This window comes from Apteryx rowi, unplaced genomic scaffold, assembly GCF_003343035.1.
Source record: "Apteryx rowi isolate R43461 unplaced genomic scaffold, aptRow1 scaffold_383, whole genome shotgun sequence".
Classification (NCBI taxonomy): domain Eukaryota; kingdom Metazoa; phylum Chordata; class Aves; order Apterygiformes; family Apterygidae; genus Apteryx; species Apteryx rowi.
In genome coordinates this window covers 658,356-730,444 of record NW_020450341.1, presented here as the reverse complement: position 1 = coordinate 730,444, position 72,089 = coordinate 658,356, and the positions used below count along the sequence as shown (strand labels likewise).

General features: G+C 37.5%; 1 protein-coding gene across 1 annotated transcript; it reads left to right on the top strand.

Annotated features, from left to right (window-relative positions):
- Positions 1-25,246: 25,246 nt before the first annotated feature.
- Positions 25,247-68,256, top strand: TINAG (tubulointerstitial nephritis antigen). Its single transcript, XM_026074267.1, has 11 exons — positions 25,247-25,616; positions 29,590-29,653; positions 30,356-30,445; positions 31,257-31,371; positions 38,713-38,836; positions 40,967-41,117; positions 47,964-48,144; positions 48,631-48,676; positions 53,259-53,364; positions 66,911-66,956; positions 68,054-68,256. The coding sequence occupies exons 1-11, from the start codon at positions 25,247-25,249 to the stop codon at positions 68,162-68,164; spliced, it is 1,404 nt and encodes a 467-aa protein (XP_025930052.1). The 3' UTR covers positions 68,165-68,256.
- Positions 68,257-72,089: the final 3,833 nt, after the last annotated feature.

Genomic DNA, 72,089 nt, shown 5'->3' with positions numbered 1-72,089 from the left:
TTTGAGAGCCTTGCTATCTTATTTCCATTAGGAGAAGCTGTTGATCATAAGAGCCAGGTATTTCTTTGATGTAATTCTGTTCGTTTATAAAACATGCAGACAAAATGTTGTTTTCTTGAACGCAGTAGGAGCAAACCACAGCAGACACTTTCCAAACTTAGAAATCGAAATGTGCTTTCCAGTGAACACTGTGCCCAGAAGTCTGGAGATTTCCTCTGGGAACAATACTTACAGCTGCTTCTTTTGCTTTCTGCCTGCTCGTGTATATAGGCTATCTCTGCTAGGACAGCTTAAACCAATCTCAAACATCAAAAAGTGCCTTAAAATGTTTTTTGTCCATGCTAAAAAGTCTCTAGCTAGTTTAAATCTTGAGTTCAGTGCTTGCGTGTGGTCTTCTAGGAAGATCACATGTAGTGGATTTCAGGCAGATATATTTTTAACATATAAAACAATATCAAATATAACAGAAAATCAAACCCAGCTCATGATTTATCTCTGAACTGTCTTTATCTTAGCCTTCTATATCTTCATATTAATATGTAAACATACATCCTAGAAGAACAACCAAAGGAAACACAGCAGCCCAAATAATACACCACTCCTAACATCGACTTCCAATGTCTCTGACTGTCAGTTTACAAAGGGGATTGTGTGCAGTGCCTGTTGCTGATGGGAGCAGACTTGGCATAGCTTGGAAGTTGTTCCTAATGCTAGGATCCTAATCCACAGAGGTATAACTCCATTTCTATGGGAATCATAAAGCGTAGAAAATAGAAATGTTAAAATTAATCTCTAATAAAAATGCTTTGGTAAATGAATGCTGCAGCCTGGGGAAATGTTGTCTCTTGTAACATAGTAATAAAAATAAAAGACAAAATATTTGAAGAAACCACTCAGATTAAAGATTATTATTAACAAAAAAAGCAGAAATATATTAATGAATGAAAAATGTCAGATGCGATTTGGTGGACAGAAGACTTATGTGGGGGGAAAAAAAAGAGGGATTTCTGTGCTTTTTTGCTGAAGATCTGAGAGTGAACAAAAGATGCAGATTCAAACCCACAAACTCCAAAGGAAAAATTCATAATGTTAGACCTCAATGAACACAAGGTTTCTAGAGAATTTCCCATTGCTCTTTTTAGATTGCAAATAACTTTTCAGAGGCACTGAGGAAAAGGAAATATTGAAAGTTGATGAACCTTTGAAAACTCTGTATTTCAAGGGACAAATTGGTGCGATTAGAATTCACTTAACTTTTATTGCAAGTATTGATATGATGTATACTCTGAAATATGGCCTTAATTAACTCTACTTCCAGCTGTGTTAAAAAATGTATAAAATACAATTAGTTTTGGTCAAATTCCAAGTATGTACTTACAGCTTGATTTAAAGAAAACAGTATTTACCTATATTACAGAGATGTTCAAGGCATGAGGGTTTTTTTTTTTTTTGGGTGGAGGGATAAACTATTTTGAAATTTGACGAAGAAGTCRTATGTTATAAACTATAAATTATAATACTAACTTTCTCTTTTTGCTGTTTAAACACTGGCTCTTATTTTAGTAGTTAGGCAGAATGTAATCTCAATACAAATGTTAAGTTATAGTAGGTGACAGTTATATATGAATATTCATGAAGAACCAGGATCATTAGAATCTTACTCAGAAAACAGGGCTCATTCTGTTTTGCAGCTAAGCCGGGAAGAAAATGTGTGGAGGAGAGTTCAGCTCTGAAAGCTAAATCCATTTCACACTCCCACCTGGAATTTGAGAGCAATTAGTTCTAAAGTTCTTGGATAGTTATGAGTCAATGAGCAGGGCAGCACCCTGGGACAGGGAGGCTTAGGTCTCTTCTGAGCAGTGACTCATTTCCTGTGAGTACATTAGTAAGTTGTGTGTGGTCAATATGCTGAGAAAGATTTGAAATTTTTGCATTGTTGGAAATTCTGAAATGTTTGTTTTCTTTCCAATATGGATGAAAATTTGAAAACATTTTAAATACTCTTGAAATCAAAATGTACCATTTTGGTTATATGAAGTAACCCAAAGCAGATACTTCCAATCTGTTTGATTAGAAGATGTTTGTCTCCTCTCCTGCCTTACCCCATTTGTGTGCAGTGTAGGATTCTCATGCCTCAAGTCTTTCTTACAGGTCTGGTACCCTGCCTGGCCACCATCCCCCATAAACACCTTTAGTGGCATAAGTTCTATGAGGATCTACAGAGCTCAGTTAGCCTACAGCAGAAAATAGGGGCTCTTACCATGATTTCCACAAAACAGAAGACTGCTAGTGAAATGCAGTTTAATATTTTACTGAAGTCATCCAAAATGAAACATTTTGGGGATCAGAAAATACAGTGTACCAGTTATGGGCAGAATTTCCTACAATTAAACTTTTCATTTTAATTTTCTAAGTAACTAATTAGAGAATATAAGAGAAATCAAAATGTTTTGCAGATTTTTTTTTTCTCTTACCAATATTTTTCATTGGAAAATCGTTTTGGCAGAAAATCCCCAGTCAGTTCCCTCTTGGTATAGCCTTGCATGAGGAGCAAAACCCAGCCTGGGGAAGGGTAGTCCGAGGAAAACTGATGTACTGCTAGGTCTGTGTATCTCAACCAACTTCCCACCAACGCCACTTACCTCTGAGATAAGGAATCCTTACTGAAAAGCCTTGTAACTCCTGCAAACCCTAGTATGCAGATATAAATATTTTGTCACATCTCCTTCTGGTGGGCATTGTCCTGTGAGAAAATGAGAGGGAATAATGTCTGTGTGGGGATTATCCATCTTGTACAGGTAATTATCAATGCCTGGAGAGAGTTTTGAAATCTTCAGGTTAAAATTGCACAGAAACAGTAGTGTATAATAAGGGTCTGCGAGTCAGACAGTATGTTCTATTGCTGAAGGCACAATTCAGATTTTTGCTGTGATCATTTATACATTATATTTCATTTTATTGCAAGATGAAAGGTGCAAAAGAATTGGGTGCTTAACTGACTGAATCTTTGAAGTTGATTTTATAGTGTGTCATTTCAGAGAGACTACATATGTCATAATTATAAACTGTCTGTTTCCATTTTATATTTTTTCTCTCTTTAGTTGGAGGTAGTTCTTGTTCCGCTGCTGTAGGTGTTTTACCATTTATACCCTAGCTTTCATGTGCTTATATTTGGAAAAAGCAGTTAGCTATAAAATGGTTTTATACAAAAAGTTTGCTTGCTATGCCTGTATAAATAAATACTTTTAGTCTTTGACTAATGAAAAATTAGTATTTTTTTCCTATCATAGGAGGAATGACTCTATGTTTCATAACATTCTAGAGTACCTCATTCATTTTCAAAGTGGATTAAAGACTTAATGAAGTTTGTCAAAAGAATAGTATATGCATGAATGTTCTCTTATTACTATAGTTGAAACATTGTTATTTCTTCTGTACATTATCTCTCACTGGTTGCAAAGAGTTTTAAACCTGTGTCTTAATTAGCAAAGGTTTCAGACCCTCTGGAGAGTGACTTAGACTTGAGAAAAAGTTTTACATTGAGAACACTTCAGAAAGCTTTATATTAATTCAGAGGCAGCTGTGATTCACAGCACAATAAAGATAAACTGACCTTTTAAAGGCAAATATGTCTTTCTGATTACTCTGCAGAGCTAAATGAACAAAGGTCTAACTAAGATGTTATATAACCATCTCTTTTCTGAGCCTTGGATGAAACTGTAAGAGGATGTTTAGGCCAAGTAGATAATTACCCTTTGAACTTGCATGTTGTGAATACTTATGTATTGTCAGCATATTCTGCCACCTCCAGTACAATTTTTCACAGCCACAAATATGGATTTGCCTAGTTTACTCTTTCACTGTCTTAGAAATAGTGAAGAAAATGTCACATTACCAGAAAACTAGGCAAGATTTGGAAAAACTAAGAATAAGTAATTAACCTTATAAGAGTAATGCCAAATTCTATAACTGGCAAAGAAACAGGAATAGAAATTACAAAAACAATGTCCTCATCTTCAACCATAAGCAGACACAGTCCTTTTAAATTTGTAGAAAAAACTTAGGGCTTCTTACCAGCTGCTTTGACTTGAGGAGGGAGGACTGCCAGTGCCAGTGCTTGATGAGGTCTCACAAAGACAACTCATCAGTACRTAGTACATAGTCTAATAACTTGCATTCACGCTTCAGATCTTGCAGACACAGGCACATTCCTGTGCATCTCTGAGGGGTAATAACCAGTCACACAGCGTCTAGTAAGGAACTGTTAATCCCACCTYGTTCTTCCTATTTTGCATTTCTGGCATTTTTAAGCAGATTACTCTGTGGCTGATTGAAAATCTTTGCAGAGAGATGACCTTCATACTCTGGGAATCTTTTCCCTTTGTTTAAGTGCCTAAGTTCTGCTGTGATTCAGGTACGAGGCTGAGTTTAATGGTTTAGGCTAAAAGCTCTGTTAAGTGTCCTCTGAACACCCTGAACTGAGCACAGTGCCCAGAGAACAGCAGGCAGATGATGATGCCCTCCTTTAACACTTGCCCAGGCAGTGAGAGACCTGGGTTTAATGCCCTTCTTAGCCTGCAGTGGTTCAAACTTCTCCCTTTCTTCCAAGAGGGTTAGGCCCTTACCTGCTGAGCTACAGAAGGCAAGTGGACTGAGACAGCGTTTTCCATCCTGCTTGTGGGACAGGAGTAGTGTGCACTTAAGAATACAAAAATCATATTTATAAAGAAAAACCAGGGAGGAAGGAATAAGAACCTGTAGCTCCTATTGGTTAAGCTGTGGAAGGGCAGGCATGGGGCCTCTTCCTCAGCAAGAGTTACACGTCAGAGTATTTTGTTGTTTGATTAAAATAATTCATGGAAAAGGCCTTCATGTTCTCAGCTGAATGCCCAGGTCAAGTTGCTCAGCTCCTGCACAGCTGCTCAGAGGCAGAGCTCTGAGATTGCAGGAAAAAAAGACAGCCTCCATTTCGGGACCTGTAGGACTAAGCATTATTTCAGCAGGAGTGCGGTACTGGGCTTATGTACTCTATATTCACAAAAGTACTACTTAAAGTCTTCTGTAAATCTAGCCAGAAGTGACTTTGCTACGCATGTCACTGCAAAATCAGGTCTCCAAATACCCAACTAGTAGACTGTACAGAGTCTTATATGACAATTCTTGAGGGCTTTTACATGAGAAAAGCCTTGTGAAAGCAGACTTCAGAAGACTGTATATTGTTCAGTTTTTCCTCCCATCTTAAGCTTGTATTGACTTTTTTCTGTCATTAATCAGTTAAGTCCTTGTTTGCCTCTCACTTGCCTTCTTTCAATTAAGCCTCACAAAGTAATCAGTATTAGGAGTGTCTGTCCAAAAAATAGAGATAATTTTCCCTCTCTATGAAGACTGTTATACATGATGGTATTTGTGGCTCTTTAGTATGAAAATAAGCTACTACCAAAATAAAGGAAGCAAAGTAACATCTTGGACAAAAAAGATCATTATTTTTGTCAGGCCTAGGGAGGGACTTGAGACCTCATATTCAAGAAACAAGGTAAGGCAGAATCAAGACTTGGAGAGACATTTCAGGTGGATGTAGTAGACAATGAGTACCAGGAAGAAAGGCCAGGACCAGGTAACACAGTAAAAGCACATTTTTCATTGATTGGCTCTGTATGCAATCTGGGAAAAACAGTTGTTGCCTTCTCAGGTATCTACCTGACCAGTGAGCTATTCCTTCTTACAAGAGGTGAACAGTTCTTCTCAGAGAGCTTAGAAAGTAAGCAGAAAATGATTAATATATTATCTCTTCTCTTTGTGATTAACCTTTATTGCTCTTCCTGGAAAACAGCTMTGCCATATTCTAGTGAGACAAAAAGTAATTCATTTCTATAGTTCATTTCCATGAAATAACCTTGTCAAGATGTCCCTGGGTATTGCTAGAACTTTGTGACTCATGGAGGATCGCCAAGCCTCAGCAGCTGCAGGATGCTGGGTTGGGGTATGAGGCATTTATCTTTCACAGAGGCTGTAAAACACCTCCTGTATTTGTTGTGATGGGCTGGGCCGCTGCAGCAAGGTGATGCAGGGTCTGTGGGCTGCACTGGTGGCTATGCTGGCTCCTTCCAGCCTTCTCTTTCCACAGCTCTAAAATACCAAAACCCCAATATTTTCAGAGGCATTTACTCTAAAAGATGATGTCTCTATTTCAGTTTGAATATTAAAACCTCACAACCTATGATCTTAACATTGTCTACTTAAGCTCTGGCTTATCTATTTGCCCGTGTTGTGATTAAAACCTTGTTGAAATTGGTGTGGTTCATCAGTTGAGTCACATCCATCAAACTTCCTTACTCAGATGCAAATCATATAATACTAAAAACACTGGAAAATCACCAAGATGTAAAACTCGTTTCTACACATACTAATTACTATTATATAGCATTTTTTAGTTAAATGGTTGTATGATTTATGTCTCTGAAATTTAAGATTAAGGAGAACTCTTTTGGGGGGATTTAAGAAGACAGAAATTCAAAGTGGTGGAAATATGACTACAATTTTAAATAACTTGAGGCACATTGTCTCCTATATGTGTATATAGGCTGTGATTTTCACTTTATGTTGCAGTGATTTTGATTTGAGATGTTTCCTTCAAATTAGTAAATGATTTCTTCTTCCTTCACTCTTTTTATTTTGGGTATATGATAAAACAGAAAACAGGCCATGCTTTGAAATAGATTTTCATACAGAAAAAGACTAGTAAGGGTGCAAATCCTGTTGAAAGCAAATAGGAAGTCATTGCCTCACTATCCTTTGCACAGCTGGGGGTATTGGCTTTTGTTATTAAACCTCATGATATTTTATACTGAAATTGAACTGACAACTGATTTTTTTCTTGTTTTTAACCTCATGCTCTCTCCAACCTGTGACATCTTGGCTTGGCAGCCCAGTCATCCCATAGTGCCTATTCCAGAAAACGAAACACTCAGCTCTGAGGAGGTAATCAGTTGACATTGAAAGGGTATAAGCATTTGCATGCCAGCTAACTTTGTCTTTTATTTACATAGCATGTGTAGTGTTGATGAACAAAAATGTACTGAGCTCCCAGATCTGCTTTTGGTCTAGTGCATGGACTAGATAAGCATTAATTATTCTTAAAGACTAATGAACAAAAAAACCAGTGTTGTTTTGGAAACTGTGCAGTTTGCATGAATTTGAGGAAACACTAATGTTGCACAGTTCAGTTTTCTGGTATGTGCTTTCTGAAATATTTGGGATGTTAACAGATGGTATTCGGTAATTATACAGTTAGCCTCATTTAAATCACATATTCCACAATTTGCAGCAACTAGTATAGCTTCTATCTGAACTACCAGGCACAACAACTACCAGAAGGACATAAGCTAATAAGTTACTGAGAATTTCATAAAGGACTATCGAAAAAACATAAGACAACACACATGGAGATACAGCATTTGCCCAGCATCAAAATTCAGTATCAGTTTTATTTGACTTTGAAGATAGATCGAATCTTCTTGAAGTTTAAATTCAGTGGCCAATTTCCTACATCTTTTACATCTCTAAGTTCTGGGACCAAAATGGTTACTGTCCTAGATAATTCACTCAGTAAGAGCTAAAGCTATTTGCTACATGTTACTAATTTTCTCTTGAGACAGAGCATATAAAAATTAAAAAGGTTCTGCTAGCACAGACAAGTCTTCTTTATTATAGGGTCATGAAGATAAATTTGAATTGTTGCCTCAGTGTTGAAATAAGCATATGTAATTCAATTAACTATCATTTTCTTTATGGTAGGCTTTGAAATGTAATAGAAAATCTTTAGTTAAAGTACATTTTTCAGCATTATTTTAGAAATTCACATAAAAAAGCATAACTTACTACCAATAATAGCAGTATGTGTTCTGTTACAACAGAAGAATGAATTTTTATTACTGAGACCTCCATATGTTATCAGGCACATTCTCATATTATTTCACAAGTTTTTAGATGGGTTTAAAAATAGGAACTTTTATGAATGATAATTACATATCCATTAACACAGCTTATTTTTTGTTTATCATTTTAAAATGATATTCTAGTCTAGCTAAAAGCAGGAAAATGAGTATTTAAATAAATGGGTGCTTGCCAATAACTAGTAGCAAATGTGTGACTTGTTGTTTTGAAAAATACTCAGTGAGTTTTGAGAGAAAGACTTTCACATGTTGGAAGCAGAGGGTTTGCCTGACTTTTGAGTTTGTTGGCAGACCCTGTCAGTATATCCTTAAAGTTTATCTTGGTTTCCGCTGAAAAAAGCTTACAAAAAAAGAGTAGACATCTGATTTTCCAGTGGATCAGTGGACTGCTCTTCTGCACTAGGAGCATATGAGATATGAACATGGCCTCTTATTTTCATGCACATCCCCAAGCCTTTATGGGCAGGGAGTCAATGACTCAGAGCTAGTTAATCTCTCTTTTTGTGTGAATCTTCACCCCAGACTTTTGCTCCCCTGCCTTCTTCCTTGCCGTTGACTTTTCTACTTATTTGCAATGGCACAACTGAAACACAGGAAATTTCACCTGAACACAAGAAAACCTTTCTTCACTGTGAGGGTGACAGAACACTGGAACAGGTTGCCCAGAGAGGTTGTCGCATCTCCATCCTTGGAGATATTAAAGACCCAGCGGAACGGGATCCTGTGCAATGTGCTCTAGGTGACCCTGCTTGAGCAGGGTTGTTGGATCAGATGATCTCCAGAGGTCCCTTCCACAGAATCACAGAATCACAGAATGGTTGAGGTTGGAAGGGACCTCTGGAGATCATCTGGTCCAACCCCCCTGCTCAAGCAGGGTCACCTAGAGCACATTGCACAGGATCGTGTCCAGGCAGGTTTTGAATATCTCCAGAGAAGGAGACTCCACAACCTCTCTGGGCAACCTGTTCCAGTGCTCTGTCACCCTCACAGTGAAAAAGTTTTTCCTCATGTTCAGATGNTGAGGTTGGAAGGGACCTCTGGAGATCATCTAGTCCAACCCCCCTGCTCAAGCAGGGTCACCTAGAGCACATTGCACAGGATCGTGTCCAGGCAGGTTTTGAATATCTCCAGAGAAGGAGACTCCACAACCTCTCTGGGCAACCTGTTCCAGTGCTCTGTCACCCTCACAGTGAAAAAGTTTTTCCTCATGTTCAGATGGAACTGTCTGTGTTTCAGTTTGTGCCCGTTGCCTCGCATCCTGCCACTGGGCACCACTGAAAAGAGTCTGGCCCCATCCTCTTGACACCCTCCCTTCAGATACTTGTACACGTTGATAAGATCTCCTCTCAGCCTTCTCTTCTCCAGGCTAAACAGGCCCAGCTCTCTCAGTCTTTCCTCATAAGAGAGATGCTCCAGTCCCCTAATCATCTTTGTRGCCCTTCGCTGGACTTGCTCCAGTAGTGCCACATCCYTCYTGYRCTGGGGAGCCCAGMACYGGACGCAGTACTCCAGATGTGGCCTCACCAGGGCTGAGTAGAGGGGGAGGATCACCTCCCTCGACCTGCTGGCAACACTCTTCCTGATGCACCCCAGGATACCATTGGCCTTCTTGGTCACAAGGGCACATTGCTGGCTCATGGTTAACTTCATGTCCACCAGCACTCCCAGGTCCTTCTCCAACCACAGCTATTCTGTGATCCTGTGATTTTGTTTCTACACTGTCTAACCTCCTTCCTTCTTCTCTGGAGAATCACTCCTTGATTCTCTCAAAAACAATTGTTATTAAAATAAGCACCAACATGCCTTCACAAAATAAATTAGAGAATTAACAACTTGGCCTTGCTGAGCTTCTCAGATAAACAGTTTATTTTTCCCATCTCTTCCATAAAGTTTCTGAAATATTATTTCAGTAATGATATTTCATTAGAGGGGATGAGAGGGAAGATACAAACAAATAGTTTTGAGGTTAAATTTGCTGTTGAGATGAAACAGATTTGCTCTACATCAGGCATTCTAAAATGTATATATCTTTTAGAGTGCTGGGATACTTAGGTGAATATCTGCAGTTTCCCTCTAACTCCCTTTACACGCCTGTTTCAATTTAAAAGACAAACTTTTAAAACATGCTGTCCTATACATATGCTCGTATGTCTTTCAGAAACAAAGCACAAATATAGGTAGTCTACACTACATATAGCCAAGCTTTTTTGATATATGTTTGTTGAAGCCTGAGTAGTTGCAGCCTCTGTTGATGCAGCTGTTTTTCCTATTTTTAATAATAAGATAGAGGAAAGTAGATTCCCATCTCTCATCCTTCTTTACAAACAACATATTGAGAGGGAGATTTGCAGGCCAAATGGAAAGAAAGTTTGGTGGGTTTTTTTTTAAGAGAACCCTTTTAAACAATAAAACACATAATTTGACCGAGGAATTGTTAAGATCATTTCTGAAAGTGAGGTGTCTCATAGTGAGATAGTGAAATCAGACTACCAGGACTGAGATGTTATTGAAAATGTGAGGTTTTGTCATGTACCAGACTGATGATGACAACAATGAAAGTGTGAAATCCTTTTGTTCAGAGGTCAATGTGGTGTGTTCCAAGGCAGTTAAAATGTATAGGGCTGTCTTCTAAAAGTTTCTAAGCATTTTAAACAAGGTCTTTGAATAAAATTTCTATGAACCACTTCATTTAAAAGGTTAAATATACTTTGATGGTTGCAATGTTTCTACCGTCAACTCAGAAATTCTATTTTTTGTAGATAATTCTCTAATCTGTGGAGTAAACATCTCTGATGAAATTATGGTTATATTTTTAAAAGCAAAGACAATCAAGTGGAAAGAAGAGTTGGGCTGTTACCAATTCTGTTCATATTTCCCTAGATTAACAACTTATTGGGTGATGGCTATTCACAACTTACAATAATTTTAGCAAAATAGTTAGCTTTAAAAAAAAAAGTGCTTGATAGCATTTGGTACAGCTGAGCAAGCTGAGTACCTGTGTTGGAAGCCCTGGGCCCTGTTTTTAATGCACATTCTATATCTGGTTATGGATGTATTCTATATTCTATATATCCATACCCAAATGTGGGTATTCTATATTCCAATCCATGTATGGACACAGCAGGAAGAATTGTGTCAGGCTCAGCACAAGCAGATCAGGAAATAGTTTCATTTCAAGAGATGACACATTTTCTGTTTTCTCTACAATAAATCAAAGGGAGTCTCCTCCACTGAACTTCTCAAAGTATTTGAACAAGATGTATTATCTATTTTTTTCCCCAAATTTTAATCTCATTTTTAGCAGGATGATGTGGCAGGGGGTCACCATGCTGGCCATGTTGAGACTCAGAATAACCTTCCATGTCTAGGGAGCGGCAGAGAAGGGACAAGTATGTCTTGAGACCAACCTCTTTGCTCGTTTTCAGTCAAAAAGGAGTGGGCAAATGCATACATTTCCTACGAGATCTGTTGGCAGAGACAGAAGTATGTACATTGATACCAGGAAGGAGAAATTAGTCAATTTGGATATTGTGAATGGAGACTTCATTCAACATTTATTCTATCTTGGAGACAAACAGGAGAACAGCATGGAGCCAGGAGTGACTCAAAATATTTGGGACATGCTTCTTAGCTGTCCTGAAAGTGGTGTCCTCTTTGGGACGTTCTGTTGTTGAGCTCTCCACTACATTCCCCCATTTTTGTTTTCATCTGGTCAGTTCTCCAAAACTGTGAGTTATACTGTTTTCCCTGTTCACCTCAGTGAGGAACACAGAGTAAAACTTCAAAAAGAACTTTAACACCTTTCAGGGACCTGTATTGGTCCTTTTTACTTAGGAACCTATCCTGACTGTAGCAATTAATTATGCTGAATTTACACTTTATGAGTATACATAACCTGCAAAGCTCCACCTAAGTTGGAATATCTTTTACTATTAGCAAAATCCTGTTTGGATGCTGAACTGGTTAATAAAAATTCTGTCAATTGGTAAGGCCAACATTACTCTTAGTGCTGTAATGAGAACCATAGGTTTCTCTGTCATACAGTCTCTGCCCTCACCAACAGGTTCTTCTTTATCTAAAATGACYTGTAAGCTCATACTTAACTCGTCCCCCTCCCAGTGCGCCTCTCTCAGGGCTAAAGACAGTGAGAGAAATTTGGTATGATTAATGCAATTCCAAAAAAGAATTAATAGGCAGATGATCTGTGAAAAGTATGCATCTCCTTGACCTTTTGGAAGAAGGAAGAGAGGGTAAAGAAGGAAAGATGTTGCTAGTTTCTACATACAAATTTATATTGTTTTCTTCACAGAAAAACATTCACTGAAAAAAAAATTACCTTTTTATTCAGAATAACAATATTCTGTTCTTCATGCAACTTTAGCTTCATTCCATAATAGCGCAAAGCAAATCAGATTTGACACTTTCCTGTGAAGTCATGGAAACAAACATACAATTTTTTCCTCCCTGTGAAATCGCTCTCTACAATGAATGTTTTTTACTTGGAGAAGATCTAGAGGATACTCCTGTAAAACCTAACCAAGAGATATATCAGTAATTTCCAATACTTATTGTCTTCCTTTAAAGTAAACCTCATGTTTGCTAAGGTTATGGTGTGTTAATGACATTATAATTACTCTCAGAACTGTACTGTCAGGATATTTAGAGAAAATATAGGGCATGTGTCCCTGTAGAGTCATAGAAAGCTTTTGCATGCAGGTGCTAAGTTACCTTTATTCATATATAACTTGGAAAGTCCCAAGTCTATTATACAATTACTTTAGGTTCACATAATCTTTTGCTGCAGCTGTTACTCTGTCTTATCTGTTTGTTATTCCTAAAAGATCTGCAATAATTATTTGAGACCTGGCATCTTTTCATGAAAGGTAAACATTCATAAAAAGACCCCATGAGGAAATGCTGATTCATTGACTTCAGTGGAGAGAGAATTTCACTGACAGTCTTTTATGTAAATTTGTGAGACTTTTATTACGAGAAGCCCTATTTTCTCATGAAGGGAAAAAATTAATATATCCTGCACCACTGTAATCAACTTTAATAGCAAAAGCTCTTGAAAGTATAAATTCTATGAAAATGTCAGTAAAGTCCAAAGTTCTGTTATATGTTGCTCTTAATCTTTTTTTACTTAAGGAGTGTCCCTGGTCAGAGTTCAACATTATTAATCATTAATAGATTCTACATATAAGGATAAAATGTGCCTGTAATATGAAAGAGTCCTTGTCCTAAAGAATTTATGTCAGGTGTTTTATGTTAGACCAAAGCTCCAAACCAAATGGAAATTTCAGAAGCAGAGTGATGTTCTTACGAGTAAAAATAATGAGCATATGATGTGTCCAGAACGGAGGGCTGCTTGATGTCCTTTCCTAGCTGGGAAGGTACAAGGGCATGACACAGACTACCCTCTCCTCCTGGTTATCCTTACAGCCTTTGGATGGCTGCTGATTATGTTTAGGTATTCTGTAATGATCCAACACTCAGTCAGTGCAATACCTTTTGAACTTGTAAAGAAGATCCCTCTCAAAGAACAGGGGTACGGTAGATACTTGATGAATCTAGAAGGAACTGTCTCTGCAGTAAGCTCTGACTCCAGTGTTGGCTTCTGTGTCCCGGCACCTTCTCCTTCTATTTGACAGGTCTTTCCCTGCCCGTGGATGTACTGGGGCTAAAGACTGCGCTGCTCCTTGCACTTTCCTTGGAGTCACAAACATGAGCTCTCCACCTGTCGCATCCTGGCCGCACTATGCATGCTTTCCCTCCTGCTTAAAACTACAGCCTCATCCTTCCATCAGTAGAGATCTGGTAYAAAATAATAAGATAGAATATCTGTGTCAGTTCTGTAGCTAGCCAGGCTTCAGAGTATGTGTGTTACAGGATAGTCTGCTGTGATGAAGCCATCCTCTCTTCATTTCCCACACTCAGGACTCATGATCAGAGTGGTCTTTGCAGCACTGCTGATTTGTAGAGTTTATAAATTATCTAAGGAAGTAGCAGGCATTAGGTTATTCATAAAGAACATTGCATTGACTGAGAATTGGGTAGCATATGGTAGCAAATAATGAAGCAAAAAGCAACTGTAATGCATAGAAAAAAAGCTCTGAGTTATTGCAAATTAGAAAATCCTTTGATGTCACTTACCTCCAAAACAAGAACTGTGCAGACCTGACTTCTAATTCTGCAAAACATTTTGGAACAAAATGAACAGTCCCTCTCTGAAGCGATACTCTCAATGCCCTTAGTTTATTTTGACACAGCTAAGGACTGCAGCACTGGGCCCTCTTCACATCACCAGAACAGTTCATTTAACTGAAAATTTAATGAGCTCACAAATGAGTACTATAAGTAAGAACATCTACTGCTTATACTAAAAGAATAGGAGTATCAAGTGTTAGCTGTGGCAAATTCTTTAACCTCATAAATGGATGAGCCACTAAAAGGGAACATTAACCTAAAGTCTTCTGATATTTATAAATAGAAATGTAGGTCCAAACTGTGCACACTTGTAAGTTTTCAAATGAATCCTTTAAGAATCAATGGAAATACTTTATATTTACTTCATACTGTAATAATACTTTATAATTTATAATACTTTATATTTGCAACATGATATTTATACTTACAGCAGGTATTTGGACGATACTTTTTGCCAGCTTCAGTGGTAACTGTTTGTTTTAAGTAAAAAGGTTCAGTTATAGTCCACTGGCTGTAGGACTTTATTAGATGACCATGCATTAACAAGGAAAAAGCATTTTATGCATTTACAGGATTTTATTTCTGATGTGATCTCTATAAAAAATGTACAATGAATCTATTCCTTATCCTTCAGAGTAAGTTTACATTAAAAAGTATAAAATGGTAGTAATGCATATGCTGTGCAAATGTGATGCAGTGAAAGTATGAAATGTCAGTATGCTATTTAAACTGCCATTTTAATTTAAATCTATTTGGCTTTAAGAAACAGCTTTTGCATTTAGTCCTGTTTCAATAATGGCAGAAGTAATGTATAATACTTCCAGAGGGAAAGAGCTTGCTCTGAGCAGGTAGTCAGAACAAAGTTGTAGCTGGATGAAGGCTTTTTATTAGGCAAATAAACTTTGCTGGCCCATTCATCTAGCTTGGTAAAATCTTCCTGAATGGAAGCCCTACCCTCAGCATATCAACCACTCTCTCCCCTCCAAATTAGTGACCTCCGCAAACTTGCTCAGCCTGCATGCTCTTCCATTACCCCTGTCACTGGTGGAGATGTTAAACGGTATTGACCCCAGTATCTGTGTAMCACCACCTGGAACTGGATGCTCATTAGACTTGAACCATTGACTACCATCTCTCCAGCCCCATGGTCCAGCCAGTTATGCATCCACTCTGTAGTCCACCATCTCCTCAGTTTGGGCACTAGACTACTGTAGGACACTGTGTCGAAAGCCTTGCTAAGGTAGAGGAAAACAAAATCCATGCCATGTAAATGCCAGGTTGGGCACCTGCTCCTTCCTCCCAGGCTGTGGTATGAAAAAGAACTGAAAACCCAACATGAGATGTCCCTCCAGTGTGTATTTAGCTATTTAAAATCCAAGGTAATTCTTTATCTATTGAAATTTGCTACATGATTAGCACATGAAAAGTTCCTGAGTTCAGGACAGCAAAGTTATAAATTTTGATTCTTTTTTAAAAAATAGAAGGTGCTGTATGATGTTGTCCACTAGTAAAATGTTTGTAAAACTGTGCCTATATAGCATGCTGCAGTTTTTATTCTCTTCTCCCCTTTGTTTTCACTCTTTATTTCCCTTTTTTCTACAGGCTGCCAATGAAAGAGGTTCTGTTTAGCTATAATGGTGAGTATTACTGTTTTTATGACTTGATTACAGTCACACTTTGAATACGTAACTACAGCTTTAGTGTCCCTTAAAAATTTTGTGTGTGTTTTTGTCTAAAAAATATGATAGGATGCTTCAATCATACAATTTTAGGGTTTGAATAATCAGCTGGCTATGTTTGGTGAATGAATTTCTATTAATAACTACTAATATAGAATAATTCTACTTTTCAGCATCATAGAATAAACTAAAAAATGAATTAATTCTAAGTGGGATGCAATCAAAGAGTAGAAGGAATTAAGGAGTGGTCTGGGATTAAATTGTATAGTAATGTCATTGAAATAAGATGTTTTATTTTATATTTGAGTACATAACTGCATAGTGCCATTAAAATTAATGGTTTGCTAGAGTTAAACAATACTATACAGCAAAATGCACTATACTTGAGTGTAGATACAAAGTAGCATTTAACAGGGGAGCTCAACAAATAGTAGGTGACATATAAAAGGCTGAAATGTTCAATGCCTTTTTTATTTCAGTCTCTACAAAAAGAGGTTAATTGTGACCAAAAGTTTAATTCAGTTAATATTAAAAATTTGAGAGTAGGAGCCTGGAGAGATTAAGAAAAAAAACACCTTAAGAAATACTGAGATAAATTAGATGTATTTGGGGTGGCACAGCCTAATGAAATTTACCCTTCAATGCCTTAACCAAAGCAATTTCCCAAACACTAGTGATTGGCAGGATGAGCAAGTTTTCAGAGAACTGGGGAAAGGCAAACATAATATCATGTCTAACAAAGGAGGAAAGGCAGATCTAAGGAATTACAGAAAAGTCAGCCATAACATCACTTCCAAGAAAGATACTGGAGCAAAGTATTAAATAATCCACTCGTAGGCATCTAGAGAACAGAGAGGAGATAAGAGGACTTGCACAGGGACACGTGAGAAACAAATCCTATCAAGTCAATCTCATTTCCTTCTTTGACAGCATAACAGATATAGGGGATATGACTGATACAACATATCTTCTGACACTGTCCCACATGACATTCATAAGCAAACAGAGCAGATATGGACTAAATGAAATTCACATAAGGTAGATGTGCAGCTGATTGGACAGCTGGATTCAGAACAATCATTTACTGTCAAAATGGGAGAGCATTTCTCACAGACTTCCACAATGCTGACATCTAGTATTTAGTACTATAAAACATTGTTATCCATTACTTGCTCAATAGGATAAATAGTAAATTTATCAGATTTGCAGATAATGCCCAGCTGGGAGACCTTGCCAGCAGTTTGAAAGACAGGATTAGAATTCAAAAAAATTTTGTTAAATTAGAAAAATGGCTTGAAATCAATATGATAAAGTTCTCTGAAGACAAGCACAAGGAAAAATGAAAAGCACAGACAGAAATAGAATGGCAGTAATACTGCAGGAGAGAATCCAAGGATTACAGGGGACAACAAACTGAATCTGAGTTGAAGAGGTAATGCTCTTGCGAAAAAGAAAAATGCTACTGAAGGGAAATGTCGAAAGAAGTGCTTATAATATAATGGAGGTAATTACTCATCTCTATTCCATGTTGGTGGGGAATCAGTTGCAGTATTGTGTTCCATTTTGGACATTTTTAGAAAGAGAGATTGTGGATGTGGAAACAAATGAAAGATTTTGGAAAGATTTAATGGTTTCAGTTTCCTTACAAAGACAAAAAGAAATAAAGACAGAGCAGAGACACAGCAGTTTCTTCCTCTTTATAATGAGCTGTTATAAGGAGATGTTAGTCAGCTCTCCATCTTCCCTGACAGCAGAAGAAAAAGAAATGGGCCTAAATTTCAGGAAGGGAGATTTAGTTTAAAGATTAAGATAGTTGCAGCTATGTGGGAAGCTAAGTGCTCAAACAGGTTACCTCAGGCTGCTGCAAGGAGAGGCAAGCACCTCACAAGGCAGGTTTGGCTTCCTTGCTGTCGTCTTGCCTCACAKCTATGGAACAAACAGGAGGACTCAAAATTTCTTCAAGCCTTTTTTTCTGTGAAGCTGCAAGTTACATTTATCAGACAGATCAGCCGGTTGCATAAATTATGAAAGCTAATTGACCTAAGTGCATGTTATTTATATTTTACTGATCTGTTTCTTGACTACTCACGTTCATGTGAAAACTCTTCTTTTGCAGCCTTGAATTAAGATCCAGAGCTAAAACTGTAAAGCATTTTGAGGCCTGTTCCTATACTGAGATGGAATCCACAACACAAATGTTATTTAAAACAGCATTTAAAAAAAATTGCTTCCAGTATACTAATTGCAAAGCAGTCATAACTGTCAAATATTCTTTCCAGAGATAATCATACGTATTAGAGTAATTAACCCCAGAGAAACACACATGAATGTGGCATATTTATATATCGTTTCTTGAAATGCTTACTGGTTTAAGAGATGCCCAGAGTAACACAGCGTATTTTCTTTAGAAATAATATAAATGTTGAAATTAAATAAAGCTGTATTTTTGTTGCAAAGTGTTTGTTGTGATTCCTTTTTTTTTTTTCTTACATAAATCTAGCTCCGCATATTTCAAATTGTTGAGAATGAATGCCAATGTCCCTGGAAACAGTATGTTCCCACGCTGTTAATCTTGGTGACATTTTGCCATCATACAGACACTTATATTTTGTGAAACACTCACAGAATTATTCACACTGGTATCACCACCTACAGCAATCCGTATGCACCGTGCTTCTTCCCCACCTTGCAATATTCATAGCCCTTTTGGCCAGCCAGCGTCGATTCCAACCCGTGAGTGCAGACAGAATTGCTAGGTGCTGCTGCTGCCAATGGGGAGGAATCCCCACTTTCCTCTTCATTTTAGGCTGTTAACTTTTTGATGCTGTGCTACCTCCACAGACTGAGTCTTGCCTGTGCCTGGTTCTTAAACAGTTTGCTTTCAAAATACATGGTAAAAGTCTGAGGAAGCTGATTGCCTATGCTAACATGAGTCAGCTTGCTTCTCCCTGATCCCCTGATCCTTTGAATTTGTGAGTCACCCCACATATCTGTACCTGTTCTGGACCTATGCCTCACAGTCCTGCTGACACACTGCTACATGGTAAGGGTGCAGGTTGAGATTACTATTTTAATGAGAAGTGCTGCTGCTTCCATTAAAATTAATGTGATGAACTACTTTATAAAACATCATCATCAATTAAAACATTAAAATTAAAATCAGTTTAAATGTTATACTCTTAAGGGTACTCAGCCTCTTGTACTGCTGGACCTAATGTAATTTCAATCCACTGCAGCCTGCATTTAAACTATTTAACTGTGGAACTGTGAGAAAGGGATAGAAGTTCAACAGTTAGTGAGTCTCCATAAATAGATGATAAACATACATTCTTCCCTTTGTAGAGAAGCACGGACATCCTTTACAGTGTCACAAACAGGTTGATAGACATAAGGTATGCTTTTTTTGAATTAGTATCTTCTCTCAAGAGAAAAATAACAGAAGTTGTGTGTGTAGATACTGTGGACAGCATACCCACTAACTAGATGTCAAAAAAAAAATATTGAGGAAAGCATTTCAGTGAGTTCAAGAGAGAGTTCCTGGGGACAAAAATCAACAGATACAGGTAAATGTGAAAAAAAGTACTGAAAACTTTAAAAAATATAAACATAGATTCATACATATAAACACATCTATATTAAAAATGTTATTAATATTGTACAAAATGTGACAGGTCAGCCCATCCAAGATCTATTAACATTTCTTTTATTCAGTCAAGCATTGAAATGGGCACAAATCTAATTTCTAGAGCCAGTGTGGTCTGTGTGATTCTCAAAAATTTGAATAAATTTTCCTGCCATTTTCTTAAAGTACTTGCTTTGTTCTGAATTTCTTCCAAACCCAACTTTTTTTTTTTCTCCCATGAATTTCATCTTTGTAAAGCCCCAGTCCCATCTGGCATGTCTAGCTGAGAGATTTGTTTGAATGGTATGTTTTAGCTTTAAATAAGTCCAGGTGATAGAATGAAGTCCATAGACTCCAGAACCACATGCAAGGTAAAGAGCTACCAGAATTACAGGAAAGTCAATGGAAGAGTCGCTTTGTTGGCCTCTGCTTTGGTAAGTACTTCACTTGTATATATTTTAAAAAACAGTTTCCCTATCTCTTGAAACAGCTTCTGTTCATAAATGAAAAGTGAGAGTATATTGGCAATTACAGTCTAGGAAGTCTATCCCTAGGTAACTAATGGAAAATGTATTAAGAGAAGAAATCCTTTAAGGAGAGATTATGAAGAACAAATATTGCCATAAAAAATTGATTGCTTTCAGTAGTACTATAAAAATAATAGACACTGCTTATTCAGTGGTGTAATATATTTAGTCCAAGATCTGATACCTTTACCCTAATTTTATTTGTTGTTTCTCTGGTAAATACAGATTCCTGCCAGTATCCCAATGACTGCTTATACTCAGTGAGGGCTTGTAGACCCCCTTTTTCTCTCATTCCCTCTCACAAGCCAACATGCAGTCTGATACACAGTAATCACTGTACCCTGCACGTTTCTGGTGTTTCTGTTGTTGCTGTACTCAATAACTCAAGCTAGCAAAAAAATGAAAGATGTTGCTTTTTTGAGACCTCCCCTTCTCCTTCATCTCCAGCTAGGTCAGGAACTAATCTGGGATTGGCAAGCTCACTGAAAACAGGACTTCTCTGAAGCTATGTGCAGCCATTCCCTAGCTTATCTCTTCACAAGAGTCTGCAGTGACAGCACAACCTTGGTGGTACGTGGGCCTTGATACTCTGGGATGACCGCCACGGTTTTCATCCCCCATTATGTCTCCTGAGAGGTTTCTACCCACACATCAACCACAATGACTGCTTTTCTCCCATGCTGCAAGCACTCATGAAGGACCATTGAAGAGGACAACTGCAGCTACATGACTACACGCATGATGTGCTGGTTCATGCCCAAACCCCCTTTCTTTCTATGCATTAACTCAGCTGAGCTCAGAGTGGGCTGACCATAGTCTCAGGGAGATTCTGGAGTGTGGCTGGTGGAAGAATGAAATGGCACCTGCTGCCTCAAGGTTGACCAGGGAATGCAGTTGGGGTGGGAAGGAACCGTAATGAATTGCTGTGGCAGGAAGCGTGATAAGGTTAGGAGAGTGTAGCGACCACTTGTGGAACCATATAATGCCTATAAAACTCATCTTCTGCTACCTGTGGTTGTTGCTTCATGCTCACATACTTSTGTATGTCTGTGTCTGTATGCATGAGGAATGGGGTTTCTTCGGCAAGGGTAATTGGGGTCATATTCTCATCCTCTAGCTCTGCTTTTGACCCTAAAGCTGTTCATCTGGGTATCTGAGAAACTTACCCCATTGGCCTCATAACTGAGTTATGTCTGGCTGTAGGTCCCAGAGGCTCTTATAACAAATTGCACTGTGGCAGGACTGTACTTAGATATCTGATGAAATTTGCCATGTAAGTCTCCACTATTCTGAGTTGCACATAACCTGGATTGGCATGATAAAAATTGAGATAGGCAGCCTTGAAATGTTTGAATTCAAAGTGACACCGCTCAATGCTGTAACAACAACCCACAACAGTGAGCTGCCAAGCTGTCACTGAGTAGGATGAAAAGTCTATTTAGGCAATGGTGAAAGCACCCTCATTTCTGGGCCTGCTCCAGACACATGGAGACTAAAGTGTTAGCAAGAAAGATTACTTTAATGCCCAGGTATTCTCTGAATAAACATGTCCAGGATCTAGTCACTCATTATCCAGGAGCGTGAATCCTATTCTGTAATCAGCATATGGCAGAGGGAAGACAGTGCGGAATAATACTTTTGGGGAAATAGGTTTGTTTTAAAAACTTTTTTCCTTGTTGCAGCCATTCAGCTTTATTAATAATTAAGAGTAATACATATAAAATATTGCAGCCATTGCAAATCAGTGGTGTATTTTGGGCAAGGAGTCACGAGCTAAGTTTCCATTTGAGCTTAAAGCAAGGGATGGCTCATATCATTGCAGAATTTAAATTGAGGGTAAGCAACTACAAAGGCTCTCTGATGCACTGTGACGTGTCTACTGACCGAAATGACTGCAATAGGGGATGGTATCCTGGTTTCTTCCTGCCTTGGATGCTACACTGGCCGTGAGTCACTTCATTTTCCTAGCACAATGTAGTAATACCACAATTCACCCTCAGGCTGGGTGTAAGGCCTGCCCCCAGCCCTGCTCACAGCACCTGCACAAAGGGAAGGCCACTAAGGTCCTCTGACATGATGGGCTCTGCTGTGAGCTCATGAGATGGACTTTGAGCTTCTAGAGTCTTGGGGTTCATTGCTATATTAACCTCTACTATGAATGTGATTAGAAATGAGATTTTAGGGTGTCCAATAAGCTTGTTCAAACAAATCAGAGAGAATTTTGAAAGAATGTCTGTGGAATAATCCTGCTTGATCTTTAAAGAGATTCTTGTTCATTTCTACTGTTTCTTGTTTTGTTACTCCACAGAGTGTTCAATGACATTAATAATACTTGAATTTCTGCCAGATTTGTGGTGTATTTTTAAACTCAGGCATAGACGCCAGGGAGTGCTGAAACAGGTACAAGCCAGATATTTTTGTACTTAACTATGTAAGACTAGAACCAAGAGTGGGACCATAGTTCAAAAGCTTAACAGAACTGTTATATTTGGAACAAGTTAATCGTCAATAGAGATAAAAGATCACATTTAACTACTCTTAAATACTTATGGGTAAGTTAACACGTGCTTTCACACAGTAGTGAGAGCTACTTTTGCTCACAAAGGAAACTACTGAAATCAAAATATTTGCTGAACCACAACAAAATAGAGTCATGTTTTTGTTAAGGGTTAAACATAAGCCAGCAACAACAAATGGGAAAATTGGATTTTATCAAGTTTCAGCACAATTTCTTGTGTCACAAAACAAACCTGTTCAGAAGCACTAATTCCATTTTTGCATGCCCTTAAAAGACAGCTCATTCCTGTGCAAACTAGCACACTTCACTTCCAAGCAAATCCTTCGCCTCTGGTTTAGTTGTCAGCAAATCATAAAAGTTGAAGATTAAAAAAGCAAACAAAACCGACTATGACTTAAAACATGAATATGGCCATCCACTTAACCTGACTGGCTGATAACATTTATCACATATGGTAGCTTGTTTTCTTCATTTTGCTTTACCAGAGCAAGGATATAACTTTGTAAAATTATTTCCAAAGATCTGCAATAAGAAACAGCATTTACATTTTGCAAATGTCAATGCAATTCAAGAGTCATTTTATCGAAACTGATGGAGTCACACAAGCATAAGGAAAAGCAGACGTTCATCTCTAGTGAGCAGTTCACTTAAGACATGAACGTGTCTCTTCTCACTTTCCTCACATTACATTTGATGCATTGTAGCAGACAGTGACAGACACATTTTTGTCTTAAAAACAAAACCAAATCAAAAAACACAGAAAAAACGTGAAGGCTCAGATTTATATCCTAATATGTGATGTACAGTGATTGCATGTTGCTGACCTTGCCCTTTCTATTCACTTCCGTAAAGAAGTTTGCCTGCAAAAGAACAAAATAAAGCATGTGATCTGATGCAATTTTCCTTCATCCTCAGTCCCTTAGCTGTGGTGAGGAGTGTGTGGGAGGAGGTCCAATAAAAGCACTGCTGGCAAGAAATTGTATTAAAGACCTGAAAGTTTGGATTACTGGCCCTTCTATATAAACACACACACACACGCACATGCACACAGGCACATGATTCCCCTTAATGTGCCTGCCACTCATGGCAGTGCACCCAAACCATCTGTGCTGCCAGCTGTGCTTTCAAAAGTAACTGGTCTTTGATTCAATGACCTTCTGAAGCACTGAACAGTCCAGTGAAAATCACAAAGGGAACGAGTCCCTTCATTCCTTTGAAAACTGCCTGCCATTAATTACTTCAGGTTCCTTTCATTTACTGCAAAATGGGGAAAGAAGAATGACCATTTTTTTTATCTCTTTTTTTAGCTGTGAAGACTTAAATTGTTTTGTAATGATTCGTATTTCGAACTATGTTTTTTTTTTCTGCAATTTAGCCTTACATACTACCTCTACTAGTAATTTTAAAATTCTTTGCTGCTTTTTTCTGAATCTTTTAAAGTTTTGGCAACACTACCATGCATGCTTCTTTAGGTCTGCTGTCCAAAAACTGGAGACCTCAAATCAAATAGTAAAAGCTATTAGACATGTCTCTTGGTAGCTGCTCTGTTTTTCTTTATGGTTTTATTAATATAGCTAACCTTGCTCTCTATTTTTTAAATAGGAATGAGCACTGATCGATCAGTGGTATTTATTACTCTGTTGACAGAGATTTCCAAGTTTTTATTGAATGAAGCTTAAAAGAATATCTTTGAGTAATTGTTTATACTGAATATCACCTGATTTTCTTTTTAATTCACCCACAGTGAAAGAGTGCAAAATTAAATATATAAAGCTAAGTTAGATCACTCCTGCTGTAAGACTGGGAGAATATCTGTTTTAGGCAACAAAGCTTTTGGAGGTCCTGCTTTGAACTCTTAGACAGCTGCAAGTTGTAAGGCACCAGTTTGCTAGGGATATGATTTGATTAAATAATACTTTTCTCAAAAAGTTGTGATAATCCTGTCTGTTCATAAATAATTTCTGTGAAGCAAGTTGCTGGCAAACCCCATCTAAACCATGGTAGAAGCATGTTACATTTTTAACTCTCTATATGCAGCAAAATTATTGGGCAGTGCAAACAAGATTGAAAGCAGGGATGCAGAATATATTTGCAGAATCACAGAATAGTTGGGGTTGGAAGGGACCTCTGGAGATCATCTGGTCCAAACCCGCTGCTCAAGCAGGGTCACCTAGACCAGGCTGCCCAGGACTGTTTACTGTAGTGAAACACAGCGGTCTATAGCCCTGAGTATCAAAAAGGAAAATGTGAAGCAAATGCAACCTAAATATGATGTAGTTTCAAATCATATGGAGAATATATATAGATTACAGGCAACTGAAACCAGGAGGAAGGAGAGCTTTCTTTGAGAGCACGTGCTTATCTCGCATATTATTTTGATTTTAGAAGTTAAAAATACAGAACTAAAATATTGGATCATATATCTTCTGCATAAGAAACTCAGCTTTACTACAGACTTTCTCACTTGGAAAAGAATACACCCAACATCTCAGAATGATTGATACATAGCGGTGGCTCCATTTCCAGTATCTTTTTATCTTGGGCAAATAAAATAGTTTACAACATGTCTGACTAATGATTAACGCATACAGATTCTTCACTTTATAGAAAACTGTAGTCTGCAAGTTTCTGTCCAGGTTTCTTTCTGAACAGTAACTGAAGGGATTACACACACAATAAATGGTCATTTACCTATAAAGTGAAGCATAGGAAGCCTTAAAGAGGCTGCTAGAGACAGAAGAATGTGGCTCAAAAGCCAGATCTTGCTTTTATATTGCATTGCAAGTGAAGTTTGGATGGAAAAGCAACTTGACTCTAGAAGGAGTTTCTCACGAGGACTTTACTCAGCTGAAGACCACCATTCTGTAAAGTGGAGCAGACTGAAAAGGAGCTTGTACCAGGGCAAGTACTGCAAGACACGAGGCTGTTGTGTGGGAAGAGATGATGGCTGCAGCTTTAACATCACTTCCAGAGGAGCTATCTGCTACTGCGACCAGTTCTGTACCACAGGTCCTCCTGGCCCTGTGGACTGCTGTGCTGATTACTGGGATGTCTGTGACAACTCTGTTGAGCCCACTGAGTCAGATGAGCCTTGGCTGCCTCCAACATCAGGTACACAGAGAGAGTGTGATTAATTGGCATTAGCACATCACAATAAAAAATGTACTTGAAACAAAAGCTGCTGATTAATTTTTAGTGTATTAATTTTTAGTGTATTTAAGCTAAAATGTGACTAAAGACACAGTGGACAAACACCAACTTTGGTATGAAACAGGAGTAAGAATTTTGCTTGCTATTATTTCTTTGTCTCTAGGGACATATTTTTTTAGGGTTAGCTAGATAATATCTCTTTTGGAAAGAGCCCCTAGTTTACCCAAATAAGATAACCTCATTGGATCATTAGTGTAATTTCATCAATTTCAATAGAGCATCACAGATTAACGTGAGATTAACATCAAGTCCCAAATTTTAGTATTCATTAGTAAAAACAGACCATCAAGGAGATTGAGACTTATCCTAAATGATAATAGTCTGAGGTATCCTGCAGTAGTTTAGACCCAGCATAGATTCTGTGGGACATCATTTTTATTGCAGCAGCTCAGGTGCAGGAGTAGCTGAAGGAATGTGATTAGAACAGGGATTTCTGTCTAATACTGTCTTTTTTTAGTTTTTCACTAGTCAGTTTGTAGCGGAACTTCCTCCAGGATTGCTCTAATCTCAGTCTATTTTTTTAGAACTAGAGACTGCAAAAAATGACCTACAAGCAGCAGGTTCTTGCTTGGTTCCCCATAGCCAAATCTCTGCTGGTGATAAAGATTAGAATGGGGGATTTTAACACTAATGTAACTCCTTACTATTAGTAGTCCAAACCTGACTGAAAAAGAAGAGAATGTATGAAACTTTTAAAGCCTAAAATCAACACAAATATCGCCATGACTTTTTAAAATTAACTGTTTCTTTTCAATAACTTTGATGATCATATTTCAGCACTCAAATCATAAGCTCTTCAGAAGACTGTGTTCTTAAGCTAGGCGTAGAGCCAAAACCTAATAAGTGATCATAACAGGGAGTGACAAAAATGCTAAATGCTGTAAAGCAAATTTGGTTTTCCAAAGTGTTTTTAATCATCTAAAAGAATGTGCTATGATTTATGTAAATAAAGACATTTATTTCATATTTATTTGGATTGCACGGTTGCTTATTAACTTCCAAAAGATCCTGGGGTTGTTGTAGTAAGCTCTGCATAAACATATGTAGCAGCATTTCTGCTCCTGAGCTGACAGCCTAAGGTTCTAGTTTTGCAAGCTGTTTTAATGAAGCAAATCAGTACAAAACCTGCAGCAGTCTGTCATGTGGATCCTGTGGTAGGTCTACCTCCGAAAAGTAAAAACATAATGGAAAGTTTAGACAAAGGATTAAGTGAAGGGGAATATTTTTACTGTCTTCCTTAATCCAAAATTTGCATATGTGTTCACTATTCTATAGCTCCTGGGTTGTACATGCCTGGCATAGATGGCTATTACATTTAATCTAATCATGCACCTTTATTTGTCTTTTAAGTGAATTTATACCCTATTTTTTATATCTTGCTTCAAAACAAATTCCCTTTTTTTTTTTTTTTTCCCCTGGTTGTTAAAGTGCTTCGCTGATGGAAAGTTAGCCACTTTTTTATCTGCTTATTGGATATTTTTTATACAAGTAACATATAGGGTAGAGAGAGAATAGTAAAACAGTCAAAATGCATTAGGAAAAAAATGTAACTAAAGGAACTTTCTAGAACTGAAATGCCTGAGGAACAGGGAATGGAGAATGAAATTGGAAGGAAAAAATGGAGGAAAAAATGGATGTCTGAAGATTAAGCAAACTACGAGGCATTTTTAGAAATGATGTAAGTACATTAGCTAACTTTTAGTAACTGAGACTACACTTCTGTCTTTGGCTAGGAATTATTTAAGCACTAGAAGATTACATATGTCAAATTACTTTTCACTTGGAAGATTTTGATCTTTTGGTTGCCTGTGTTTTTGCTCTCAGTGTTTCCCGAGTTATATTTCTTTAAATAAACCAATAAACTGACATGCTTTACATGGCTTGGTATACAGAGAAATAAAGCAGTGCTTTATTTCTGGATCCCAGTTTATTCACTGGCATGGAGCATGGCAGTAGTAAGCTATGCTGGGATTTCTTTCATAGGTGCGCACTGTTTTGAGGTCACTCCTGAGTTAGCTATGTGCAACTGGTTTGACATTGTCTTTATAAAGCCAATATACAATATGTTTCAACATCTTTCCTGTGTAGTTTCAAAAGAAATGGTGCACATTCCAGTTTCAGCTTTCTTAGATACTGAATAAGAGTTCTAGACTTTTTTGTTTGTTTGTTTTTTGTTATTAAAGAACCCTTAAAGTTTTATTTATTGACTATGTTTATTATTTATCTTTTTATTTCAATTACTTTGATGGTACAAAAAGGATTGTGTATCCTGTCAGAGTCAACTCACTGGATCTTACCCTGGTGGAGGTATAAAGATGAACAGGAATATAGAGCTGGGATGGAAGTCCTCATTTATTAAATCCACTCCCTTTCTATCACAGCCTCCATGTGATATAATCCCATTAATGAAGTCATCAGGCTCTATCTTGAAATGAATTAATTTCCTATTTACCCCATGACTCTGGCTAGAAGGCTTTTCAGAGTCCTGCTGCCCTGATGGTTTGAATCCTCCTTGTGATTCCCAACTTATTCCTATTTATTTACACCTACTCTTATGCCACAAGTCTCTATTAGCTTAGATATGTCTACTCTCTTTCTGACACTGATATTTTAGGTACATTTATAGGTTGTACTCTTAAGCCCTTCTAAGTCTTAATTTGGCTAGGCTAAAAAAGTTGTTCTTCTAGTCTTCAATTCCCTGTATGTGCATTATTAGAAAACTTTTCCTGTACTTGTTCAAGTTTGTATTTTTTCTTGGAAATGGGTGGTGAGAGCTGCCAGCAGCGCTCCAGATGGGGCCTCATCCTGTCGCTCATACAGTGCATTAATACTTCCTTCCCTTCATATATTTGAAACATCTTGCTGGAAACCTCCTTCCAGTAACTGTCTGATTCTCATTTTGTGGCAGACTATGAAAAAATGTGAGACTTGAGCAATTTGCTTTGGATGTACTTTGAAAAAATGTCTCCATAGAAGAAACTGAATTTGAGCAATCAGTTTGGACCTCAGTTTGAGTGGGATACGGCTCACCTACCTCTGAGCTAGTTGGCATAGTCTCCTGTATAACTAACAGAGAGAAATAGGCCCTTATAATTAATTCATGAATTCTACTCTACTTTAGCATGAAATTAATTATCGCCTAGAAGCACATATTTCTCTCATGTTAATAATGGAGATCTAGATAGCTAAGACATAAATGTCTGTATCTGGTCAGAGGCACTCCACCCCTTGTCATGAGAGAGGGACTGCCTTCCTCACAGTTGTCCGAGAAAAGGCATGATATAATGGTAATATAAGTTGACACTATAGTCATATGAAATATGGTTAAAGCTACCTGAAAATGGAGGAGAAGGAAAACCTGGGGGTTCCTTGCTCCAAACCCTTTCAATGGGTGAAGAAACATGATCTCTACCTGTAGGCTTGCCAAAATCTGAAGGAAAAATAATATATTACAAAACATTTGAAATAGTTTTTAAAATACAGTAACTGAAAAAAAACTTGTTAAAGATTCTATTTTAATTATGTATTATATAATAATTTTATTATTAGAAATTTATTATTTTGAAATTACTAGAAAATAATTTTAGTTGAAGAATTGTTTGCTATTTACATGTAAGATAAGCATTTTTTAGTGTGTGCTTTGAATCTGTTGCTGATTTTATTTACTGTGAATAATAATGTACCTAGGAAAAAATTAAAATTCATCAGACTGTCTTCATTATTTGGAAGAAACTGGAAATAGATATTGCCATCTTTCATCAAAATAATTTATGTATATTGCATTCAACCAATTAATTCAATAATAGCAAGAGTTTTGAGTTAGTTCACTTCAAAATGATTATGTTTTTCACGCATCTATATGTTATGTTGGCAGGTTGTTATAAAGATGGCCAATACTATGGAGAAGGAACAACAATTAAAGACAACTGCAATTCCTGGTAATGTTTCAGAGAACAGCAAATTGAATTTCATTTAGCATACATCGTGAAACAAGAATTAAAGTAGCAAATGTCCTTAAATTCATATTAAACGTGCAATCAACTCAAAATGGTTGGAAGACTTGTCCTGTGTTAAGGTATCGTAGACTAAAGCCCCCTAAAAACGATGGCAAGAGATCATCAGCCCTCCTTGGCAGGACCCCAGCGTCTGAAGGCTGCAGGGTTCCTGTGTGCCTGGTGACCACAGCTTTCCCTGGCTCTCCCGGGCCTCCAGCTGCTGGCTCTGAAGCCATCCCGCATTGCTCCGGCTGCAGCCAAAGGGAGCCGGGACCCACAGCCGCCTTCGTCTCAGCCCAGGATCTGTGGGGCAAGGTGTCTATGGGCACGTAGTTCCTTTCTGGTTACCCAAAATGAAACTTTCTCAAAGCATCTAATTTACAGTAAATTTCTTTTTCTCCCTGATTTGGTTTAACCAGGATAGAAACAAAATTTTGCTATACCACATTTCCTGCAAGAAGTAAACCTTCCCACCTCGTTCCAATTAGGATTCATTAAATAGTGAAGTAGCACTGAGTAAGACTGTGTTTTCATTAATACTATGACATTTGTATTGTTTATGCTTTCCTCCCCACTTTCCTTCTGTTGTTAGAGAGCACAGTTTTCCTTCGACAATTTTGCTCAGAGATATTCTTGCCCTTTCAGCAAATGCTTCCAAAGTCTGTGGAAGTGTTCAAACGATGTATGTCTTGTTCGCCCAGACTTAATTCAGCACATCAATACTGGAGATTATGGGTGAGAACCCTTTTATTTTAAGGTTTTATTGTAAACCACTGTATTGCTCATAATACGCATATGCAAATTATAAGTTATGGTGTACTCCCCTCCCCAAAGACAAGAAAAAGAGATTTTTGTATTTAAAAGCAAACATACTTCTATGAAATCCCTTTTTAAATCTCTGGCAGATTACAGAGATTTAAATGGAAAGATACTGAAAGTCTCATGCTGCTAACAGTTGACAGTTGACATCTATCTAAAGACATCTAGTTGACATCTATCTAAAATATTTTCTAAATTTAGTATAATTTTTTGCTCTTAAAATGCTATTTAGATAATCTTCCCTCATTCCTTTTTTTCACTCAGGATAGATATTTAAAGTAATTTTTCTCTATACCCAGCTGCATTATTCTACATACCAGGACTCTAGGTAGCACTGCAGGAGAGGATGGCCCAAACAGGGACCAAGATATCAGAATTTTGTGAGGTTTAGTGCTTTTCTTGCTACGAGTTCTTGTTCCCTCCAAGTAGTGCAGAGGTGTTAGGGAAATGCTCAGTATCAGAGCAGTATCTCAGGAGCCTGCTGGCTGTTTACAGAGATTCAGGGATTTCCTCCCTACTAGCTGAGGCACTAAATTCACCCATGACACCTGTGTAAGTAAATTTCAGATTGTGACTCAGTACTGGTACATTTTGTACTCCATGGGAGTGATTCAAACCGACTGAGCTAGGACAGAAAATTGTTAGTCACCTGGATACCTTCACCTCTCTAATGTGAGCAGTATCTCTAACACGGGTTTTGTTTCTTTGTTTTACATCTATGAGGAAGATGGAAAGCTGACAACTACAGCCAGCTCTGGGGAATGACACTGGAAGAAGGTTTCAAAAAACGCCTGGGCACACTCCCTCCATCTCATTCTTTACTGAATATGAAAGAAACTCCAGTGAGTGTCATGTGCAATTGTTCAATTTTGTTAATAACTTTATGACGGGGAAAAATAGATGTGGAAAATTATAAGCACACAGTTCAGGGATTTAACACTAACTGCTTCCATGTTGCATATGAAACTTCCAGAATAGTTCTCCTAGCCATAGACAGTGTGGTCATTCTGACAGAAATCAAACTAGGAGGAGCAAAAGGAAATGTTATCCACTGGGAAGCAGTGCACCAATATTCACTTGACCAGTGCTGCCTTGTAGACCACTGATGTGTGGAAATCATTGCTTCTTCTCCATATGCTAATCTATTCCAATTGCACACATGACTGCAAAAAAGTTCTGGACGTATTTCTTTAAGGATAATGGCTGAGACTAAACAGGATTCTTGGAAAGAAGTCATGGAGGTCCATAGAATAAAGCAATGTAAAGATGCAGAACGAGGTTGGCATTTTGGCCAAATGAAAGGAAAAGTGATGGGAAGCATGGGAAAATGAGATGATTTTCTACCACCAGCTGTCTAAACCTCTTGGCCACGGCCACTTTCTTGGCAGTTAAATTAAATTTCTGATCACATATTTATGCTCAAATTAGGTCTGCAGCAAAGCAAATATACTGTAAATTAGGTAGGTTAAGAAATAAAGGAAGAAATGCATGGTTACTTAGTCTGAAATAGATTCTCCAGTGTTTTGAATCAGCTAGCTTCTTTCTTGGAAGGCTCACAATTATGGAAATCATAGTCTGAAAAAAGCAACTACCCCAGCAATGAGAATGAAATTAGAAAAATTGCAAGGATAAATAGATAGATCCAAGGATGGCCAATAACATTGAACATGCTCCTTTTTGATCTTTGGCTTCTACATAGCTCAGGCTAGTGATTCTATTTGAAGACAATTGCTGCTGTTCATTGTATATGCCTATACATATAGATATAAGAATATGGCAGAAGGGTCTCCAAATTACGGAAGGCCTTATGGGTACCGCAGGGCAGAGTTATCACTTGAAGGGGAATTTGGGAGAGAGGGGAGGACCAACAATTTTAAGTGTCTTGACCCTTTTGCTTGATGCAGACTGGTTCTTTGTCCCACACAAATTCTGTTTGCCCCAGTGTGGTGAGGCATTGGGTTGTGGCCCAGGAAGATTGCCTGGCATGCTCCAAATTACACTATTAAAGATTGTCAGAGCCATAAATAACAGAAAATAAACTCTGGAGTAAAAGACTTTCCTCATGTGCTCTGCTAGACTGCTTTTAACAGCAAAGGAGGAATCCATTTGAACTGAAGATGGCAAGTCAAAATAAGAAAATGATATAAAAGATTTTACTGCAATATTGAGTTGTATCTTCCACAAATTGCCAGTGAACTACAATGAAGATAATTTAACAGAGGTTGGTTGTTTCTTTTTGCAGGGATGGGGAGGGTTTTTCATTTGTTAGTTTGTTTGTTTTGGCGGGGGAAGGGTTGAGAAATACAATGTGATCTTCACATAGCAGAAGCAAGAAGTGAGTATAATGTAATTAGCTCACTCAGACATTGACTTCTTCATTATTAGGTATCTAGTTAGCTGAGACAATTTCCACCTAGAATAACAAGAAGGGGAAGGATACAAGAAATTATCTATAATATTTTCTCTCTTCCATTACCCTTTGGGGAGCTGGTCACCCAGTGGTACCATGTTATTGAATCTTTGCTGTTAGGCTTCCTGTGGCTTCCTTGACTGCTGCACTGCTTACATCCTTTGTTCCCCTGATGCGTTTCCCAGGCATAGGTTATCTATTTGTTACCTTTTTACAAAGTCTGTGGGCCACAACTCAACTACCTTTGGCTCTGCCAGAGTCCCCAAAAGCTTCAATGCATTCTTCTCCAGAAATCCAGCTTTGTGCATTTAACCTTCAGGAAGTCCTGAGCATTGCTGGATGCATAAGGTTTGCACAGGATTCTAAGAAATCTTCCTCTCTACTTACAAAACCTAAACATACACAATAATAATCTCTGTATGACTTTCGCTGCTTCTGGAGAATGCTTTGAGCTTACAGAAAATTGCTCTGAATTTTACAGGAACCCATCTCCTGCCTGTAGTTTCTCTTCAGAAATATTAAATCTTTCTTGCTCTTGGATAGTCTTGATTTAAAAAAATTTGCTCTAAAATTTCCCATAAGGCTCTGAGAATTTCCCTGATCCAGTCCCCTTCTATAGTTTTCCAAGGAACATCAGATCCTTAGTTTTCTTATTCTGCCTCATGAAATTTCCTACTTGCCAAATTTCAATACTTTACAGAAATATAAGAGAAAACTGGTTTTCTTCACTTCAGCCAATCCAAGTTAGTAAGCGACTCCGCTTGAATCAGCAGTTATCAAGACCTAATGACCAGTGGGGTGAAGATGTGATAAAGTATTGCTTCATAGCTGACTCCATATCTATTGTCCCTGTGTGATTTAGCAAGTTCGCAGCAGGGGTCAGGGTCCATGAGGGGTGCTGGACAGATGCTTCCAGTTGTCCATTCAACAGTGTGATGTGTCACCAGAGGGGCGTCTGGGATTCTTTCGGATTCTGGGGTTAGTTGTACTGAACTCAAGAGATCGTCATTTGTCAAGTGTGAGAATTTATTATAGTTAAGAAGTTATAACAAAGCTAACAGCATAGCAAAGCTAGAAATATAACAGAACTGAAAACATAAATACATATCAGAGCTCTACAGTTCAATCACTGGTGCACGATACAACGACCGCTCTCACCCTTTCCTTGAGGGCCACCCCTCCGGTATAGTTTTCCCTGGATTCCCTAACAATGGGTGCACGGTACAGTGCCCACTCTCGCCCCTTACGGGCCACCCTTCCAGTCTAATTTTCCCCGGTTTCTCCTCACCACGCTGTTGACATCAGGGACATCCTTGCCGACGGGTGGGTCCTTGGGTCCACAGGCCAGCTGACCGTGAGTCCAAGTCCACACAAGCATATGTGGCTGATTCCCTTTTATACCCAGGCAGAACAACGCCAGCCCACAGCCATACCAAGGCCGCGTGGCTCTAGTCAATACCAGGGCATGCACATCAGCAGGTCACCTCGCACCAAACACTGCTCRGTGGGTAGCAACACACCCATCAGCAGGTCTTTCTGTGGGGAATGGCTCCACAGTTTGGAGATGTGGGTCTGCGGTGTCACTTCCCCTTTGTCTGGACTTCTCAATGATGGGGTCATTAAAGGGTGCGTCCCCAGGCTGCAGCAACCCCACAGTGTGGTGGCACTGGTCGTGGTGCACCCAGGGTTCGTTAACTCTTGGGGAGCGCCCTGGAGCAAACCTCTCTTCTATGGGCTGCACCATCTGGTGTCCCACGCTTGCCTGTGTGGTGCCTGTCAAACAGCAGCCATGGAGTTAACTTCCAGGCACTTTTGAAGATAAGTAACTTACCAGCTTTTCAGAGAAACCTGTCTGTGCTTCCCCTTCCATGAGTAATTTTCTGTCACTGATATTTTGTAAGGCACATGAACACATTTACAAAGATCTAGTGATAAAACCATGCTAATTTTCATGAAAGTGTTTCCATTAAGATTTACCTGTATCCAGGAGACAGGTAGAAAAGGATATGAATGACAAGAAATTCAGAAATAATGACTTAAGATTTTTGAAAGGCACTTTCAAAACCTGAATGGCTTGACCTTAAAGGGACTTTGTTGAGTACTAATCTACCTGCAGACCAAGGAACTGCTTACTCATCCTGGATAAAATTGGTACTAATTAAATCTTCATGGGTTCTCTGGGATTATTACCGTCTTTCCCATTTTGCAGGTGAGGAAACTGTAAGACATTTGCCCCAAATCATCTATTTAGTTGATAAAAATGCTATGATTAGTGTTCAGGAGGTTTTGTCTCTATCCTGTGCTTATCTGATTAAAACCGGGTAGCTTTGCTGATGAAGAATGAAAACCATAGCTACCCATTCATTATATATAACTTTTTCTGAATTTAAATAAAAATCATTTCTCTAACAGGTCACTGAATTACTCTTTCATGAATAAATGAAAACTTCTGATATCTAAGGGGCTGCTGTTTTAATCATTTTTATTGTTTTTTCAGAATGCTTGAGAAAAGCAATTACATGCAAAAAATATTCAAGAATCTAATGCCCTTCTGTGTTAGCCATTTTATAACTATGGCATACCCTTAGTTTTTAGTAGTTTTGGAATGTTTGGTTGTAAAATAGAAGGCTTTTAGTTGTTTCTTTGACTGATAATCCAGTTACAAATTTGGCTTCATAATGTTGCTTCTAATTAAACTGTGTGACAGAACTACATTTTGGTTTAAGGAAAACACAAGCTTCTTGAAGTTGCTCACAGAGTTCTTAAAAGCTCTGCTATTAATAAAAGATTATGCTTGCTCAAAAAGGTGATGTTTATCACCTTAGGGTATTAATACCACATGATGGCATACTAGAATATCTAAAAGAAAATTATGTGGCACGTGAACTAAATCTGAGCTGAGGATCCTCTGTGGCAAAGTACAAGTAGATCTGAATATAGGCTGACAGCTAAATACACCACTAAAATCTTTATGACTCCTGAGAAAGTTGAAGCCCCCGAGCATATCACTGCAGAACATGGGTGTTACCTGAGAAGGCTCACATATCTGAGTTGTATCACACAAAAAATTTGAAAACATAATTAAGTTAATAAGGCACCATTTTGAAAGTCATTAAATATCAAAGACCTCATAAAGACTATGTAAAAATACACAAAGTATACAGTTGTTGCCTTAGAATGAAAATTATTATATATTGTTTCCTCTGACATACATCTCATAGTAAAAAAGTTCAGCAGCTGTACATGTCTTCCCTCTTGCAAACTGAAGGGCGTGCATGCTCATTTTGTCTTTTCAAAGCAAGTGATGTAAAGAATTTTTTTTAACATTTAAAAATGTTTTGTTTTTTAAATTTTTTTACAGCTTTTCCTCAGAAAAAATGTTTCCACATTTATCATAATTAGTAATTTTCAGCTTTTTTCTCTGATAGGCCATCTAATTTTTCTGAAGAAAAGTCATAGCTTCAGTTGGAATATTCTTTTATAACCCTTTACCTTCCCCTTTTGGCCAGGTTGCTTGCTTGATGGCATAGAACACGTATGCAGGATTAAAAAGTTTGCCAATCGTTGTGCTGATTGCATTGTGCTGTCTGATGGTAACATGTGGAGTACACATTGAGAAACAGTCATCTAAATCTACTTTTTGTCAGAGAACAGTAATGCTTCTGAATATCATAGTAGCAATTGCTCGGAGTAAAAGCTTCTGTTTCTGGCTACAGGTCAGTCCTGCATTTTTTAAATGACAAGGCTGAGGGTTAATGACTGATTTACTCTGGGATATACAATTTGAGGCTATTAAATACATTGGCAGTAGTTTAGGAACACGAAAAGTAACATATTGGCCCAGACCAAAAATCTATTTAGATACTCCATTTGGAGTATTGTATGTGGTCGCCATCCAGGTTAAGTGTGCTAAATAACCTTTTGCCAAATTCTGCTTGTTTATCAGCTGATAGTGAGCAGTTTTATCAAGCAAATGAAATGCTATTTGTTTGGTATTTTGCCAGTGTCAATAATCTTCAAATTAAATCTTGTGCTTGTGCTTGCTCATTAATAATGAACCTAATGATAATTTAGCAAGAGAGTCTTTAATGTAGCAGTGGCTTTGTGTGCATCCTTTGTAGTCAGTCACATGTTTCTAACAAGCTTTTGAAGAAAGTAGACTTTTGGAAGTGATTAAATCAAAATATTGAGACTAATACTTTCACAAGATTAAGTAGATTATTGACTTGTTACGGGTGGAAGTAAAACTTGCAGAAGCACCTAAGCGGCTCAAGAGCATACAATACACTTTGAAAATGTCTAGTGGAATTTAGGACTAAAAGTCTGGGTCTAAACTGCTGAACCTAAAAGCACTTTGGAGTTACTGGCTCTGGGTGTGTGCACAGACTGTATCCCAATCTAATATCAGATAAAGACCTGAGGTACACGGCCTCTTCTCTCCCTCACTCACTTCTTCTCCACCTTTGGTTTTCTGTGGGAAGGAAATCCAGGTGTACAAGCTGGATGGAGGCACTAGCGTTTCCGAAGACATACCACGAAGCAATCATGACGCAGTCGCATTGTTAAAGCTTGGTTCCCCAGAGAGTCCTGAAATAGCTTGAAAGAACTGGGCTAAAATGTTTAAATCACCTGAGGAAAAGGTCTTGTGAGTCACTTAAGCACTTCAGAAAAATGATGCAGTGGGGATACCCAGAATAAGAAGACTAAAGATAAATAAATAGAGATAAAATAAAAGAATGTACAGGATAGAACCTATTGTGCTTCAGGGTGTAAGCCTGCTTATAATAAAGAAGAATCAGAGAATGTTTTTCTTGGGAGTAGGTTATCTTACAAATGCAGGTTTCACTGTATTTTCTCTGAAACAAATGCTTCCAACAATTGAGAGAGACTGCTAGACTGGATGGACTGTTATTGTCATTCAGTATGGCAATTCCTACCTCCCTATGCAGCATAAGCAATAAGTCCACAAAGTTCAACAACAATGAAAAAAAAAAGCTCAGTGGTTTTGGTATGTCAAACAGAGCAGATTATGAGTAGTTATACCAGATGGTGCTTGCTTATGTGGCTATTTAAGCAAAGCATGGAGGACATAAATTAAGGCTGAGAGATGAAGATGCCAAAAAAGGATGGTCAAATGGATGGCCTGAGCAGGCCATGAGTTCTCAACAGCTCATGATCAGATTGTGAAGCAGAAGAAAATATACTGTTTTCCTTCTGGAACAAGAATAAGTGCTAGAGATTGAAAAACCTCTTTGTAAAAGATGAGTCAATGATACACTCTACTGATTCCTCTCCTGTGGTAATTAGTATCTCCAGCCACATGGAAATACATTCATTTCATATGTAAATCATGTTGAAGCAAAGAGTGTAACAGGTACATAACCTTGCTGCTATTCATAGCAGAAAGCTCTTCCTTCCAGAAATGCCAGCCGGGTGATAACTGACATGTTTCATAGGGAAGTGTTAGTTGGGATAAAAATGAGAGGGAAAGCAGACCGGTTCCTCACCAGACACTGTCTGGTTGCCAGATGCAGAGCTGAGCTTCCTGGCCAAGCAGTGGAGTGCCAGAAGCCCAAGCCCCCGGCTTGGAGGCTTCCAAACCCCCGGAGCACCCAGCTTCAAAACGGATGCTCTGGAAGCCATAGTTGCTAGTGCTTTCTATTTCAATTTAAAAATTAAGGACTTTTAAGGCAAAGTTAGGGTCAAATTTACTCTTAATACATTCCTCAGTATGGAAATAAAATATACTTGGGTCTTGTACACTTTGTTTTAGAGAAACTCACTACCAGAAGAACAATTTCCCGTGTTTTTTGCAGCCACTTATGCATGGCCTGAGTGGATTCATGATCCTTTGGATCAACGAAACTGTGGAGCATCCTGGGCTTTTTCAACTGCAAGTAATATCAGTTTCATTCTCCTTTTTAAAATATCATTGCATGTTACAAGTGTGATGGAAACTTGTAGAGATTAGTAATGAAGTGATTTCAGTTTGCTGTTCACTTTTTATCAGCAAACAGCAACATTTAAAATTACCATACCTTTCCCTCTAAGATGTCTCAATGACTTAAGAAATTAAGTTGCAGAGCCTTTTTCTTTGCTTTTCATAAATTTGCACATCAGGGGGAACCTTGCTGGTAAAAGAAAGTAGAGAATGCATTGACTAGTGTGCTTTACCATAACTAGTAGAGTAACTTTTTAAAAATCTACATGGCCTGCTTGAACAACTACGTGCTTGTCTGGAAAGCCTAATGAAAAGCCTAAAAGATGCAGGCTTTTTTTTTTTTTCATATATTTTTATATTTGTGCGCTTGCCATTATCTAGCCTTACTATTCAAGTAAATTAAGTATAATATTTTCGATAACTTTATGAGGAGAAACTCTGACACTATTCAGATATTTGTGTAAGAAATTATTTTCACATTCTGTAAACAAAGAAATGTCAGAACATGAGCTTGAGTTGCACTGCTACAGCCTTTGGTTTTATGAAAAACGGACACATGAGAGTTTGTATCCCCTTCTTCAAGGAAACTATAGAGATCAGTTCTGTTCATTTTTTTTAAGCAGAAAGAAATCTCAGTACATATTTGGGCATGTAAAGATAGAGAAAAAATTTATACAATCCTATGACTCGGTCCTTCCAGTGGATCCTCATAGGTGCAGGTTTCTGAAACTGCTGCTTTAAATCAGAGAAGGAAAGGAACATTTAGGTTAGTTAATCCCAACTTTCTGCCAAAGCCAGACTGAAAACACTCTATTACCAAAGTACCATGTCCATTGCAGTTTTAAATGAGAAAATCAAGAGAGCTTCTAACAGTTCTCCTGACAGATTACTGCAGAGATGAATAGAGCTCACTGAGCAAAACTTTCCAGATACTCAGCCTTAATTTTCCCTTTAATAAATGAATCCTCTGATTTTAATTCACATCAGTTTTCAATGCTAAATATTACCAGCTCCCTTCCCATGGTGTTTAGGTAATTCTAAAAAACTCTTAAAAAAAAAAAAAAGCTTTTACACCCATGAAAATAGTTTCATTATCATGTGACATCTTATGACAGTGTAAAACAGAGTCACTGTTGCTGTCGGCTGACTCCATTTGACCTTCCTCATTCTTTTGAAGTCTGGTCTAAAGTTCACTGAAGTCAGTGTTGATTTTGATTGGGCTTTAGATTTCAATGGAGATTTTTATTTTCAGGCTCAAAAATGAAGTGCTAATGGTAAAAGAAGATATAATTTAAGTACAGGTAATGATTGGGATTGGGGTTTAATAATTGTTTCACTGTTGCCCATTAAAGAATGAAACATAAGAGTCTTAATTTCACTTACAATTTAGTTAACCTAGTCTGCCTTTAAATCAGTGCATAAATATATTAGTATTTAGAACCATGACTTGCTGATCTAGTGTAGACATTTAAGAAGACTATCTCAGAAGCAGAATTTTCTGTGATAAGGGAAGATGATCCAATGAATCCCACACTTATACAATAATATGAGCAATTCCAAAATATTCTATCCAGTAAAGCTACTACATACTTTCAGTCTTGAATTTTATTCTTGACAGGACTGTTCTTTTTTTTATTTTTCCCCCCAAGTAAAGGAAGGATATCTAGAAAGGAAAGAAAAGGGACTCTTGAATAATAGGAATTTGGGGAGTCATCTGCGGAGAAGTGGGGAGTATTTGCATCTTCTGCTGGAGTCAGCTAGAGATGGATGTACATTAACAAACACGATAGACGCTATCAGACTAGATTATCTAAATACCTCATCTGACCTTTGGATATATGGAATGTTATGATAACCAGTAAATCTATGGATTTACAATATTTCAGCAAATCTGCTCATTTATCTTTGCAGTTTCACAATTATCTCCCTCAAAATTCTGTGCAGATTATACACCAATTGTTATGTAAAGGTATCCACACAGATCAAAAATATTGATGTTGTGTTTCAGGCCACCTTTCACAATGACCAGAGAGCTTTCATGACTAATTATTCACTTTTTAATAACAGAAAATTTCTTTCAAAATAGGTGTTGCAGCAGATAGAATAGCAATTCATTCTGAAGGTCTGATCACAGACAACCTTTCCATTCAGAATTTGATCTCTTGTGATACCAGGAATCAAAATGGATGTAATGGTGGAAGTATTGATGGTGCTTGGAGATATCTGAAAACACATGGGTAAATATTTAACTAACTGTTTAGAATATTTTAACTTGAACCATCTGATTAAGGTACATGTGTTACAATGATTTTTTCTGACCTTTCAAAATGGAAACATTTAGCTCTGTCTTAGGTCAGATTAACTGTATTACCTTGTCAGGATTATCACCATCTCTCATTTACATTTTCTTTGAAGCCCAGGAACTGTGAAACATTCCCAAAAAAATAGGTGAAGACTATTTTGGATGAAATGAGAACTCTTGCTGAGGACACTCTGTAAACAGCTATCTCCCATTTACACCTCATTATAACTAGATGTTGTCAGTAGCTGTAATATCACTGAACTTGGGGTTCAATGGTATTACAATTGAAGTTTCTCTCAGCTCATTTCCCCAGCCTGTCAGCATGCCTCTGAATGGCAGCCCTTCCCTCCAGCATACTGATCACTTTCCACCAGTTTGGGGTCCTCCACAAATTAGCTGAGGGTTCCTTATGTCCCACTGTCCAGGTTGTTAATATAGATGCTAAGCAGTACTGCTTCATTGTTAACCCCTGAGGAATGTCACTACTGAATGGTCACTTTGAACTGTTGACCTCTGAGCATGGCAGTCCAGTTCAGTTTCTGCTGATCTTGTAATCTACCCATCCAGTCTATATCTTTCCAGTTTGTCTGGAAGAATACTATAGGAGATTGTGCTGAAAATGTTGCTAAAGTCAAGGTAAATGATATCCACTGTTCTTCTTTGGTCCATGGAGCCAGTCATCGATTTATAGAGAGGAATCAGGTTGGTTAGGCACCCCCTTCCCTGGTAAACCTGTGCTTTCTGTTCCCAGTCTACTTCTTGACCTTCATGTGCCTGGAAATGCCTTCCAGGAGAATTTGAAATAATGACATTTTATATATTCCATAATCAAATTCAACTGTTTCTCATGTTATGAGAATTAACTTGTACTTCCTGTTCCACACCCAAATCTACCTGCTCTCTCACTTTTACAGTCACACATCCCTTACTCTGATATACCTGATGCTTGCAGGATGAGAGATCTCAGGTCTGCTGTCTGGCAACTTTTGATGTTAGTTAAAAAACCAAACAAACCATGAACAGATCAAGAGAATGTCAGACATGACTCATCAGATATTGTAGTTATCATGGCAGCCTGGGGATCCAGGTTAAGACCAAAGTGCTGTCATTCACATGGACACTAAGTACACAGAGCAATCATGCTGGTTATCTTCAAGTGTATCGAGTGTATTTCTGCTCTGGCAAGGATTTTGTATTGTAATGAGGAGATTTTACAACAAGTGTTTCTCTATTTTCCTATCTCAGAGTTTAAATATTAGAAGGACACTAATTATGTTCTAGGTTTTGAGTGGTAGACCCTTTATATATGTAATCACATTGGGATAGTAATGAATTTCACCCTAGAAAAGGCCTCTTAGCATCTTGTTCATGTAAAGCCAAAGGCCTTCATGATGCAGTGAAAGTTATACTTTAGTATTTTAAGCAATGCTTTTCTGTAACTTGAAGAGCAGGCTTCTTTTAACCAACAGCTCAAGCTCTTAAGAAAGTAAATAAAGCTCTTTTTTTTTTTTACTTCTGATTGTTCACTTGCTTACCATATTAGGGATAGCAGCACAAGAATTGGCAGAGTAGATCAGATAAAAGATCCATTTGAATGGATATTCTCTCTACAAAGGTTAAAGTTCCTTTCTTAGAGGAAAAAAAAGCTAAAGAATGCAGATATAGCACAATCTCCTAGATTTCTGTTCTCCCTGTTATCTCTGTACAGGCATAACTACCATAATGCCTAATAATAAGACTCTTTCTATACCAGAAAGTCATATTTTTTTAACTTGAAGCAATGTGGTTAGTGTGGTGCAACCCTTTCTGCAGAAGCAGTATAATTATGCAGAGATTAGTTCATTTCCATAAGGAAAGCAAAGTGGGCTGAAGCTGTATGAGAGAATTCTTTATCTACTTAGTTGTATCCACACTGGAGTTTGTGCTAATATAAAGACTGCAGTGAGAAGAATACTTAATGACTGACCATATTGTACTAGCATGAAACTGTGTGCAGAGCAGGCCTTACGACTGACATAAGTTTGAAAACACTGAGGTAGGGCACCTCAGGTCCCCAGAACCCTTGGAATTAGACCTTTGGGCCTCTGAATTCCCAAGTACATGTATTATTGCTCAGTCATCTAAGACACCTTACGGTATTCACCAGACTCTTGCAGCAGACTGTCTGAATAAAGAATCTGCAAGGCAGTTATAAGAACTAGCATGAATTTTTGAAGACTCTCCATGAGATCTCTGTAACATAAGACCTTCTTGGCCAATCATCCAGTTTTATTGTTGCCACAGAGCCAGTTCCAACATGTACAATGTCACTGCACTCTTACAGACCTTTGCCTATCCCTGATTATTGATTCACCATTGAACTATCACGCCTGAAAATATCTCTACTTACCCTGCTTAATAAACAAGACTTCAAAATACTCATTTTCTTTCCCAAATCTAAATGGTATTTCAAATTATCCTCCAGCAATCCTAACCACAGATAAACACTTTAAGAAAAAGATCCAAAGGGAGAGAGCATAAGAGCATAAGAATGGCCAGAGCAAAGGTCCGTCTAGCCCAATCTTTTGTCTCTGACAGAGGCCAAGAGCAAATGGTATCATGCTTACCTAAAAGAAATTAATTTTTGGGATTCACTGGCGCTGATAATTGAATCATTTTAGTTACTGAAACTGTAATCCATAATCCTTTATTTTTGAATACGGAACAATAGAAATTTATGGGATAAATGTCTGAAATGTCTCTTGAATGAGTCTTGTTAAATACTGCTTGCTTCCTCACACTTTCAGGTAATTTTTATTTTATGAGACAGTATATTGCAATCATTTTTTTCATTATCTTCATAGCCAGCAATAAGATGAAGGCACAATGATTTTCTGTGGGCTTGTAAATTTTCACAGCAGGTTTTCAATGTTGTTTTAAAGCTTCTGGCTTTCTGCTTTCTGAAGTGTGCTTATCTCAAATTTTTGATAGATTTTCAGGAAAATCAGGTGCTGGCCTAAACTGTCCTTGATGAAGCCAATAGAAGACTTCCATAGAGCTGAGTGAGGAGAGTTAGGCCAGTGCTGAGACCTGACCTTTCAGAAATGCTGAGTGCCCAGTTAACAGAGAAATCTGTTATAAGTGGAACTGAATCACTGCCTGACACTCACTTTCCCTCTCTCTCTCTTTCTCCATTAATTAAAGAATAAATCCAGCTGATTATTATTAATTTTAGGCCTCTTTTAGTTAAATTGGGAGGGATTGAAAGCATCTATTTTATCTGGTAATGGAAATTAAAAGCTTACAGTCTGAAAATGGAAAAAAAAACATTTCAGTTCCAGGCAGTAAAAGGTTAACACACTTGAATGGAAATACTGCTTCTAATCAGGGCCTGATCTGTTTCATAGTTTGGCCTCTCAGTGGTTGCAGAGTATGATAAGGATATTATTGTTATTAATTTTGGCCAACTTGCTAATAATATAAGCTAATATTTTAAATTATGTCCTTATCTCTCAATTAAGACACATAAATGCAATAGAAATGAAAGATTGTCACAGGATTGAACACACAAAACCATAAATGACTTCATATGAATTCTGCCAAGGTTTTATGAATGCAACACAGACTTTTGATGTTTCTCACTGGATATTGCTTGCTCCTAGTGCTATTATATGTGCATGTGCATATGTACATGTACACACAAATATATTCATATTTGTTTCAGTTATTCTTCTATGACTCTTCTGGCAGGGTCTTCTCTGTTGCTATCCCTGAAATGTGAAATATTCTTCAGAATGTGCAAACTAATTCAAAGAGCTGATACCTATATTTATGTTAAATTATGTTAATCATAACTGTGAAAACTGTGTTTAATGAAAGAATTTAAAAGTAACTGCAATTTCAGAATTATCTTGTCCAAATTACTACGTACCTCCAGTTCACCAGCTCATCCCTTAGTGCTTCGCTTCTTTTGCCATAGAAGACACAGGCAGAACTTGTGACAACTCCAGAAGGACAATCTAGCTGATAGAAGGGAAAAAAAAATCCCTGTACCAGGAAGGAATTGCTCCTCTGTTTTTTCCCTCTGGAACACTTCTAAGTACACCTGAGGAATAGATGTCAGATGTCATCCTGTTCCTTGTGCTGGAATACAATCAATCACATGCTTCTGCCTCTCTTATACTAGATTATGCTGTAAGAGTTCTATTTATGCACCTTACCTACCTTGCAGGCCTGATTGCACCTACCAGCAGTGCTTTATTTCTTTAGGAAATTTGTGACCCGGGGTGACTAGAGAAATTATATATGAATAGAAGCATTCTATATACTTTATATATACATACATACATATACACACATATAAACCATAAAAAAGTTTTATTTCAACCCAGCAGTAGAAACAAAGCACAATAAATTTTTTGAAAAGGAATAGCAATCTATGTGTATTTGACCTAATTAATTACCGTTCCCCAGTGGAAATCTGGGAATACAGAACATCTTCAGACATTTGGAAGGGATTTAAAGGGGTTGACAGTCAATAGATTGAAAACCTAAGCAATAACAGCTAACAACCCTGAGACAGAGAGTCCCTTTTTGTCTAGGCAGAATTATGGTTTTTTTCCAGCTCCTGGTTGTTTTGGTCTAGCTTGTCCAGAAACAATTTGCTAAGAAGAAAAAGACTTTGAAACATTCTCCTCAAGGTCAATTGCTCTACTACTGAATACTTGATAGGAAAAAGCCATGTTTTATCTAGAGTAATTGAAACATATATGTGTTCATCTTGTAAAAGTTCTGGCAACTAAGGAAACACAGGCAAACATAATTATTCCCCAAATTGCATGGAAATACAGTTTATAGTTCTTCAGATTCATAAAATTCAGTATAATTGCTGATCTACTAAAATAGATGTTCCTTTTTATAGGAATATCTATTTTAAAATATTCTTCTTCAAAGAACTATATTGAACTATTTAGTTCTATTTTTAAAAGAACCCTTCTGATATGCCTCCATGACATCAAAACAGAAATTTATAAAATTGTTTTGGAAACATCTAGTACTATAATGTAAAAAGCTAGGAGGTCCTAATATCTAATAACTCAGTTAACATAATAACTGGAAGACTCAGGATGCCTTTATATATATATTTCAGATTGTCAGTAAGTGCATTTTAAATATATGCTTTATTTGATTCACTTTATTGAACTAAAAAGGATGTTCATGTAATCAAAGTCAGAATGGCTGAACTATTCAAGATAAGCTACTTGAAAGAAACAAACTTATTGTGTGAAGAGGCAGTTGATTATAATAAGTTTTTGATGTATTGACAAGGTAAAGAATTAAAACCCCTCTTTACTTTTCCTTGAAACACCTCTTATTTTCATTGCCCCTTACATGCATTACGGTCTCTTAACATGGGCTTCAAGATCCTTTGATTCAGCACATTGGATGTTTTCAAATCCAAAGCTTACAGGGGTTCAAGTCTCAGGGGAGTAATTACAGCTGTTCCACCATCACTCCTCAGACAAGATCAGTGTCAAATGCTGTCAAGTCTTTGCAGCCTGCCACTATAGAAGTGTTTACCAGATGAAGCTTTGTTATTCAAAGCTTTGTCTTTGTAGGCAGAGCTCTTTTAAAACAATAAATTTAATTCACGTTTCCAATGGTACATTTCCCCCAAGATTCTTGTCATAAGTAGATTTTTGTGGTTTTGAAATCTTTATTAGAATAACAACTGTCCAGTGATTACTGGACTCAATATTTTAAACATATCATTTAATTTCATTAAGCAGTGCTAGCAGTGAGTCATATTTCCTAGAAATAAACTCTAAAAAACTTGAATCTGAACCATTAATAGAGCTTTATAGTGAATAGTAGGAAAAATGCAATTGTTGTATGTGTGAGCAAACCATCTCTCAGCATTTGGAAAATGTTTAGAGGTAGACACTTTTTTAAGAAATAACCAGGATGATTTCAGTAGTTGTAGAGACTGGAAGCATATTCCTGGGCTATCATGGCCCAAGCTGTCAGTTTAGTCTCCTTGAGAGACTCATTACTGTCAATAACTAGGAACTGGCAGAGGGAACCCTGTGACTGGTCCTCTCCCCTGGCCTTTTCTTTTTCTCCAGTGGATCAAGATGGAGAAACCCAGTCACCAACCCCTGTGTGAAAGCTTTCCGTAGTACCTCTCTACAGTCAGATTGTTTGTTAACTTACCAAAAACTCAGTGCAATAACATCTTCCAAGGCACGTTCTCACTTCTACTTATCTCCAATGTATTTCAGTTCTCTTTTAAGGGGTGCACTCCACTCAGAAACAAATGTTGCTGGTATTAACCACTTAGGGGTGTACCTTTCTTAGGAAGAACCACCAAATTTACTCACATGCCAACAGGACAGCAAATATTTTCACCCAAACCTTTAAAAAATGCATATAGAATTTCTATCTCAACAAATATTCTTAAAGAGGGAGAACAAATGTTCCCCATATTTATTATGACAAATGGAAGGTCAGAGACTTTTCAGCTAAAAGAAATAAAAAAACCTGCTGCTTTTCATCAGCAGTCCTGTAGAAAATGTAGAGAAAACAGAAAATGGCTAATTTCCCTTAAAAATTTTCTGCTGCAAATATCTACATTTCACAAGCAGTTTTTGCTAAATGGATCCTGTTGAAAACACTGGCAATTTATTTATCTTATTCTTACTTACTTGATATGTGGGCAGTGACTAAATAATTAAAAGTTTGAAATAAAACTGCAAAAATGTTTAAACAAACTTCTTATCAATTTATTTTTTTATCTGAACAGGATTGTGTCTTATTCTTGTTATCCATTATTTTGGAATCAGCACCTGCAGCCACCAGGTGAAAATCACTGTTATGTGTCAAGTGAACTTGGGAAAAACTATACAACAGGGCCGTGTCCCAATGCTTTAGAGCAATACAATCGGTTATATCGGTGCGCCTCCCACTACAGGGTATCCTCACAAGTAAGTTCATGCTGCGTATTCATCCTCTCTTGCATTTGTTTTTTGTCCTTTGGGGCTTGAAAGCTTTCTGGCATATGGAAATGTGTTCACTTTACTTGAGAACTAGTGCTGTTATAAAGTCTATTGCCCTATTATTTTCAGAATGTTTTAAATTCTATATTGTTTCTCAGTCATACATTATTCTCTTAAAGATGCTGCTTTGTGGTCCTACAGAAATTAGACATAGAAAAGAAATTATGCCATCATAACTATGCATAACTGCTTCTTAAATATGTTTCTGAAAGTTTTGTGCATTTGGTAACCCTAACATTCTGTAGCAGAAATACAAGTATAATGGTATGTTCATACCACATGTGTATATACACAACGGTAAATTATTATAAGTATATGTATATGTATATGTATAATATATGTATAGCATATTTTATTTAATAGAATTTATTTTATTTGCATGACCTCTCCACTCCTGCTGTTCCCTCCCCTCAGGAAACTGACATAATGAAAGAAATCATGGACAAAGGACCAGTGCAAGGTATGGTAAGTTTGAAAGATGATAATATCATTACTGAAATAATTAAAGTGTGCAGTGACCTTGTATCAAAATATTAGAAATCATAGGTTGCATTCCACAGTGAATAAAACAGACATATGGGCTGTAGTTCATCAAGGGACTCCAGCATTTATGTAACTTTTGGTGTGCAAGCAGTCATCCTAGAGACAGCTGTACTGGATCAAGGTCCATAATGAGCAAAAAGACTTTGAGCTGGATTTGTTGCAAACTTGTGAAAAATCTATGTGCTGGAAATGTAACTTTTTCCCATGACAGCTTTTCATTCACTGATGAAATAGCAATTTGGGGCTGTGCAGGCAAAGTTTAACATTAGCAGAGCTCTGCCGCCTGGGGCTGGGGCTGATCCCGCTGCTAGCCAGGGCCCTTCGTGTTTGCTGTCCCCCAAAAGCATCACTGAAGCATTTGCACCCTCTAGAGAGTCATTTAGTGCTGAAATGGCCCCAGAATTTCCCCTTTTGTAGCCTGTACACTTTCGTTTGCCACAAAAGGCTCACAAGATTCGGGCTTTTCGTCTGAGACCTGCAATGAAGAATCCAGCTCTCTTAGGGAAATAAAGAGACTTTGGTAGGAAGTGAGGGGAGAAGAGATGCTTTGCCCAGCCATATCCGGTTGCAACTGCAGATGGTGCTGATGGTGCCTGTGCCTGCAGCTTCTCGCCCTCCGGTTCTCCCGAGATGTCAGAGTTTGGGGATTGAGTCTTCGGTGACAGGGAAAGTGCATTCAGTGGGAGGTCCATCTTTCACAGATGGAAATAAAGGAAGACCTATAGAAAAACTAAGCATTTGCTTTTAGGGGATTTTTAAGGAAATGCTCTTTTATATATTATTCCTCAAGTCTGCATTTCTACTGCCTTCAACTTTACAATGAATTATCCTTGCTTCCAACTTGTTGTTGAAATGGTCCAGATTATTAAATTGAATTCATTTCAATACATCTTGGTGTTGACTTTTTTTTTTAAACACATTATGTGGGCAGTTGCAATTAATTTTAAACTCGGCTTTAACAAGATTAATACTAGCAGTCTTTTGTGATCTACTCAAGTTTGTTTGGTCAAGGAAAATATTCTTCCCTATGTTTCATTTGATCTAGGAGTGAACACAGTAAGTTCCATTGGTTTTAAGAAAATGAGAGAATTAGGATACTGAAGATACAATCTTAGACCATTTTCTAATATTGCATTCCTAAGATATGTACACACAGTTTACTCGATTAATCTATCAATACTAAATCTCCCCATAAAACAATCTATATTCAGCTATTTGTTAAGTTTTAGCCATTCAATACTTTCTATAATTTCCTGAAAAGTCAACAGGTTTTCAGAGAAAGTGTCTGTATCAGGTTAAGGTAATGTTGTTTGTGGAAAATCAAAATCTGAAGCTAAGTATATAACAGAGAGTGTAGGTATGCAACAGAGAGTATTTCACTGAGTGAAATCCCTTTCCATTTTTTCTTCTTGCTATAATGAGATTTTTAACTATGTCACAGTTATGACACGATAATTTGTCACTGGTTCCCTATTCTATCTGTCTGTACTACAAATACAATCAGGGCACAATTCTAACTTTAAAACCTTATTTTTTTTTCCCAAAATATCCTGTAAGTGATCTTCAGCTACTGAAAAGATTTTCCAGGATTACTCCATTTTTCATTCCTCAAGAACTTACAAAGTGCTTATAGCCAACCTTATCTAATGTGCAAAGTAATTTTTAATAGCTGGAAAACATTTAAAATCCTTTTAGGGTCATGATGTAGACAGTCATCTTGTATGATGATGAATATATCTGTGTTTTTCTGCATATTCAAAGCTAAGAAAATAATTTATTTTCCTACCTTGCTGAAAGTAGATTTAGGAATTTAATTGAAAATTTTCTATTATTCATCTTTCAAAATCAAAAGACAATTTCTCTATGGCAAACTTTGTTGTGTTTTATGGCACATGAACTGAGCAATTAGCAGTTTCAGGTGCAAATGATGAAACACTACATTTTTTTAAGGAAGGGTTCCATTTTCAAATAAACATAGTGAACTTTCATTAGTGCCTTGAAAATATTCAAATGGACAATTGAATATTCCTTTCTCAACTTTTTATTAATGAACTTTAGAAAATACTCTGATAGCTATAGTGTTGACAGAAAAAAATATGCCTCTCTATCACGTTATTCAGTCTCAACCAAAAGAATAGCTAACCCATTATTAGCAAAACATGAAGATTTTGCCCCTACAAAATATATAATTTTAGCTATCATGGTCTTGGAAAACAATGGTATTTCATTTGCTGGCACAATAAAAGGATCTGGAGAAAGCACTATGGTACATTATTGTATTGTGCTATACTTTTGTTCCTTCTGTAATGTCTGCTTTTTTATTTTTTGTATCTTAGAATGTTTTAGATGCATAGGTTTTAATTTAAGAACTTTATGCGAAAAATCTGTACTAGAATGGATGTAATAGTCTGCTACATTTATATATGTAGATCTGACAGCTCAGCATGACAGAGGGAGTTCATGCATGAGCTATAGTCAATCTTATGAAAATTGTTGTTTTGAAAATCTTATGATTCATGAAAAATTAATCCATTAATTTTGGAAAATATACAGCCTCTTCTACCTAGGAGGGAGTACCACCAGCTGGTTGAGTGTGATCGTCTCAATCCTGTCTATGTCAGGGCAATGTCACTGAATAAATAAAAATATCTCAATAATTCTTGGACTTAATTTTGAAACATCATCCCTCTGCGCACGCTACACTTCATGTACTCAGGCCACTTAACTTCCAATACTGTACCATTATTTAGCTCCTGATTAATATGCAGGAGATATATATATATATATATGCACAATATATGTAGGTATAATATGTAATCCTGGCTGATTTTACACTACTGAGCATGGGGGAAAAAAGAGAAAAAAAAAAAAATTTCCAGACAGCTCTAATGGAATCCTGAGCTTGTGGATAGAATGCAAAAATAAAGTTTGTGGTATTTTCCACTTGGTCTATTGCTCTCAATATCTATGAGCTCTGGTCTTGCAGATAGCTCTGGCAAAAGCTGTAGCATTATCCATTAAATAAACTTAACTTTTTTCTTATTTATCTAATATAGCTCTCCTGTAGACTTATCTCTCAGGTAGTATCACAGTTGTTTATTTCCCATGAATTGCTATCTGCATATATTTTGAATGTAAGAAGTGACCCCATTAACAAAGAATATTTTTAGCTAGATTTCCTAGGCAAATGAGCTCATTTGATCATGTCTTGAGCTGTTCTTTTACTCCCCCACCCCATTAAATTTGTGAATATTTTCTGTTTTCGACTAAATTTAATAGAGGCTGAGAGGTTGTAAAGATGAATAATTCCCTTCAACTTTATGAAAATACTCAAGTAGGGGAAAGAAATTTGGAAATGCGCCAGACAAAGAAAAGACTGCAGTATGAGTTCACCTTACTGGGTATCCCAGGTCTATACCAGGCACATACGTTATAAACATTTCAACCCCATAAAAAATTGTCAGTGAAACTTGTACTTTACCAGACTCACAAGGCACAAGCCCCTAGGAAATGGAGCTTCATTAATTCTCATGTTCCAGGGTATGTGGATGTCTAATAATATTAAATCAAAAGCTAAATGTAAGCTGGAGTTGAGCTTGTATTTATGCTTCTCATTCACTAGAATTCAAAGGTAATGTAGACCTGGAGAATTTTTTCATTTTTCTGGTATTGATGGCCTGCCATATAGCAAAGCAATGGTACTAAGGTGACAGAAGAAATGTGGGGGGAAAAAAATTAAATAAAGGTACTGCTATTCCCATGTAGTGATGCATATAMCCAAAATGCATATTATAATTTTCCTTTTCTTGCACAAGATCTCCAGTTCATCAGTTTTTTGGCCCTACATTGATATTGACACAAAGCGTCATTTTTTCCCCTTCTGTACAATACTTTCAGCTGAAAGTCAGGTTGAACATATATATGGAAAATCTAGCTTTCCATAAGGAAATTCCAATGTAATTACTGAAGTCTATATAAGGTTCAGACAAAGACATGCAAATCACCAGAGATCTATCACTGTGCCATATTTTAAAGGTTATTATATGAATGGATATACATTGACTATTAAATACTATTCCTGAATATATGCTTGTCAGATGCTTGTCAGAACTGAAGATTTTATGAATGAACTTTGAGGAGATTTCTCTCATTGGACTAGGCTTTGCTAGGACTGAAAAAAAGTTATGTACGCCTGCAGAAGGCGATATTTCTTCTTACTTGGAAGACTTGCTTGTATTGGAAGAAGTCCCTGATAGGGAGTTTCCATGATAGGGAATCCCAATTAATTTGACAAGAGACCTCAGAGAGAAATCTGTTGGAATATTTCCCTTAGTTTACTCACAACAGGGAACTTCTGTGCAATTAGAGAATTCATTATAATTACAAAGTACACTTATGCAGTCTAGCATACAACAAAAACCTCACTGGTAAAATGCAAGGAGCAAACTAGAATAGAAGCAGTATTTGCTAACTGAGCTGATTTTTTCCTATTTGTTTAGCTATAATGAAAGTGTATGAAGATTTTTTCCTTTACAAGGAGGGAATCTATAAACACTCTTGCAGTGCAGGATCTCAGTGGAAAATTCATTCAGTCAAACTCCTTGGGTGAGTAAAACACTTTTTTTACCCTTTTCCTTTGCTGGTTGTGCACTTAATAAAATGTTAATGTACAGTTTGGAACCCAACGGCTTTTATTGTCAGAAGTGGAGCACTGTTAACTCCCAACACAAGATTATTTTTGTTTTAATTTTTGTGTATCTGAGAATTTTAGAGGGCACTGGAAAGAGCTATAAACCCATGTTTTTTTAATTCACTCTAACATTTACTCTAAAGCTTAAAATATACTGGTTTATAGAATAAAATGTTTTGCTGAACAATTGCAAAGTATTCTGTGTGTATGCCAGCTTACAAACAAAATTTACACAGTTCCATGTAAATATGTCACCAAGCAGAATGCAAACTGAAATATAAACATTGCTAGCAGCCTCCTAAGTAACTAAGAGAGCTTGCTGACACAGCAGCCTGGGCTCTTTACACCCCAGACAGAACTCACCTGCTGTTCAGATGCTGCTGATTTTGTTTGGGGTGGACAAGGAATACACACCCCATGAATGAAACTACTACAGAAGAATATGTACAATACAGAAGTAGATTTCCCCTCAAATGCTTAACAGTGACACTATATTAAGATGACAAGTGTCCAATCCTGTGTATACTCGAACTATAGAAGACACCCCTGGGCTCCATCCTCAAATGTCAAGGGGATACCCAAGGATGCATTTATTAAATCACTGAATGAATAGTTCCACAGAAAAAGATGGAGAGGTGTCTCAAATATTTTATAGGAGAGCTAGAATATCAAATAAATAATGATTCAGGCTTATGCTAGGAAGATTATTGAGAAAATCTTCAACATGTAGTTCAGGAAAGCAATACAGTGAAATAATTTTTTTTTTTTTTGCTTGTGATTTTAGTGAAGATTTTCCTTGTAAAGTGTCATGGAGATGCCTATGACTGTGAAATCTGTAGGTGTGTATTACAGGAATGTGCATGATGGTGGCACAGCAGCAGAGAGAAGCAGCAGACTCATGCAGGATCAGTCTCGAGCCTATACAGTTGCAAGAAGTGTTGACTCAGTCTAATAGGGGAAAAGTTCCTGTAGCATGCTTCTAGTGAATGTCGTGAAGCAAAGAAAGAGATAAACTGGAACGTAGCGTAGAATAACAGAGGACTGCATTAGGAAAGGATGATTATGAAAGGCAGCCTGTATGTGATGGTTTATGTATGCATATATCAGTATATATGAAGGACAATGGGAAACCAGAAAGGAAAATCTGCCATGCAAGTTGAATGCCTGAGTTCAGGGATGAGCTGCTGTGGGATGGGGAGTGCAGATGTTAGGCATCCTATGAAGTGTGTTTGGTGCAAGTGAAGGGTGATGACAGGTATTCCCTCAGGCAAGTATATGCTGAATAAACAACAGAGGCAGGTAGCAATGCCACAGTGGCACAAGGGATCAGAGTGATGGCTGAGAAGAAGGACTATTTCATGCAGCCTAACATGCTGAAGTGGATGCCAATTTAAATGGGAACTGATAGGCTGTGCAGAGAAAGGAAAGCAGCCTTTAGGCAGAGCCCTGTGCTGAGGAGAAACTGAGAGCATTGACTGAGACAGGCAGCTCCCTGGAGACGCTCGTATTGACCAGTCATATAAGACACTGAGTAGGAGGAAAGCCAAGTGGTCTGATATACTAAATAAGACAAGAGCAAGAAAGTGAAGGAAGAAGGAAGAAAATCGAAGGTGCAGATATATAAGAAACCTCAGCACACTTAGTATTTTAGTATACGGGAAATACTAATTTTCACTGAATGTTGCTGAAGTACCCAATGGATCCAGCAATATAAAGAATTACTTATCCTTTCATTGTTTAATGCATAAGGGTTCTGCCCTCAGAGATTATGCCATATAAAATATTTGTGGTGAGGGGCTTAACTGTAAAAATTGAATTCAAAATCTGAAAAGCTGGAGGCTGTTTGAGTCCAAGACTAGAGCTGGTCGAGTTTCTAGTAAAGATAAATCCAATAACAAAATGTGATTCTGCACCATGAAGTATAAAACACAATTTATTATAGATTTTAATGTGTCCAGGATCAAGCTGTCACTTTGTTAGATCATTCTATAGCTTGAATTAATTTGAATATAAAATATGTTGCCCGGATATTAGCCCTTCACCACCCACTCATAGCTTGTCTTTTTGAGCAAAGGATAATATGAACTGCTTGACTTAAATAAAAAAAATCATGAGAATCTCATGAAAGTTGGATTTGCTATAAAAGTGTTGATAATTATGTACATTACCCTTAGTGGAGCAGTATTTGGAGAGAAAAATGGAACAAAGACATGCTGACATGTAGGGTAAAAAAAACAACTTTGTGCAGCCTGATGTTTATTATAACCTGATTTTTTATTTCTAACCTTTGTTGTAAAAGTGATTCAATATTTGTAGAAGAAAGTCATAATAATGAATGGCCATATTGAATTGAATTGAATATTGAATCCATATTTGTAATTTCTCAAAAACATTTTTGAAAATGCTTCAAACAGGCCATGCATTGTACTGTGTATAAGGTGATGGAGTCTTACAAAACGCAGATAAGTGTTAGAGGAACTTTCCAAAGCTGTTTGTACTGAAAGACAAATACACATATGAACTTTCTAATTGATCACTGAGTTATAAGGATTGTGAATCCAATGACTGAATTCCCAAGTTGCAATTGCTAGGTATTTTCTAGCACCTGAAGGCTTTTTGTTTATAAAACCATCTCTGATTGCACTACAAACCTGTCTCCAAGGAGGTGCTGTGTGGCATCAGGCTTGAGGAGAGAATGGGAAAAGACAGAGAACTGCCTGGAAGCATGAGAAGAAAATGGGCAAATCAGGTCGATGGGGGTCGCAGACCAGTTGGATGTGATTGTAGTCTCCGTGGACAGTGAAACAGCACTTTCTACTAGCTGAAGGCAGGGTGGATTGACCCGACTGACATTTAGAAAGAACAGGGTCTCTCAAGCCCTTCCTGTGTCTTGTATTCCAAGAAAGGGAAGCAGACATAAAAAAATGAGTTACAGAGACTGAGATTCATAACAGCTAAGTCTTGATGTCTAAATGTTAGATGTATATGTCTCTGCTTGTCAGCTATGCTTCCCTTTATAATTCATGGATATTCATCTGCTCTATCCTAGGTATCTATTTTATTGTGTATTAAATTGCTTTGTCAGCCCTTATTTCTCTCTTTCCTGACTGTAAAGGAACCCATGGATAACAGCAAACTGCAGTTGCTAACATTAAGATGTCTAGATTAGAGTAGGTGAATCCTGTTTGTAAAGGCATTGTAAAATACCTTAAACAACAAACTCATTGTCCTACTAGTGCATAATTATAGTAAGATGGTATCTTAAGGATGTCTTTTATGTATGTTTGTGTATATGCACACACACACACACACACACACACACACACATGAATTTATGTGTATACATATGTAAAATTACCACTGATAATTACACTAGAGTGAAAATAAGCTAAAGAGGCACAATGAACTGCAAATACTGAATGGGACTGAGGAAGCCAAATTGGTCAAAGTTTGATAATTTTCACATTTTTAGCTGCACTCTGTTATTGTAAGAGGACTAATGACTGAAAAAATAACATGTTAAACTGTACTTTTTATCTTAAGTTCTCTAATAATAAAAGCAGACTGAATTCACATCACAAAGGATTTTTGTAGCAGATTTACCTTCCAGGTTTATGCAGTTAAGCCAGAGTTGCCGAACAAATGTGTGAAGTCTATTTTACAGCAGGTTCTCTGTGAGATTGGTGCTTGTCTTTTTAATCCTCCTCCTTCTCCTTCTAGTCCTCTAGCTTTCTTAGTTCTATCTAGGAAAAGATGACAGGAGAGAATTGAAGTGTTCATAGGTAAAGAAAACAATGAGGCAGATTTGTAGATGGTGTAAACATGTCTAAGTCCATTAAATTTAGAGGAAGTACACTGGTTTGAGTAGCTAGGGTTCTAGTTCAAATATATCTCTTTCTAAAGTTGGACATAATGAGACAAAAAATCCAGCACTAATTTTTGTAGCCTGCTTGGACAGATTTTCTCTCACCCCTATTCCTCCATTCTGTTCAGCATTGGTGCCAAGGTACAATATCTGATCCATAACTCCACCCAAAGAGCTGGATCTGCTGTACTCTTGACACCGAAAGTTTCAGAAAGCCCTCAAAAGCTCAAATCCTGGTCCACAACCAAATCTATGGACTGTAGCCTTAAGGTGTAGAGGGCACAAGAAAAAATTTATTAAAAGCCTTAGATACTGTTTCACAAACAAGATTGTTTTTCAGAGATTTAGAAGGTGCTCAGAATGATAAAGGACTTTCATAAGAGGAGGTTGAGAAATATACATTAATCAGAAACACATTTCCCTTCTGTTTTTATGAATGATTTAGTGGAAGTTTTAAATTCAATAATGCAGCAGATTAAATGGCATTGAAACAACTATGCCCTGAAAAAGCATAGGTTGAATTCATTGTTTCTTAACACAAAAAGCCACACTAATGGAGATAAAATTGATATGTGAAACAAAAATCTGTGTTTTGTTGTTGAGGGGATGGCCAGATAGAGCAGCAGCACTTTAAGATTTAATACACCATTAAATGACTCACCTGGGCTTAAAAAAAGTTCTTATTGGTAACTACTATTAATGATGTTCCAGTTTTTGCCTTTGAAGACACTGCCTTCCTCACTCATCCTCGCTCCAGCTCAGACTCAGAATAACAACAAATAAACAGCATCTTAAACAAAAGAAGTGGTTTTCTTACTGGCTAAAGAAACCTTGAAATGAGTTCCTTTTTTCTTTGATGAGGGAAGAAAGTCTACACTATCGTCAGACAATCAACATCAAATAATCTACATATTTCTTACAAAATATTACAAAATTAAACAGCACCGCTCAAAAACTATTTTGCAGAACAGAGAAATACAATGCAAGATCATGGGGAGAAGATACCCCAATGTAAGGTGTTTGGTGATTCATGCAGTTAAATCCACGAGACTCTCTCCCATGTAATCTAGCATAGTAGACCTGTGGGCATGAAGTAACTGCTGGCTCACTAATAATTTCATTCATCTTTTGTACGCTAAAAAATCCAGGTGAAACCACAGTATCAAATTTCGGTAACAATTTTCTGAGAAGATTTACCTGGTGGAGAACACTAGTCAGCTCTAACCAAACTTTTGTCTAATTTAGTAGATGAAAATCCTAGTCTTTAGGAAAGTACTGTGTATTTGTGCTATAGTACTAAGAATACAATTTAAACTGCAGTAGTTATGCCTTTTTTGTCTGGTAGCATTATAACAGTTATATGGTTAAGTTCAAGGGAAAAAGGGAGATGAAAAGTCTTAAACTATGTGTGTTACTGGCTCCATCTCCTTTTATCAAGAGAAGGAGGTACTCTGAGCCTCTTACAAAAGCAGAAATTGGATATCAAAATAATCCAGGTCAAGATGAGAGGGACTCATTAATCTTTTTATTCTGTTTCTGTGTATATACAGTCTATGAGAAGACAGTTGTCTTGCCCAAAAGGTTTTATTGTTTGTTTGATCAGAGTGGTGACAGTAAAATAACAATGCCTACATATAAAACATAGTATTAGACAAATAAGCCTAGTCTGTTAGCACCAGCTGAGGTCAGCACTTAAGTAGGATGAACTATCTTCAGAGGGTATCCCTCTTTCTTGTTTGTAGAGAGTGGCTCTTTTCCTAATTCAAATGTTTCAGTTCCCTAATATTAAATGGGATTAATCTGAACTTCACCAAGTCTTGTTTGATCGCCAGCATTTTTTTTCAGGTATTGAAAGGGAATTTGGTGAAATTATTGCTCTGTATTCAAGGTTATTTTGATTGAAGATCATGAAGGTTTCTTCTTAGAAAGCTAAGTAGTATATTTGTCACAGAATATTTTGGCACACAGAAGAAAAATCCATTTTAAAGTAATTTTCTGTAACTGATGGGCAGATCTTCTCCTTAATGATTTCTTAAAATCTCAAAAGCTCTTATTTTCTTTTTAACACAAATGGGAATTTTAAAGGGGGTAAGATTGAAAGCTTTTCCTTAAGATTGAAAGCTTTTCCTAAGAACACTGAAGGTGGGAATATCGGTGGTCCTGAGCTGTGTAAAAACATCCATAACAGTTTCCCTATCTCTGTGAATAATGAGGTCCAGCATCTGTTTGCTTTTGAAATGTCAGTCCTTCGAAATAAATATCAAGCTGGAATAATTACAAAAGCAAGAAACAAAAGAGGGCTATTAGATTATTTTGATCATCTTCCAGAAAACGGAATATTGTTCTCCAGTGGATGTTGTCCAAAAATCTGTCAACTTGCTCTTAAAAGTCTCTGTCATTTCCACTGGGGGACTATTCCACTGGGAGTTAAATTGCTCTGTTGTTGGGATATTTTTTCCTGATATTTTCTTTCCTTGACTTCTTCCCATTACTCTACATACAGACACTTAATACATGACACTAAATTCTCTCTTTCTTCTTGGTGTTTAAGCCCTGCATACATCTAGGTAGTTAGCATCGATATACTTTGATTTATTCTTTTATCATTTCCTCACAGAAATATATGTTATTGTTGCTCTGTTTATTCCCTCCAGTGACTTCGCAGATTTAGTGTAGTGCTCCAGTCATACACTTTATGGTCCAAACATCCATGATCTTGCCTACTTATAATCCCAGTTTTTGAGATTTTCTTTCTAATGTTGTCAACATACTCAAAGCAGATATGTCTAATTTCCTGCTATTACATCTATTAGCGGTTTCCCTCCAGCTTCTGATATCTTGGCTTCCCTGGAGATACTGGAAATCTCTGAGCAAAGTGTGGATGTCATTAGTTAGGAATATGTAGTTTGGATAGATTTACTTTAGGAAAAATTGGTGAAGACTCTATTAGCACAACCACAGGATCTCAGGAGTAAGAACTCCCACAAAAAGTAAAAGAACTGGAGGAGGAGATATAATATGGACTATATTAGAGAAATTATATCAGCTAACAACTGTGAAGCTAATAACTGTGAAGGTGTCATAGTTTTTTTATAAAGTAGTGTCACTCATTTATTAATTCCCATTGATTTTAACCTACAGTCAAAGTATCAATACCTCTCAGGTTTATTAATGGGTTGCTAGCTCTTTTCTTTCTTGAAAGATTACTTTCTGAAAGTAGATAATGGCAACAGCATTTACTTTTGTACTAAATCATTTTTCACATACAATGCCCTGCACAAAGGAGTTTAGTTCCACGACTAAGGCTCAAGGCACAGCTGTTAAAAATTAACAGTAAACTAAAGTGACATTCTCCCTTCTCCCTCCTTTTGTCGGTCCCTCAAGCACCTCTCGATCCACCCGGTGAGGAAACATGAAATGCAACCCAAATTAATTTAACAGCCTTTCTAGCACAAATCATTCCTGATTAAATTTTGTTCAAACTAGATTGTACCATGTATGATTTTGTGCCATATTGTGAAAAAATGATATATATCATTCCCATGTTATGATGATCATTCTCTCCCTCTTCCTCTCTTTAAATTCTTTGATTTTATCCCTGATGATGTAAGATATACAGCATCCAACTTCTTCAGTCTGCAGTTTCTTAATTCTCCTCATCTTTCATATTACAGTTATATTACATATATATACAGTGTATTACAGTATATTACAGTTGCGTATTTTTGGAAGCTGATACTTTCCATTTCTCCAAAGAGTGGATAAAAGATCTCTTTTAAGAAGTAAATCAATTCTGATGGTTTTCAGAATTCCAGGATGAAATCTGACTGTATGTTTAAAAAAAATCAGTTTTTGCACAGGACTGAGACTGACTTATTTTTCGGTAGATTTTTGCAGTTCCCGTAAAATACCATTCCACTTCTCCTTCATTTTCTGGTATATAATTTATAATTCCTCATAATTTCATACTTTATTTATCATGTTTGCATGCAGTCATACAGTTTTCTGTACTTACATCCCCACAGTCTTCCGTAGATAATATTTTTTCTTGAGCTGTTGTTTTTCTTTTTCTTTTCTTTTGTGTATTCATATGTAGATTCAAAATCAGTTATTTATATTATTATAGCACATTATTGGCTGTGAACAAATGTTGTCTGCCGTTTCCCACTCCAATACTTTATTCACGATATATTTCCTAAGAATTTCCAGTTTTCTCTTTTGCTCCAGTGAGGCTTCAGTAGGCACTCATGCTCTGACTCAGTTTGAGCTGAAGATACTTACATTTTTTCTGTGTCTGCAAGTAGGTGTGATGTGCTGGATATCTAAATTATCATTACAGAAATGGAGATCTAGTCAATACAGGCAGTGGAGCCTGGAAAGCAAATCATCTGGCAGACACTAGTCGATCAATTAGTTGCCCCCATACAGATATTTGGTGCTATGGTAAGTGCTCTAGAGCATCCCACCCAGCTGCTTCTCCGAAAGGGCACAAATCTCTTATGGGTCCTCTGTCATATCTGTCAGAAGCACCTGGACACCTCAGACACCCCAAGACTTCTCAACTAGCCATAGACACCATAGGCAACTGGATGGATCCCCATGTACTCTGCTGCTGTGGACCTCAGACCCTGCGCACTTGGGAATGCCTGCATTTAGATGTCTTAATCTTGAACTAAATCCCTCAGTGTTTCACTGTCAGGGAAAAGACAAATTCTAATTCCAGTTCTGACATTAACATTTACATTAAGGCTAATAACACCAATGTTCAGAATCTCAGAAGAGATCAGTACAACTGACTGTGTTTTTAACAATATTATAAAGCAAGTTTTAAGTATTCTGCTTTTTCATGCACTGTTAAATAATATCCTTGTACTACTGTTGCCTTCCATGTAACTTTTCAGGAATAGAAAGGGGTGGTTTGAGTTTCATTTTTATACCCAAGTTGCTTACCTAGCTCTTTGGTGATTATGCCTTTAGTTATTCAATTTTAAAAATTCTGCTTTTGAAGATTTTGAAGGACCACCCAGTACTTCCTCTGAGCTGCTACTCTCCAGGGAAAATGGTCTGGTATATTATAATTTTTCACTATTACTATCAATGATATAAAAGGTTGCTTTTTCTTCCTATTACATCTTCCCCAAGGACTCCTTTTTAATTTATTAATGAATAAACCTTTGCAACAAACATCAACTTTAAAAAGACAAAGAAATAAGTCAGATCACAGAGATGAACCTGATTCAGGAAAAGATACTTGCACAGACTACTGTCTATTTAGGAAAAAACATAGGACCTGAGTTCCATTGAAACAAGGCTGTGTTTCTGAATCGTTGAAATAACTCACCCTCTAGTTTCCATTCGGCCTGTTGGATGGGTATGAATTTCAGAAAATTCACATTTCCCCTCAATTTGTTTTCAGACCATTGAATATTATCTGATCATTCTAATACATTCCTCTCAGCAGGTTCTTGTTCATGCTTCAAGGAGCAGTACTTACAGCAACAGAAGTCAAAATGCAAGTTTAATTTAATATTATTCATTTATAGTACACATTCCTTTATAAATCAGAAAATTCATCCTCGGATGTCTGGCCTTGGCAGAATAAAGGATATTTAGGGATTAGTTTTCTCTGATGAATTTAAGCTTAAGTTAAACTTAAAGTGCTGTGCTTGGGTGCTGTAGCTTACATTTGAGAGGTACAACTGAGGGATACAGTGCAGAATGAATTTATTTCATCAGTAAGGTTGAAATCATGAAAACTGATGAAGTGTTACTATATAGGCAGGGAAAAGGAAAAAGAAAAATTGCAAAGATCAGATGCAATATTTATGCTGAGAAATCTATTTTAGAAAATATGTACTCCTTTTCTAAAGATACCACTGCAGAAATACTTCTCACTTAGGAGTTTTTGAAAAGAATTGCCTCCTCTTTAGAAGGTATATTAGTATGAACCAAGAAATCTCCAGAAATGCTTTTAGTCGGAGCTGGCATTCATTCCCAGAGGCAAGATGTCAAATCAAACTGGCATGTGGCCACAAACACTGCATCATTGAACAATATATATCTAACAATATACAAAACAACAGCTGTTTCCATTACAGTTGAGTGCTTTTCTGATTGAGAGAAGCAGGTTAGACAGAGAGAAATGAAAGCTGGTGAATCTCAGCCAATCTTTAGAATAAGCCTGAACAAACAAGGCCAAGTTTTAGGAAAAGCTTGGTTAACCATCCTGGGACCTCAGGCCACACTTACTGCCCATATGAGTCAGCATCTATGGAGATGTCAGTTTGTTCCACCTTTCTTGCTAAGTCTTGATCCTAATTCATTCACTAAGAGTGGTTTTGCTCAGTAAGCAGTGAATCAACCCTATTATCTGCTCTTTAGACTGCAGCCATTAAAAAAAAGGTAAAATGGCTTGCCCTATTGCAAGCATATTTGGTTTTTTACCTGACATGCAAGGTCCATGCAATGAATGCAAAATAATTTAATAATTCATAGAACCACAGACTAACTTAGGCTGGAATTCATCTGGTCCAATCGTTCACACCCAAAGCAGGGACAATTTAAATGAAGTAGTTTAAATTATAAACTAGTTTAGGTTAGAAAGCTCTCTGAAGGTTCAATCCCCCAGCTCAGGACAGGACTAACTTCAAAGTTATCTCAGATTGCTTGGTGCCTTATCCAGCTGAGTTTTGAATATCTTCAAGGAAAGATGTTCCACAACCCATCACTTTACTAGTGCCTAACCATACTCATTGTAAAATACTTTTTTCCTTAAGTCCAATTACAATTTCCCTTTGTGACTGTGGTCTCCTGTCCATTCACTGTGCACCTCTCAGGGAAGTCTGGATCTGTCTTCTCTCCATCCTCACTTTACAAAGCAGAAAACAGCAATTATATCTCCTTGAGCTGCCTCTTCTGCAGGCTGGACAAACCCAGGTCCCTCAACCTCTCCTTTCACAGTGTGTGCTCCAGAGCCCTGAGCATCTCGGTAGACTCCTCCTGGTCTTGCTCCAGGCTGTTGATGTCTTTCCTGTGTGGGGTAGCCCAAAACTGGACACAGTGCTCCAGATGCTGAATGACAGGTGCTAAATAAAGGAGAACAGTCACTTTTCTTGACCTGCCGACTGCAGTCTTGTGTGCTTTAATTTGTTGTATTTTAATTTATGGTATTTGAATGAATGGCTGTGGGAATGGATTACTGACTAAGCAGCTCTTTCTAAATCATGAGATAAAATGCATATGCTAAATATTCCTGTTTGCATGTGATTAGTCAGCAATAAAACCCAGGAAATTAAATTCGGATGTGTTAAGGATATTAAAGGATCCTTGTCCATTTTGCTCTCTGAGTATTTTTCTGATTAGAAACATTTATAAGTATCAATAAATTCCTATCAATGTGTGAAAAAAAAATTGAACTTTTTAGAAAATAATAAGCATTAGGAAAATGTATAATGACAAGAACATGAGCCTGCAAAAAATGGTCATCATCTTGCTCAAGCACATGGGAGAGATCTCTGTACTGCTAAATGAAGAAATACATGAATATAAATTCAAGAAAGTTTTCATATATCTTTAAAACTGATGTAAATGTTGGACTTGTACACTGAAACTGTCTCAGCTGATGGAGTTTTTAGCAGAAATCCACCAGGAAAAAAGTAAATCTCAGCCTTACGTGAAATTAAATAGCTTATGGATATTGTAATTTTTTATTTATGATCATGAGGAACTGTATCCAAGGTATATTTGGCAAAGAAATGGCAAAGTTGATTAATAATCACAGAACATTCATGTGACAGTGCAAAGAGCTGTAGCTACAATTTGCCCTTGAAACTGTAATCCAAACTTCATGTCTTTAAAAAACATTTATTTTCAGAGAGGACATTTCCATCTAATTGTTCTGTATTCCTGCTCTTCTTGGCAGATAATATTGAGACCATGGCGGGCAGCAATATGTTGTGCCATATTGTTTTTAACTCTAACCCTTATTATACTACTCACCTGAGTCTGAAGGAAATCAAAACAGGAAAGATTAATCAGGAAAACACAGGAGGCAGATGTACACTGCAATACACCTTTTCCCCACAAAGTTCTGACAAGAGGAGTGACAGTAAAGTCCCAGAGCCCACAGTGGGATGCCCGTTAAGCAAACTTCCAGACCTGAAAGGCTGGAAACATCTTCAGTTTCTCAGTTTAGACACAGTCACAAAAAAACCAAACCAAACCAAACCAAAACAACCCGTGCACTTATCCTGTTCAGCATCTTTTTATATTAACTTTTATACTGAAAGATTTGGAAACAGTTATGCCTGGTCTTTCAAATTTGTCTTTCCTGCTTTTTTCTTCTGGAAGCCCAAGTACTCAGTGTACATTATGGCTTAATACTAACCAAGGAAAGCTAACGCCACCACGGCTGTTCAGATTTTTTACCAAGATACCATGAAAATCCAATTTCCCCACCCACACTAATGGGGTTTTCCATGATGTCTCTGCTGCTTGCCTATCAAGGTCTATGGAATATTACAAATACAACCCAATGACGTGGTGCCAGTGCGATGTATGTGTGATAAATACCCCATTGACAGCATTTTGTACACTGTAGGATTCACTTTATACTATGATAAAACCACAATAACAGTTCATATCTTCAATATTCTCTTTATTTGTCTCCTTGTACAGGCACCCAGGCATCATGGCCCATGAATAATAAGTAAAGATACATTCATTATATGACTGCAAAATGAGACAGAGCTCTTTAAGTAACTAATATGTATACCTATATACAGGTGCACAGTGCAACTTTCTCTTGTTGAACTGCATGCAGATGATGACCTTGGAGCTTTATCTGCTCTGTACATACACACAGAGAGGCTGAGCAACCCAGAGCACAGAGCAATTCAGCTACAACTGCACAATTAGGAAAGAGCTATTGCCTAGCAGGTGGGGTGAATCTCTTGTGTGGTTTCATGGGTATTCCCACAACATTTAGTGTGTCCTCAAAGATCTGACTGTGTGTGTCAAAGATGTCAAAGAAACGTCAAGTAAGTTTATGAGTCACTCCCCACACTGTGCAGTAAAACAGATTAGGTTGTCAGCAATCTAATTTGAGCTGAGATCAGCCAGGGACATTTTTAGTCTCAGCTCTGCCAGCTATTTTTGTAAAGGTGTTGGATGAGATCTTTAACAGAAATGTTCCTAGGGATCTTCAACTAAATTGCAAAAATGCGTTCACATTTATTTAAATACTCCTATGCAGTTCAGTTCAGTTCAGCTGGCAAGCTTTCCAGAGGAGGGATTCTGCTGGGGAAAACATTAGGTTATTGCAATGACAAACTAAAGCTACATTTGTGCTGGGAAATTTTTGTAGTCCCTGACAGCAATTTGGCTTGTCGCTAGCAGGATATATGTCTTCATTTTCATCTGCAGCAGAGTTTGTTGACAGCATTTAAAACATGGAGATATCTATTAGTCATGCTTTTTACTGGTTTTGCTGTTAGGACAGGTAACTATCATAAGCGTTTCTTTCTGTTTGCTTGTTTCAAGCAACAAAATGTGAACATATGTATCAGAGGCCTCACCTGTATCATCTCTTGTAACAGGTGGGGAGTACTAGATGACAAAGATGGACAGAAACAAAAGTTCTGGGTAAGTGAATCCTTACCATTGTGTTTTGAGGCAGAAGACAAAATCTCTAAATTACAGATTATCAGACAACTTCTTTCCTTTCATTCCCTCTTCCCTCTTTTTTTCCCATCACCTTAAAGTCTTCTGCATAGTTTTCCAGCCCTTTTCTGCCAACCTTTTATGATGCTGACCCTTGAACTGTAATATCATCTGTCTCTGTTTCAAAGTCTGCTTCTTCCACTTGTCTTGATCTTCCACTTGTATCTGTGCTTTTCCCCACACCATCCTTTCTGTTTCAAAGAATACCCTTTCCTTATTCAAATTTCCCATGAAGATCCTCTTTTTTTTCATGCCTGCAAAGAAGACTCAATAATATTAATCACTATTATTGGCTAAACTATATAAAAAAAAACAACAAAAAACAAAAAAAACAGGCTGTCTATTTAAAGTGCATTGGCAAAGGCCAGCCAGCTATCAGAAAAAATTACGTATTGGCTTTCATCCACTTAGAATAAGTCAGATTCTATCACTTTGATTATGATTAACAGCTCGTTCCATTATGCCAGTGTTCAGCAGAAGGTAATTTGGAGTTTACATAGCTGATAGCAGGGCTTGTGGTATAATAGCTTAGTTTTACTGACATCTAGGGCAGAACTCCTACTGACTTCATGAGAAACTAAATTGCTCAAAATGTCAATAGCTACCTGAATGCAATATAATTCACTAAAAGTCAGCTTTTTAATATCTTAGGTCTCTCTTTAACTCATTAGTTGTAATTGGAATTTTGACCATTACTGTTTAAATGGCAACTTCCTCCAGCCAACAGTTGAATTATTTAATGATTTCTGCTAAAACATGTCAAACTACTTAGTAGAAATAGCATTCTGTTTTTATTCATAATGGTTTGGGAACTGAAATTGTGATCAAAGGAGAAAGGAACAAATCTTTAGAAAACATAAAAAACAAGTACATTCTGATTCTCAGGGTACAAAATCTGAGAAACAGTTTCTTTAATGAAGACTAACACATAAGATTCATTTTACCTTTTTACACCTTGTATTTTTAAATACTACATAAAATCACTAATTAGTAACTTTTTCCTCTTTGTTTTTCTTTAGATTGCTGCAAATTCCTGGGGAAAATCTTGGGGAGAAAATGGTTATTTTAGGATTCTACGAGGACAAAATGAATGTGATATTGAGAAGCTGATTATAACCACTTTGGGATAGCCATAGTCTTCTACATTAATATATTATGATGTATGTTGCTTTATATATCTGTTCTTTCCGTTCTATTTCCAGTCTTTCTAGAAGAAATAAAATATCAGCTGCCAAAAGGAATCCTTGGTCCTAAAATTACCTAAAAGAGAAGCAGCCCTGCTATGTTATATAGGTGGGGGGAAAAAAAAACTGTCATGAAATTCCAGTGAATAAAAAATTTTTAGTGACATCTTCAGGGTCTTTATTAGCCTATTCCTCATTCTTTCATTCTAGGAAATGAAGAACTTGACTTCTAATATAATCAGCAAAGGAGCTTTTCCTTCAAGAGGTGTTCATGGTGGTAGTATACAACAGATGTCCTCGCCACTAAATTTGGGTCACAAGTTATGCAGAGCACTTCTGAAGGAGCTGTTATTAAAATGCTAGTATCACACTGCTGCAAAACAAGCTCTTTTGTGGCCTCTAGTGTCACAGAGTAAGCTGAATTTAGACACAAAAGCCGTCATCACTTGAAATTTACAGCAAATTGTAACACAGGTAATTTGAGAAAAGCTAAGTGCTCTGACAGAAGTGACTTTTTTAGGCTTAGTGAGCTAATTCAGTATTTGTGAGGAAAATGTACTGAGCCATCTATATGGCTACTTCCTAAATTCTTGACGTGCATTGATTCCATAATCTTCACGATTTCAAAAGAGGAAGATTTAGCTCTGAAGTGAATGATACTGTGAAAGCATATCCAGTCAGTTTTGGTGTTTTGTGTCATTTAACCTTTACTTCAATCTGCCTTGTGCTTTTACAGCTCTCACTTCCATCAGTAGCCGTTACTACCTCTGATTCACTTGAAAAATTCATCCAAAATCTTGGCATGGGCAGTCATTTTGAATGTCTTCAGTGAAGAGAAAGCTCAGACTGGTCTATTAGATCTTTATCTACTCAAGCCTGTCTTGAATGAAACAGCATAAGCAAGTGAAACACATCCCACCATGTAAAATCTATTTATTGGTTTGCAAAGAGGTATTGTCCTACCCCACATTCTGGAATGAATTTCTGTAGGCATTCTTTGGTACTCTGAGGGAGTCTATGTGCTCAGTGCTCTCTCTTTCACTCTCTCTCAGTATCATACAGTTGCTGACTGTGGAAATGCCACGAGCACCCTACTTCATATAAATAACTTCAAAGTGGAGTAATTCATTTTTTATGGTAGACAGTCTTGAAGGAGAATGCAAAAAGAACTTTGCAGCAGGAACTTTGCCATTGAGGAACTCAGTCTGTAAACTATATGGTATCTTGTAGTATACCTGACTGTCTTCTTGGCCTCTTCTTCTGTCTCCTGCACAGTAAACATACAAATATCATTTGTATATATTTTCCAAAATCGTAAAGCTTAGTCATCTGCTATCACTCCTTTTCCAAAAGGGTGAGGGCAACTTTTGGCTAGCTGACTAAATGCTTGTAGGAGGATTTCTTGTGTGGCATTTTTGCTACGATGTCAGCTTGGTGTATTTCTGTCTCAAAAGAGCAGAACAGTTCACCTGCACTGGTTTCCATACTATTATGAGGCACTATAAAAGTATAACAGGAATGAACACTGAGGAATGGCAAAGCTCCAAGGTAGCGTGAGGAAAGGAAGAGCTAGCTAAAAGAGTGATCTAGAAGGACTTGTGAGGTTGGGCGAGTAGAGAAGCAGTAGTTGAGTTTAAGGAGCCAAGTTTCTACTGTATGGTAGATGGGTGAAACTGGGCATCGTGTTAATTCTAAGTGACTATGGAATGACATGGTACCCAAATTTAACAGGCAGGCAAAAGTAACTGTGTCTGGAAGCCCCTTTGCTCTGTGAAAACTATGCTGATGCTCAGGCAGCTGCTCTGCTGCTATTCAGTGTAAGGGTGAAGGGTCTCCTGCCAGTGCAGGTCTTCTCACTCTCTGTCTGATGAAGAGATGATGGGGCCTGGGAGCTGCTGGCAGCTCTGCATCTTGCAGGTTGCCTGGAGGCAATTTTTAAATGTCAGAAAGTCTGTGAGCTCTTCTACTCTCCTGTTTAGTGAGCGTATGAGGAAACTTGTTCTTCATTAAGATGCCTCCTCTCTCATTTTTTGCCTCTCAGTCACTAATATTCAGCTGTGCTTACTAGCCTGGACTAAAAGTGTCATCTAGCCTGGAGTTTCTCCTGTGTGAATAGAAAGGGACAATACGTAGGCTATAGCTCAGGCTAACTCAATACAAAGCTCATCAGCTTTAAATCATGAGTATTTCTAATGGTCCATGGGAATAGCAGAAGGGTTGCTGCCGGAAAGGGAAGGCAATGCAGAAGTATCCTTTGTGTCTGTGACATGCCATAACTTCCCTTTTTCACTGAAAGCAGCTAGGTAATATTATTTAGGCAAAAAAAATAATAAAAAAAAACCCTACTCAGATTACACATCATAATATTCCTTTTTAGCAATGTGCTGTGTGAGGTTTTGATCAGCTGTCACTCTAACTGTGAAACTTTAACACTGGGTGCAGAAGTATCTACAAGAACATATGTCTTAGGATCTGAGACCTGACAGACTTCATAGCTGATGCAGAGATCCCTGTTTAAATTTCTACATATTTAGAAAGAGTTTCAGATAGAACTCTGAACATAAATGCCTGTAAATTTGGGGAGAGTTTGAATCTTCCCAACATTAACTAGACAGAACAGGATCCTTTTCAACTTACATTGACTATCCTTCAGAGTTTTCCACAGTCAGATACTAAATATTACTGCTGATATCTTGTAGATGAACAAGGTTATTACCTTTTCTGATGGCTTTAAAAGGAAATTATTTTAAAAATCAAAAGAGCTAACAAGCCAAAAAAGAAACCTAGCTAACACTCTATTGCTACCCTTTTTCCATCCTATTGTGATACAATAACGCCCATCTGTTAAATGATAGCAAATCCGTGAAGGCTGGTTCCTATTCTGTGGAAAGCAAATGCTATCAAGCCTCCTTATATTCTGTGTGTGAGTGGTTTTGCTTGCATAGGGAAGCCCAGCAAGCATTGAATTCCTGAGGGCAGCTACTCAGGGAAGGGATCTGAGTCACACACAGATGCCCGGGTCATGGGGAGCTGCCTCTACACCTGGCTCCAGGCAGAGATTTTGGTGGGACTCAGAGGCACACATGGCTCCTTTGCACAGCTATCTCACTAGGAATCACCACACATGACTTAGCAACACCAGATTTCCCCAGCTCTGAACGGCTGCTCATCATCATTAGGAAGACTGCAAATTGAGGACACCTGCCATAAAAGTGGTTTTCATTTCATGTAACTGTTTCAGAATCCCGTGTGTGAGGAGGATGGTTTTACAAAGCCATACATTATCATTAAAGCATGGTATGTAAGCAGTCCTCCTAAAATTAATGGAGAAAGGAGAAGTGCTTGATCATCTCACCTGATGAGCACAATTGCTTGAGAACAAAAAGCTGAAGGCAGCCAGGCTGCAAAAAGAGTTTGGAGCAGAGGGAAAGGTTATGCCAGTGTGGTACTTACACAGATTGAGGCTTTCCTTCCTCTTCAAATTATGGGAGAAGTAAAGACCATGGGCAGCCCTCATGACGCTTCTTCAGGAACTGAGGGAAGCCTCCTTGCCCTGCTGTGTACTTGCCCTCCTGTCTCCAGCTGGGAGATGTAGTGTGTGGCTTGGATTTTACTAGGCTTTTTTGTTTGTCCGCTGCTTATGACATGCTACTGCCTGTAATGTTCCCTTAGCAGGCTGTGGTTGGGCAAAAAATGTTTGTCCTGAATGCATGAGGCTGAACTCCCTCTAGAAGCATGCTTAGCTCAGGGAGGCTTCTGAGCTTCAGGCTGGTCCAAGGGGACCTGCAGCCAGCATGGGGACTCAAAGCTGTGAGTACATAGTTTTACAGATAGGTGAGTACAATAAATGCTGTGCTGTGGAGGAATGCAA

Bases quoted from the DNA above. Each gene is read 5' to 3' on its own strand.
- TINAG (XM_026074267.1), top strand. From the start codon at position 25,247: ATGTGGCTCAAAAGCCAGATCTTGCTTTTATATTGCATTGCAAGTGAA. The intron at 41,118-47,963 runs GTAAATATTTAA...TTATCTGAACAG, and splicing joins AGATATCTGAAAACACATGG to GATTGTGTCTTATTCTTGTT. The intron at 53,365-66,910 runs GTGAGTAAAACA...CTCTTGTAACAG, and splicing joins CATTCAGTCAAACTCCTTGG to GTGGGGAGTACTAGATGACA.